Source organism: Lolium perenne, chromosome 4, assembly GCF_019359855.2.
Source record: "Lolium perenne isolate Kyuss_39 chromosome 4, Kyuss_2.0, whole genome shotgun sequence".
NCBI lineage: Eukaryota > Viridiplantae > Streptophyta > Magnoliopsida > Poales > Poaceae > Lolium > Lolium perenne.
Genome location: NC_067247.2, coordinates 14,039,988 through 14,112,076, shown reverse-complemented (window position 1 = coordinate 14,112,076; position 72,089 = coordinate 14,039,988). Strand labels below are relative to the sequence as shown.

Genomic DNA, 72,089 nt, shown 5'->3' with positions numbered 1-72,089 from the left:
CATAAGGGCACTCATTTGCAAAGTGGCTATCTTCATCACAATTGTAGCAAGTTCTCTTCTTCTTCTTGTCATTGAGGAGCATAGGGAACTTTGCCTTGTACTTCTTGGCAAATTAAGAAAGCAAAGTCGGTAGCCATGTCACTAGTTGAAGTCATCTCTTCATCTTCTTCAATTTCATAGTCTTCTTTGCTTCCATGATCGGCGCTAGCTTTGAGAGCAAGGTTGTGTGGCGCTTCATGGTTGTGTGAGGCTTCATCAACACGGTTCATTGCCATGAGCCTCTTTCCCGCTTTGGCCATGTTTTCATTGGCGGCCACATAGGAGACTAGATCATCGAAGTTGAGGTCGGCACTCTTGGTCAAGATTTGCAAGTTGAGTGCGAGATTGGTGTCTTCTTGTTTGACGGCAATCATAGCAATGACCTTGGACTTTATGAATGCTTCATTCATCTCGAAGCCGTCATTGTACTTCTCAACACCAAGTCCCTTGACCCTTACTCTAAGAGCACCAAGTTGTAGGATAACGTTGCATAGAAAACAAAAAATTTCCTACCGCGAACACGCAATCCAAGCCAAGATGCAATCTAGAAGATGGTAGCAACGAGGGGATTATCGAGTCTCACCCTTGAAGAGATTCCAAAGCCTACAAGATGAGGCTCTTGTTGCTGCGGTAGACGTTCACTTGCCGCTTGCAAAAGCGCGTAGAAGATCTTGATCACCGGCGCCACGAACGGGCAGCACCTCCGTACTCGGTCACACGTTCGGTTGTTGATGAAGACGACGTCCACCTCCCGTTCCAGCGGGCAGCGGAAGTAGTTGCTCCTCTTGAATCCGACAGCACGATGGCGTGGTGTCGGTGGCGGTGGAGAACTCCGGCGGAGCTTCGCTAAAGCACGCGGGAGCTATGGAGGAGAGGGGGGCGGCTAGGGTTTGGGAGGGGGTGGCCGGCCACTCAAGGGGGGCGGCCAGGTTGTGGTCTTGGGGGTGGCCGGCCCCCTCCCCTTGGCCCCTCATTATATAGGTGGAAGCCCCAAGTGTTGGACTACAAGTCTCCGAATAAGACCCGAACCCAAAACCTTCCATATGATAGGGAAACCTACCCAAGCTAGGACTCCCACTAGAGGTGGGAGTTCCACCTTCCATGGAGGGGGTGGCCGGCCCCCCTTGGGGGAGTCCACTTGGGACTCCTCCCCCTCTAGGGTTGGCCGGCCATGGAGGTGGAGTCCCTCCGGGACTCCACCTTCCTTGGTGGTTTCTTCCGGACTTTTCTAGAACCTTCTAGAACCTTCCATAGAACCTTCCGCATCATTTTAAATCACATAAAATGACATCCTATATATGAATCTTATTCTCCGGACCATTCCGGAACTCCTCGTGATGTCCGGGATCTCATCCGGGACTCCGAACAAATATTCGAACTCCATTCCATATTCAAGTTCTACCATTTCAACATCCAACTTTAAGTGTGTCACCCTACGGTTCGTGAACTATGCGGACATGGTTGAGTACTCACTCCGACCAATAACCAATAGCGGGATCTGGAGATCCATAATGGCTCCCACATATTCAACGATGACTTTAGTGATCGAATGAACCATTCACATACGATACCAATTCCCTTTGTCACGCGATATTTTACTTGTCCGAGGTTTGATCTTCGGTATCACTCTATACCTTGTTCAACCTCGTCTCCTGACAAGTACTCTTTACTCGTACTGTGGTATGTGGTCTCTTATGAACTTATTCATATGCTTGCAAGACATTAGACGACATTCCACCAAGAGGGCCCAGAGTATATCTATCCGTCATCGGGATGGACAAATCCCACTGTTGATCCATATGCCTCAACTCATACTTTCCGGATACTTAATCCCACCTTTATAACCACCCATTTACGCAGTGGCGTTTGGTGTAATCAAAGTACCTTTCCGGTATAAGTGATTTATATGATCTCATGGTCATAAGGACTAGGTAACTATGTATCGAAAGCTTATAGCAAATAACTTAATGACGAGATCTTATGCTACGCTTAATTGGGTGTGTCCATTACATCATTCATATAATGATATAACCTTGTTATTAATAACATCCAATGTTCATGATTATGAAACTAATCATCCATTAATCAACAAGCTAGTTAAGAGGCATACTAGGGACTCTTTGTTTGTCTACATATCACACATGTACTAATGTTTTGGTTAATACAATTATAGCATGATATATAAACATTTATCATAAACATAGAGATATAAATAATAACCACTTTATTATTGCCTCTAGGGCATATCTCCTTCAGTCTCCCACTTGCAGTAGAGTCAATAATCTAGATTACATTGTAATATACCTAACACCCATGGCATTCTGGTGTTGGTCATGCTTTGCCCTAGGGAGCGCTTTAGTCAACGGATCTGCTACATTCAGATCAGTGTGTACTTTGCAAATCTTTACTTCTCCATCTTTGATATACTCACGAATCGAGTGGTAACGCAGCTTGATATGCTTCAGCCTCTTGTGTGACCTTGGCTCTTGTGCATTGGCGATGGCACCCATGTTATCACAGTAAATGATTAATGGGTCCAATGCACTAGGAACCACACCGTGCTCTACAATGAACCTCTTCATCCATACCGCTTCTGATGAAGCCTCTGAAGCCGCTATGTACTCTGATTCTGTTGAAGACTTCGCCACCGTGCACTGCTTCGAGCTTGCCCAGCTTACTGCAGCACCATTCAATATAAACACGTACCCAGACTGTGACTTAGAGTCATCAGGATCAGTGTTCCAACTTGCATCGGTGTAACCGTTTACAACGAGCTCTTGGTCACCTCCATAACAAAGAAACATATCCTTAGTTCTTTTCAAGTACTTCAGGATATTCTTGACCGCTGTCCAGTGTTCCATTCCTGGATCACTTTGATATCTGCTAGTCAAACTAACAGCATGTGCTATATCCGGTCTAGTACATAGCATGGCATACATGATAGATCCTACTGCCGAGGCATAGGGGATATTACTCATCCTTTCTCTTTCTTCTACCGTAGCCGGTCCTTGAGTCTTACTCAAGACCTTGCCTGGTAACATAGGTAAGAACCCTTTCTTACTTTCGTCCATTCTAAACTTCTTTAGAATCTTGTCCAGATATGTACTCTGTGATAGCCCTATTAGGCGTCTTGATCTATCTCTATAAATCTTGATGCCTAATATATACGATGCTTCACCAAGGTCTTTCATTGAAAAACTATTATTCAAATAACCTTTTACACTGCTTAATAGTTCTATATCATTCCCGATCAATAATATGTCATCTACATATAATATCAGGAATGCTACAGAGCTCCCACTCACTTTCTTGTAAATACAGGCCTCTCCATGACACTGTATAAACCCGAAGTCTTTGATCACCTTATCAAATCGTCTGTTCCAACTTCTTGATGCTTGCTTCAGTCCATAGATTGAACGCTGAAGTTTGCATACTTTGTCAGCATTTTTAGGATCGACAAAACCTTTGGGTTGTACCATATACAACTCTTCCTCAATGTCTCCATTAAGGAACACCGTTTTGACATCCATCTGCCAAATCTCATAATCGAAAAATGCAGCTATTGCTAACAAAATCCTCACAGATTTTAGCTTCGCTACAGGTGAGAAAGTCTCATCGTAGTCAACTCCTTGAATTTGTCGGAAACCCTTTGTGACAAGTCGAGCTTTATAGACAGTAATATTACCATCAGCATCTGTTTTTCTCTTGAAGATCCATTTATTCTCGACAGCCTTTCGGCTATCAGGTAAGTCTACCAAAGTCCATACTTTGTTATCATACATGGATCCCATTTCGGATTTCATGGCTTCTTGCCATTTGTTGGAATCTGGGCTCATCATCGCTTCTTCATACGTCGCAGGGTCCTCATCATTGTTATCCACAATCATGACATTTAGACAAGGATCATACCAATCAGGAGTGGCACGTTCCCTTGTCGATCTGCGAGGTTCAGTAGTTTCCTCGTTCGAAGTTTCATGATCATTATCATTAGCTTCCTCTGTTGCCGGTGTAGGCGATGCAGTACAACTTCCTAAGATCGCGCTACTCTGATCAACGAGTATAGATTCATCAATCTCATCGAGTTCTTACTTTTCTTCCAGTCACTTCTTTAGTGAGAAATTCTTTCTCAAGAAAGGTTCCGTTCTTAGCAACAAAGATTTTGCCTTCGGATGTGTGATAGAAAGTATACCCTATAGTTTCCTTAGGGTATCCTATGAAGACGCATTTCTCCGCTTTGGGTTCTAGCTTGTCCGGTTGTAACTTCTTTACATAGGCTTCGCAACCCCAAACTTTAAGGAACGACAGCTTAGGTTTCTTATTAAACCATAATTCATACGGTGTCATTTCTACGGATTTTGATGGTGCTCTATTTAAAGTGAATGCGGCTGTCTCTAATGCATAACTCCAAAAAGATAACGGCAAATCAGTAAGAGACATCATAGAACGAACCATATCTAAGAGAGTTCGATTCAGACGTTCGGACACACCGCTTCGTTGTGGTGTTCCCGGCGGTGTCAATTGTGAAAGTATTCCGCATTTCTTTAAATGCATGCCAAACTCATAACTCCGATATTCACCTCCACGATCAGATCGTAGAAATTTGATCTTCTTGTTACGTTGATTTTCTACTTCACTTTGGAATTCCTTAAACTTCTCGAAAGTTTCAGATTTATGTTTCATGAAATAGATATACCCATATCTACTCAGATCATCTGTGAAGGTTAGAACATAACGATAACCACCGCGCGATGCTACGCTCATTGGTCTGCACACATCGGTATGTATGATTTCCAATAAGTCAGTAGCTCGCTCCATCATACCAGAAAATGGAGTCTTAGCCATTTTTCCCATTAGACATGCTTCGCATCTATCAAGTGACTCAAAGTCAAGTGATTCAAGTAATCCATCAGTATGGAGCTTCTTCATGCGTTTCACTCCAATATGACCAAGACGACAGTGCCACATATAAGTAGAATTATCATTCAATTTAATTCGCTTAACATCTACGTTATGTATATGCGTATCACTACTATCGAGATCTAACAGAAATAAGCCATTCTTTTGTGGTGCTCGACCATAAAAGATATTATTCATAAAAATAGAACAACCATTATTCTCAGACTTGAATGAATAACCGTCTTGCATTAAACAAGATCCAGATATAATGTTCATGCTCAACGCGGGTACAAAATAACAATTATTTAGGCTTAAAACTAATCCCGAAGGTAGATGTAGAGGAAGTGTGCCGACTGCGATCACATTGACCTTGGATCCGTTTCCAACGCGCATCGTCACTTCATCTTTCAGTAGTCTTCGTTTATTCTTTAGTTCCTGTTTCGAGTTACAGATATGAGCAACCGAACCGGTATCAAATACCTGTGTACTAGAACGAGAACCAGTGAGATAAACATCTATAACATGTATATCAGATATACCTTCTTTCTTTTTCTTGACAAGGCCACTCTTCAGATCAGCCAGATACTTGGAGCAATTACGCTTCCAGTGTCTCTTCTCCTTGCAGTAATAGCACTCAGCATCAGGCTTAGGGCCGTTCTTAGGTTTCATAGGAGGCGTGGCAGCTTTCTTGCCACCCTTCTTGAATTTTCCCTTAGACTTGCCCTGTTTCTTGAAACTGGTGGTCTTGTTGACCATCAACACTTGGTGCTCTTTCTTGATCTCAATCTCAACAGCTTTTAGCATGCCAAAGAGTTCAGGTAACTCCTTGTTCATGTTCTGCATATTGTAGTTCATCACAAAGTTCTTGTAACTTGGTGGCAGTGATTGAAGGACACGATTAATCCCCGATCTGTTAGGAATCACTATTCCCAAGTCACTGAGTTTCTTCGCATGCCCGGTCATGGCGAGCATGTGCTCACTAACGGAGCTGCCTTCTTCCATCATACAGCTGAAGAAATGTTTCGATGCTTCATAGCATTCCACGGCCGCATGAGTCTCAAAAATAGCTTTCAGCTCATTCATCAACTCATGAGGATCGTGGTGCTCAAAACGTTTTTGAAGATCGGATTCCAGACTGCACGTGATGGCACACTGAACTTGAGAGTACTGAGTTTTCCGATTCTCGTAAACAGCTTTTACTTCATCGGTTTCAGTTTCTGCAGGAGGGTCACCTAGCGGTGCATCAAGCACATATTGCAGATTTCTGCCAGAGAGGAAGATCCTCACATGACGGAACCAGTCGGTGAAGTTACTACCGTTGCTCTTAAGTTTTTCTTTCTCTAGGAACTGGTTAAAATTGATTGGGGACGCCATCTCTACAACATATATTTGCAAAAGTTTAGACTAAGTTTATGACAAATTGAGTTCAAATTTTAATTCAACATAATTAAAAATCTAGGTGAACTCCCACTCAAAACAATATCCCTCGCATTGTCTTAGTGATCACACGAACCAAATCCACCGCACCTAAGTCCGATCATCACGAGACAAGGTGTGATTTCAATGGCGAACACTCAAAGTGCTCATCATATCAACCATATGATTCATGCTCTACCTTTCGGTATCACGTGTTCCGAGACCATGTCTGTACATGCTAGGCTCGTCAAGGCCACCTTAGTATCCGCATGTGCAAAACTGTCTTGCACCCGTTGTATGTACTTGTTGATTCTATCACACCCGATCATCACGAGATGCTTCGAACCGACAAGACTTGGTAACGGTGCTACTAAGGATGAACACTTTATTATCTTGAGATTTTAGTGAGGGATCATCTTATAATGCTACCGTCGGGATCTAAGCAAAATAAGATGCATAAAAGGATTAACATCACATGCAGTTCATATGTGATATGATATGGCCCTTTTGTCTTTGCGCCTTTGATCTTCATCTCCAAAGCACGGACATGATCTCCATCATCTTCGGGCATGATCTCCATCATCGTCGGCGTAGCATCAAGGTCAATGGCGCCGTCTTCATGATTGTCCTCCATGTAGCAACTATTACAACTACTTTGAAATACTACTCAACATGAAATTTAAAGACAACCATAAGGCTCCTGCCGGTTGCCACAATACAATAATGATCATCTCATACATATTCATCATCACATTATGTCCATATCACATCACCAAACCCTGCAAAAACAAGTTAGACGTCTCTAAATTGGTTTGCATATTTTACGTGGTTTAGGGTTTTCGAGAGAGATCTAATCTACCTACGAACATGAACCACAACGTTGATACTAATGTTTTCAATAGAAGAGTAAATTGAATCTTCACTATAGTAGGAGAGACAGACACCCGCAAAGCCTCTTATGCAATACAAGTTGCATGTCGAACGAGGAACAAGTCTCATGAAAGCGGTCATGTAAAGTTAGTCCGAGCCGCTTCATCTCACTATGCCACAAAGATGCAAAGTACTCAAACTAAAGATAACAAGAGCATCAACGCCCACAAAACCATTGTGTTCTACTCGTGCAACCATCTATGCATAGACACGGCTCTGATACCACTGTAGGATAACGTTGCATAGAAAACAAAAAATTTCCTACCGCGAACACGCAATCCAAGCCAGGATGCAATCTAGAAGACGGTAGCAACGAGGGGATTATCGAGTCTCACCCTTGAAGAGATTCCAAAGCCTACAAGATGAGGCTCTTGTTGCTGCGGTAGACGTTCACTTGCCGCTTGCAAAAGCGCGTAGAAGATCTTGATCACCGGCGCCACGAACGGGCAGCACCTCCGTACTCGGTCACACGTTCGGTTGTTGATGAAGACGACGTCCACCTCCCGTTCCAGCGGGCAGCGGAAGTAGTAGCTCCTCTTGAATCCGACAGCACGATGGCGTGGTGTCGGTGGCGGTGGAGAACTCCGGCGGAGCTTCGCTAAAGCACGCGGGAGCTATGGAGGAGAGGGGGCGGCTAGGGTTTGGGAGGGTGTGGCCGGCCACTCAAGGGGGGCGGCCAGGTTGTGGTCTTGGGGGTGGCCGGCCCCCTCCCCTTGGCCCCTCATTATATAGGTGGAAGCCCCAAGTGTTGGACTACAAGTCTCCGAATAAGACCCAAACCCAAAACCTTCCATATGATAGGGAAACCTACCCAAGCTAGGACTCCCACTAGAGGTGGGAGTTCCACCTTCCATGGAGGTGGTGGCCGGCCCCCCTTGGGGGAGTCCACTTGGGACTCCTCCCCCTCTAGGGTTGGCCGGCCATGGAGGTGGAGTCTCCACCTTCCTTGGTGGTTTCTTCCGGACTTTTCTAGAACCTTCTAGAACCTTCCGCATCATTTTAAATCACATAAAATGACATCCTATATATGAATCTTATTCTCCGGACCATTCCAGAACTCCTCGTGATGTTCGGGATCTCATCCGGGACTCCGAACAAATATTCGAACTCCATTCCATATTCAAGTTCTACCATTTCAACATCCAACTTTAAGTGTGTCACCCTACGGTTCGTGAACTATGCGGACATGGTTGAGTACTCACTCCGACCAATAACCAATAGCGGGATCTGGAGATCCATAATGGCTCCCACATATTCAACGATGACTTTAGTGATCGAATGAACCATTCACATATGATACCAATTCCCTTTGTCACGCGATATTTTACTTGTCCAAGGTTTGATCTTCGGTATCACTCTATACCTTGTTCAACCTCGTCTCCTGACAAGTACTCTTTACTCGTACCGTGGTATGTGGTCTCTTATGAACTTATTCATATGCTTGCAAGACATTAGACGACATTCCACCGAGAGGGCCCAGAGTATATCTATCCGTCATCGGGATGGACAAATCCCACTGTTGATCCATATGCCTCAACTCATACTTTCCGGATACTTAATCCCACCTTTATAACCACCCATTTACGCAGTGGCGTTTGGTGTAATCAAAGTACCTTTCCGGTATAAGTGATTTATATGATCTCATGGTCATAAGGACTAGGTAACTATGTATCGAAAGCTTATAGCAAATAACTTAATGACGAGATCTTATGCTACGCTTAATTGGGTGTGTCCATTACATCATTCATATAATGATATAACCTTGTTATTAATAACATCCAATGTTCATGATTATGAAACTAATCATCCATTAATCAACAAGCTAGTTAAGAGGCATACTAGGGACTCTTTGTTTGTCTACATATCACACATGTACTAATGTTTCGGTTAATACAATTATAGCATGATATATAAACATTTATCATAAACATAAAGATATAAATAATAACTGAAGGATAACGTTGCATAGAAAACAAAAAATTTCCTACCGCGAACACGCAATCCAAGCCAAGATGCAATCTAGAAGACGGTAGCAACGAGGGGATATCGAGTCTCACCCTTGAAGAGATTCCAAAGCCTACAAGATGAGGCTCTTGTTGCTGCGGTAGACGTTCACTTGCCGCTTGCAAAAGCGCGTAGAAGATCTTGATCACGATCGCTTCCGGCGCCACGAACGGGCAGCACCTCCGTACTCGGTCACACGTTCGGTTGTTGATGAAGACGACATCCACCTCCCCGTTCCAGCGGGCAGCGGAAGTAGTAGCTCCTCTTGAATCCGACAGCACGACGGCGTGGTGTCGGTGGCAATGGAGAACTCCGGCGGAGCTTCGCTAAAGCTACGCGGGAGATATGGAGGAGAGGGGGGCGGCTAGGGTTTGGGAGGGGGTGGCCGGCCTCAAGGGGGTGCGGCCAACTTGTGGCTTTGTGTTGTTCGGCCCCCTCCCCTATGCCCCTCATTATATAGGTGGAACCCCAAGAGTTAGTCTCCAAGTCTTCGAATAAGACCCGAACCAAAAACCTTCCATATGGAGGGGAAACCTAGCCAAGCTAGGACTCCCACTAGAGGTGGGAGTTCCACCTCCCATATGGGGGGGTGGCCGGCCCCCTAAGGGGGAGTCCACTTGGGACTCCTCCCCACCTAGGGTTGGCCGGCCATGGAGGTGGAGTCCCATGTGGACTCCACCTTCCTTGGTGGTTTCTTCCGGACTTTTCTAGAACCTTCTAGAACCTTCCGCATCATTTTAAATCACATAAAATGACATCCTATATATGAATCTTATTCTCCGGACCATTCCGGAACTCCTCGTGATGTCCGGGATCTCATCCGGGACTCCGAACAAATATTCGAACTCCATTCCATATTCAAGTACTACCATTTCAACATCCAACTTTAAGTGTGTCACCCTACGGTTCGTGAACTATGTGGACATGGTTGAGTACTCACTCCGACCAATAACCAATAGCGGGATCTGGAGATCCATAATGGCTCCCACATATTCAACGATGACTTTAGTGATCGAATGAACCATTCACATACGATACCAATTCCCTTTGTCACGCGATATTTTACTTGTCCGAGGTTTGATCTTCGGTATCACTCTATACTTTGTTCAACCTCGTCTCCTGACAAGTACTCTTTACTCGTACCGTGGTATGTGGTCTCTTATGAACTCATTCATATGCTTGCAAGACATTAGACGACATTCCACCGAGAGGGCCCAGAGTATATCTATCCGTCATCGGGATGGACAAATCCCACTGTTGATCCATATGCCTCAACTCATACTTTCCGGATACTTAATCCCACCTTTATAACCACCCATTTACGCAGTGACGTTTGATGTAATCAAAGTACCTTTCCGGTATAAGTGATTTACATGATCTCATGGTCATAAGGACTAGGTAACTATGTATCGAAAGCTTTATAGCAAATAACTTAATGACGAGATCTTATGCTACGCTTAATTGGGTGTGTCCATTACATCATTCATACAATGATATAACCTTGTTATTAATAACATCCAATGTTCATGATTATGAAACTAATCATCCATTAATCAACAAGCTAGTTTAAGAGGCATACTAGGGACTTCTTTGTTGTCTACATATCACACATGTACTAATGTTTCGGTTAATACAATTATAGCATGATATATAAACATTTATCATAAACATAAAGATATAAATAATAACCACTTTATTATTGCCTCTAGGGCATATGTCCTTCAGTCTCCCACTTGCAGTAGAGTCAATAATCTAGTTTACATTTGTAAAGATATAACACCTTGGCCTTCTGGTGCTTTATCATGTATTGCTCACGGGAGAGGATTTAGTCAACGGATCTGACACGCTCAGAAACGTATGTATTTTGTAATTCATTTGCGTCTCAACGCATCACTCATTTCCAAATGAGTCGGCATTAAATATGTTTGGTCTTCTGGTGGAACCTTAATTCCGCGGTCTGAAATATGTCACTAATATTGTCACACACAATATAGCTTCAAAGTTACGACTCACTGTCGAACTACACCAAGTTCTCAAAGAACCTCTTGACTTAACATCCTTTGTCATTGTCAAAACAATGACATACTCTGCCTTCTTTTGTAGAATCCGTCACAATATTTAGAACTCTTCTAAATCTAGCATAGACAACTTCTAGCTCATTGTGCTACTTTTTAAACAACATTTAGTCTAATTTGAGATTGAAATTTTTATATGTGACAAAACAAATATCGGTGTAATCACCTTACAGCGATTTGTTTGTCATTTCTCCATACAAAACTATATATATATCCTTGGTTTCTTCTAAAGTACTCAAGGATACTCTTACTGTCGTCCAATGATCATCATATGAATCATTCTGGTATATGCTCATAATACTTTATAGAACATGACATCTGATTGTGTACATATTATTCGTGATCTATAATCACTCATGTGTTTTTACTCATTGAGTGTCAGATACACTCAAGTCTTGTTAAAACTTAACATGACAAGAATATTTTCTATATTGAACTATTTCAATATCTATTCTATGTACTTTGACTTAAACATATTATGTGTTTTAATCTATCTTTATAGATCTTAACACAAAATTTGTTTCTGTCTATATCCTTTCATTGAAGTTAATTTCTCAATGAAACCTTTTAATCAAGTATATAATTACATCATTTATAACCAACTATATGTGATCTACATAAGTATTATAAATATGTCTCAGCGCTCCCACTTGATTTCTTGCAAATGCAAGTCTCTTCATCGTCTCTGATGAAATCAAAAACTCTTTGACTATTTCATCTGGTGAAGATTCCAACTCCGTGATACTCACTTCATCCAATTGAAGTTCGTATACCTATCTAGTATTCTACGGACTAGCAAATCAATTTGTTGTATCTTGTATACACCTTTAATACATACTTCTGATAAGTAATGTATTTTGCCATCCTACTAGCATATTTCATAAAAGAAATATGTAGTGATTACTAGAATAATCCATATAGACTATAAGCATTGCTACGGAAAATATAATCTTATCGTAGTCAACTCTTTGAACTTTGTCGTAAACAATTTTTCGACAAGTCAAGCTTCTTCGAGGATATTTCATCCAAGTCCATCAATTTTATAGATCCATTTACTTTCAAAAAGTATTCATCTATCTTGGATTTTATGGCGTATAGCCATTTTAACGGAGTCAGGGCCCATCATAACTTCTTTGTTTGTAGTTAGTTTATCATTGTTCAAAATCAATCCTTTGTCCACAAATCATTTATTTGATCACAAAGTAAACCATACCTACAAGGTTCAATATGTACTTCGATCTCCATGGCTAAAACACTTTGTAGTCATGGGAGTCATGATCGTTGTGGCCGCTTCCGGAACCAATTCCAATGCTGCGCTACTCTGATCATTATACTCAAGTTCATAAACCTTATCAAGTTCTATTGTCCTCCCACTCAAATACTTCGCTAGAAAACAATTTCTTGGAAATAAGAAACATTGACAAACACTTTTGTCTTTTATTTCATAGTGGAAAGAATTCCCAATCAATTCTTTGGGATAACCAACAAAGACATTTATCCGTTTTTGGTTGTAAACTCTTAGACCAAAATTTAAAGAAAGGACTATTAGGGTTTATACCCATGCCATAACTTGTATGGTGTCATTTCAACGGATCATGATGATGCTCTATTTAGTGTAAAAGCGGTAGTCTCTAAAGCATAATCCACAAAAATTATAATGGCATTAATATTTTATTTCATCATTGACCCACCAAGGTTTGGATACATCTCTTGAATACTTCATCATCACTATGATACTTCAAGAAATGTGAGTTGTAGAACAATTTCATAACTCTCTTAGATGTTCGCTAAAACTCGTAATTCAAATATTTCCACTATGATCCAATCATAGATATTTGATTTTTCTATTACGATGATTTCCACTTCATGCTGAAATTTATTTGAATCCATTCAAATGTTTCAAACTTCTTTCTTATCGAATATATCCACATATATATACTCAATTATTTGTTTGAAGTTTTCATGAAGTAGAAGAATCTCCCGCACACAACTATGCCCAGTGAACCATACACATCATTATGTATGTTTCCACTAAGTTAGTTGCCCGTTCAAATCTTGGCCTATGAACGGTATTTCAGTCATTCCTTTTAGAAGAGATTTGCAAGCGCCAAATGATTCATAAATCAAATGACTCCAATAATCCATTTGCATGGAGTTTCTTCATGCGTTCCTTTCCAACATGACCTAAATGGCGGTTCCACAAATAAGTGGAATTCAAATCATTTGCCTTATGGCATTTTAGCGTCAGTGTTATGTATGTGTGTTTTCACCATTAAGATTTATAATAACTTATCCATCATACATGGAGTAATGTCATAATTTGAACAACTCATTGTTTTCATTTGACCAGAGCAAAATAACAATTATTAAGTTCTTTATTATAAATTCTAAAGGCTAGATAGAATGCCAATGACGAACATAATAACACTTTATTTTGTTCTAGACGTGCATTCCTATCATATTCCTTGTCAGTCACTTAGGCCATTGTATTCTTGTATTGCGTTGTTTTGTATGACACTTCATACCAACCAATATAGTACTAATACCCAAGAATTTCATAGTGTGACTTAACTAGGAATACAACCATAACATGTATATCATTTATATACACCTGAGCTAGACTTTCTAGTCTTTTCTTTTCTTTTTGCCAAAATATCTTTTGCAGTTTCTCTTTTAGCTTTCCTCATTATTCAGAAAAACACTTCAACATCATTAACTTCTAGGTTTGTTGGTCAAATACCAATAACCTTGAGGTTCTTACTTTGAAGTTGATCATCATATGACAAGTGTTCCATATTTCACTATTAGTAACTTTGTAATATGATGAACAATTTCACTCATAGTTTTATCCATCATATCATGACGACTTTCCGAGGCCATGTCTGTACATGCTAGGCTCGTAAAGTTTTAACCTTGGTATTTGCATGTGCAAATCTAGCTTGCACCCGTTGTATGCACACGTAGAATCTATCACACCCGATCATCACGTGATGCTTCGAAACGATGAGTCTTAGCAACGGTGCATATTAAGGATGGTCACTTCATGGATATGCGAATATCGTTAGTGCCCCAATAGTTGGAGGATTGTGACGCCTTGCGTCTTCAATCTTCGTACATTCCCATAAAACTTATGAGTTTATGTAGTCTCACCAAATTATATTCTATCATCTTGCAATAAGATCTTAGATATCACATATATCTCATACCTTGATTATTTCTGAAAACTAAATTTTCAGCTCCTTACTTTTCAAACAGATTTGAACTTCGAGTTTCACGGAGACAAGATAACTTTATGTACTAATTGAAACCATAGCTCTTTGAATCAACAATATGAGGTTTACCTAAAAGTTTGCAATAGGACTTAATAAATTCTTGATTCTTTAACAATACGGTACCAAACCGTAAAGTTTCTTCTCAGATTTTAACAGTATTTCTATCTCAATTACAAGACTAGCGCATAGTAGTAAACGGATGCCAATACTACAAAATTAATTCAAAATACTACTCAGACTATGTTCATGATAATTAGTTCATGTTTTAATCTAATTACTAATGAACTCCCACTTAATACAACATCCCTCATAGTTGTTAAGTGGTACACGATCCAAATCCACTACACCAAAACCGATCATCACGTGAGATGATGTAGCTTCAATGGTGAACATCAACATGTTGATCATATCATCCATATGACTCGTGTTCAACCTTTCGGTTTCCGTTGTCCCGAGGCCATGTCTGTACATGCTAGGCTCGTCAAGCAAACCCAAGTATTCCGCGTGTGCAACATTGCTTACACCCGTTGTATGTGAACGTTGAGTCTATCACATCCGATCATCACGAGATGCTTCGAAACGACGAACTGTACAACGGTGCATACGAGGGGAGAACACTTTATTATCTTGATATTAATGTGAGGGATCATCTTATAATGCTACCGTCGCGATCTAAGCAAAATAAGATGCATAAAGGATTAACATCACATGCAATTCATATGTGATATGATATGGCCCTTTAGTCTTTGTGCCTTCGATCTTCATCTTCAAAGCACGGACATGATCTCCATCATCAACGGGCATGATCTCCATCATCGTCGGCGTAGCGTCAAGGTTCATGGCGCCGTCTTCATGGTTGTTCACCTCATGTAGCAACTATTACAACTACTTTGAAATACTACTCAACATGAAATTTAAAGACAACCATAAGGCTCCTGCCGGTTGCCACAATACAACAATGATCATCTCATACATATTCATCATCACATTGTGGCCATATCACATCACCAAACCCTGCAAAAACAAGTTAGACGTCTCTAATTTGGTTTGCATATTTTACGTGGTTTAGGGTTTTCGAGTAAGATCTAATCTACCTACGAACATGAACCACAACGGTGATACTAGTGTTGTCAATAGAAGAGTAAGTTGAATCTTCACTATAGTAGGAGAGACAGACACCCGCAAAGCCTCTTATGCAATACAAGTTGCATGTCGAACGAGGAACAAGTCTCATGAACGCGGTCATGTAAAGTTAGTCCGGGCCGCTTCATCCCACTATGCCACAAAGATGCAAAGTACTCAAACTAAAGATAACATAAGCATCAACGCCCACAAACCATTGTGTTCTACTCGTGCAACCATCTATGCATAGACACGGCTCTGATACCACTGAAGGATAACGTTGCATAGAAAACAAAAATTTTCCTACCGCGAACACGCAATCCAAGCCAAGATGCAATCTAGAAGACGGTAGCAACGAGGGGATATCGAGTCTCACCCTTGAAGAGATTCCAAAGCCTACAAGATGAGGCTCTTGTTGCTGCGGTAGACGTTCACTTGCCGCTTGCAAAAGTGCGTAGAAGATCTTGATCACGATCGCTTCCGGCGCCACGAACGGGCAGCACCTCCGTACTCGGTCACACGTTCGGTTGTTGATGAAGACGACGTCCACCTCCCCGTTCCAGCGGGCAGCGGAAGTAGTAGCTCCTCTTGAATCCGACAGCACGACGGCGTGGTGTCGGTGGCAATGGAGAACTCCGGCGGAGCTTCGCTAAAGCTACGCGGGAGATATGGAGGAGAGGGGGGCGGCTAGGGTTTGGGAGGGGGTGGCCGGCCTCAAGGGGGTGCGGCCAACTTGTGGCTTTGTGTTGTTCGGCCCCCTCCCCTATGCCCCTCATTATATAGGTGGAACCCCAAGAGTTAGTCTCCAAGTCTTCGAATAAGACCCGAACCAAAAACCTTCCATATGGAGGGGAAACCTAGCCAAGCTAGGACTCCCACTAGAGGTGGGAGTTCCACCTCCCATATGGGGGGGTGGCCGGCCCCCTAAGGGGGAGTCCACTTGGGACTCCTCCCCACCTAGGGTTGGCCGGCCATGGAGGTGGAGTCCCATGTGGACTCCACCTTCCTTGGTGGTTTCTTCTGGACTTTTCTAGAACCTTATAGAACCTTCCATAGAACCTTCCGCGACATTTTAATTCACATAAAATGACATCCTATATATGAATCTTATTCTCCGGACCATTCCGGAACTCCTCATGATGTCCGGGATCTCATCCGGGACTCCGAACAAATATTCGAACTCCATTCCATATTCAAGTACTACCATTTCAACATCCAACTTTAAGTGTGTCACCCTACGGTTCGTGAACTATGTGGACATGGTTGAGTACTCACTCCGACCAATAACCAATAGTGGGATCTGGAGATCCATAATGGCTCCCACATATTCAACGATGACTTTAGTGATCGAATGAACCATTCACATACGATACCAATTCCCTTTGTCACGCGATATTTTACTTGTCCGAGGTTTGATCTTCGGTATCACTCTATACTTTGTTCAACCTCGTCTCCTGACAAGTACTCTTTACTCGTACCGTGGTATGTGGTCTCTTATGAACTCATTCATATGATTGCAAGACATTAGACGACATTCCACCGAGAGGGCCCAGAGTATATCTATCCGTCATCGGGATGGACAAATCCCACTGTTGATCCATATGCCTCAACTCATACTTTCCGGATACTTAATCCCACCTTTATAACCACCCATTTACGCAGTGACGTTTGATGTAATCAAAGTACCTTTCCGGTATAAGTGATTTACATGATCTCATGGTCATAAGGACTAGGTAACTATGTATCGAAAGCTTTATAGCAAATAACTTAATGACGAGATCTTATGCTACGCTTAATTGGGTGTGTCCATTACATCATTCATACAATGATATAACCTTGTTATTAATAACATCCAATGTTCATGATTATGAAACTAATCATCCATTAATCAACAAGCTAGTTTAAGAGGCATACTAGGGACTTCTTTGTTGTCTACATATCACACATGTACTAATGTTTCGGTTAATACAATTATAGCATGATATATAAACATTTATCATAAACATAAAGATATAAATAATAACCACTTTATTATTGCCTCTAGGGCATATCTCCTTCAATAACCACTTTATTATTGCCTCTAGGGCATATCTCCTTCACAAGTCTTGCATAAGCATCGGCCACGGACTCTCCTTCTCGAATCATGAATTGATGGGCCTCTTGATTTGCGGTCTCATAAAGAGCGGATTGGATCAAATCGGTTCCCTCTTGGAGTACTATGATTCGATCCCACAACTCTTTAGCGGAGTCTATGTCATTGACTTGATCAAGGAGCTTGCGGTTGATGCCACTCCTAATCTTGTCACGTGCGGAGGCGTTGAGTTGACGGTTGTAGAATTCGATGGAGGTCAACCGAATGGGATCTTGTGGCTCCCGGTATCCATGAACAATGATCTCCCACAACTCCACGCTGCAGCTGCGAATATGAGATTCCATAGAAGATTTCCAAAAAGGAAAGTGAGTTCCATCAAAATGGGGAACATTCCCACTATGGTTTATATGAGGCATGGGTGAAGTGTTTTTGGGATAGTCATGGTTGACTTCGTGATAGGGCCCTAGGGAGGCCGAAGCCGTACTAGGAGACCCATTAGTCAAGTTCTTAAGCATGATAGACATCTCTGCCATTTGGCTTTGTAGCTCATCCTCCTTTTTCTTCTTCTCGGCATCATATGCCAAGAATCTAGATTTCATCTCTTTAACCGAAAGGTTAGAGCCTTCATCTAGACCCTCGAAGAGTTTATCCATCTCACTCTTAAGGCGGTGAAGCCCTTAATAAGAGTCCAGGCTCTGATACCAATTGAAAGTATAGAGATGGTAAACCTAGAGGGGGGTGAATAGGTTTCTACAGATTTTAATTCTCTCTTTGCAATATTAGGCTTTGCGGAATATAAAGGTGAGCCTAATGCAAACTAGGTGAAGCAACCTATATGAGGATACAACTAACTCGAGCACGAAGGCTCTCTCAGGAAGTTAAATCACAAGTAAGGAGTTCGGTTAGAGATAACCGATAGCACGCGGAGACGAGGATGTATTCCCGTGTTCCCTTCCTTTGCAAGAAGGTACGTCACGTTTGGAGGGGTGGAGGTCCCACGAAGGATTCCCCACGCCACGAAGGCTCGCCCTATTCTCTGGAGCCTATCCCACGAAGGAATAGCTCACTCACTTGTGGTAGACTTTGAGGTAGCCTCCAAACCTTCACAATCTTGCCCGGAGCAAATCCACAGCCCGGATGCTTCCGGACTCCTCTTGCCCACCTAGGGTTTCCAAGGAACCCTAGGAAGCAAGCTTCTCGATGAATACAAGGGGAATGAGATTTGGCTTGGTAGAACAGTAGATCGGGTCCTCCTCTAGTGATTCCCCGGAGGGATTTGAGTTTGGGTGGAGGAGGAGGGAGATCGGAGGCTTTTGGTGTTTCTAGTAATGGTGTAAGAGAGAGAGAGCTCAAGAACAGTTTGTAATGTAGTGCCTAAGTGTTCTGAGGTAGGAGAAGGCCTATTTATAGTGTACTTCGAAATATGGCCGTTGGTCACTTGCCACCTCAGCTTTCTTCTCGTCAAACCCGGTCAGGACCAGTGACCGGACTGTCCGGTCTGGAGTCCGGTCCGACCAGACCAGTGACCGGACCAGCCGGTTGTGACCGAATGCTGGGCCGGATCCTCTTTTTCTTCGTCCAGGAGCTCCTCCGGTTGGCGCCCGGTTGGCGCCCGGTCGACCGGACCGTACGCCGGTCTGGAGGCCGACTGACCGGGCGGCAAACCGGATTCTTCAGCGTTGGTTTGCAGCCCGGTTGGCGCCCGGTCGACCGGACCGTGCGCCGGACCAGCCGGTCTGTGGCTCGGTCCAACCGGGTGACCGACCGGATTTCTTCGGTAGCCCCCTTTTCGATTGTTGTTGAAGTGGGGGTCTCCTTTAGCCTTCTTGTTCCTTTGATACACCATTTATGCATCATTGCCTAATACCTGAGATAATCCTTATAAACGTATTAGGTCAAATACTCTAGCACGGTGTCATTGTTACCAAAATAATGGATAAGGGTAAAATGCCCTTACAGTATTCGGTCCTTTTCTGTCTTTACATCAAGTGATTATGGATCCATGATGAAAGTCGGAAGAAGAGAATATCATGCAGGCCGGATGGGAGGACTGGCTAAGGGAAGTTCAAGTCTCCGCGTTGTTGAGGGACTTGCTTGGTGTTTCGGGCTTCACAACAGCGGTATGAAAGTGGGGCCGACAACACAGGTGAAGTTCAGAGTTCTACCTTTTAGGGTGAAAACCCAAGGTCTGGCCTTAACTGGTTGTGCCTGGCAATGACGTTGTTGGGGGCATTGTTTTGAGAGCGGGGACTATCTTCAGGGTGAAAACCTAAGATCTTTGATCGGGCGACGACGGTGTTAGAGCATTGTTCCCTTCTTGGAGGCGTCGCTTTTGGAGAGACTGTATTTCATGTGTTGTCTGGTGGTGGATGTATTGTTGTTGTTATTAGTTTCATTTACTATTTTTTAACTGTGTGCATCTATAGTGCCATTAGGGTGGTGCGTTGTTGCAGAGGCTGGGTGTAATTGGTATCTTTTGATATTAATATATTCCCTTTATCGAAAAAAAGGCGAGATTTAGGGTACCTCTCGGTCAACGCTTGTGGCAGTTCGATTCTTTTTGGGTAGTGCTCGCAAACCTCATGAGGGTATTTTCCTCCTATCCTCGGATTCTCCTAGTACACAACACAATACTTCAATTTCTGCCAAAATCTTGGATTTGCTTTTTTGCATGAGAAAAAAATCTCCGCTTTTGATTCATTGAAGCAAAAAAAAATGGTTTGCTAGAAGTTAAACAGAAAAAGGACCAGTCGAACACAGACCTCACCGGAGACCTGGTAGGAAACAATTGTGCTACTAAAGCTAAACTGATCTCGCTCGAGACCTTACGGGAAAAGTTTGTAATAAAGAAAATTTTGCTAAATTTCATTATCTATCCAACGGTATATCATTTGCACCATTTGGAGAAGGGGTTCGAAAATCGGAGTAAACATTAATTTTCTGGCCATATAGGAACGTTTCTATGTTAAAACTTAAATTTAAACTGTGCAAAATCTGCGAAAAGTGTAAACATAAAAAAGTTGTGGTCTTTCATTACCTATCCAAAGGTATGTCAATTGCACAATTCCGACAAACGGTTGAATTTTTTTATCGAAATTACCGTTTGCCTGTTTTTTTTAATACGTCCAGATTTCGGTATTTTCAAAATTATTCAAAAACTGTTAAGAATTTGAAAAAACTCAAAAGATGAAAAAGATGCAAATTTCAATATCTAACTAACGGTGTATCATTTCCACCATTTGAATAAGGGGTTCGAAAATCGGACTAAAAGTTTGTTTTGTGGCCACATAGAAACTTTTCGTATTTTCATAATTAAATTTAAAGCGTGAAGAACCTACGAAAAGTGTAAATATGCAAATGTTGATGTTTTTCATTATCTATCCAACGGTAATTTTCACAATTCCGACAAACAGTTGAGAAATTCGATGTAGAATTAGTAGCTGCAACTTCAATGCATGCCGCCCTGCTGCCGCCTCCATCTCGACGGCCACCGAGGCGTTCAGGAGCTCTAGGAGCAGCTCACCATCATCGATCTCCGACACCTCCATGGCGCCGTCACGCTCGTGCTGTAGCTCCGCGATGTCCTCCATGTGTAGGACTAGCTAAGAAATGGAAAATGGAAGACGAGGGAAATGTGAGAAGTTCAGCGTTTGATCATTGTAGAGCGGTGTGAATGTGTGATAAAGTGTGAAGCGTTTTTAACTGTTTACAGCGTGAGGTGGCCATGCCAACTGTGTGTGGGTGCCGAACTCATAGGCAGAGCGACGGGTCCCGGTCAGTCTCGACTCTCCTGGCAAAGCGGCCAGAATGCATGTATGTGGTCCAGACAAAAGGCATTGATGGTGAGTGGTTCTTGGCCTGCTCAATCCTGTGTATAAAGTTTAACTCGGTGCTCAAAATATTATATATATATATATAATTTACACCATAGGGGATTCCCCTATGGTAAAGGTGTCAAAAAAACCCACATTAGGAACCGTCGGATGGAAGTATGCAACGCTTTTGTCCATCGTCTTCCTGAACTGTACGAGTAGAAAGGCTCCACACCTTCTGTAATGGCGATGTCAATACATTCCATACACATATAGCCCTATACCTAGCCGAAACCCCTTGATTTCTAGGGTCCGGGCCTCTCCTGCCCCCTCAGGTTCTGGCCTGACTACCACCATGTGTCGATCCATTATTGCACAACCATCCACACAAGTGGAAACAAATTGTAAAGATTTATTTTCTAGAAGCCTCTAAAGTATGGTACCTAAATATATACTCAAACCTCTATGAAGATATTTATTATATTATATGTTTTTTTATATGTGTACAACAAAGAGTAGACACTATATGGATTATCCAAGCGTAAAAAAGCTAATCCCAAGAACGAAATTGCAAAGCAAAATCCAATTTAAATTTGGCACCACGGTCAGTCTATTTCTAATGACAAGTTAGAACTATATAACAAAGAACAGGAAGTAACATTTAACAATTTCACTATGTTACTAATTAACTATGCTAAATGAGTAATATAAATTGTAATCATTAATAATGTGAACAAAATATATTATCTAAATAAGTATAAAAGTCTAGTATAAATCATATTGATTTCCTACCAAGGACAAAATATGTCTTGGGCCAACTAATAGAGGTAGGGTCGCCCCGTCTTCACGGGTGACCACGTGGACGAAGAATCCTATTGACAAATGCTATTCTATTGAGGAGTTCCAAGAGAAATATTAGAATATTTAACAACCAATTGAAGTGGCATAAAACTGGTGTGTACATCATAATGGCATGACACTAAGGATAGTAGACATATGTGACAAAATGACAGATGTGTAAGAAGGTAAAAAAAACTAAGAAGGAAAATAGACCAAAATTGACACCGGAATTCAGTTTGGACTCTGCACTTTTACTCGGCGGAATAAAACCATATTGTATGTAAGAAGAACTCTGAAAAAGGGAAAAACTACGAATGTTTTTCAATGTACTAGTATTTTTTCAGTAGAGGAAGGATAAAGACTACGAAAGTCCATGAACATGGTGTCAATAAAGAGAAGACAAACAAACTTTTGTTATGTACTAATTTTTATTTTTATTTTTTGTTGTATTTGGGCATGCATGTCGTCCTTTGGTCGGTACTAATGTTTGTTGCAATATAGGGTACTAATAAAGTGAGTTTGTGATATGTTGGCAACATACCAATATGGTTATTTATGGCATAATAATACATTTAGAACCGATGGTATGTTTATTTTTCTCGTATTCATCCAATTACACCAAGGTTGAGCAATCCTTTATCGTATTTTTGTTGTGGAGATGGTATGTTTATTCTTCTGGTATTCATCCAATTAGACCAACAAGGTTGAGAAACTTTTTTGTGTGTTGAATTAGACAATGTCTCAGCAGAAGCTTTGGAACACCAGAGTCGTGGCCGCACACGGTACAGAGTCGTGACCGAGCTTCGTATCACGGTGGGATGACACACTCATAAGGAAAGCAAAGAGAGCCCGTGATGCCTTGCCACAGAAGAAAGAAATCGATCTTAATTCCAAGAATTGTGGTAAGTATCTGCCATGAATCAAATCAATCAGTCCGTGGGTTAAGACTCCTTCCTTTAACCGCGAGTGAATTTACAGTCCCACACGCACGGTAGTTAACGTTTTCTCCCCGCACGGGCCAGGATAGGAAGCTACTAGAGCCTCCTGGACTCTCTGGAGTTGGAGTTTGAGTCAAGGTCGGTCGCGGCCGATCCGGCGCGCGCGGAAACCGATCCCAGCCAGGCCCGGCCCGCCCTCCACCTATATATATACCCACGCCCCACGGCCTCGTCGATCCACCACACAACCCAACCAACCCGCAGCCCCAACCCCCAGAGCAGCCGCCGCCTTCTTTCTCCACACGACCAGGCGGCGCGCAGCAGATTCGAGTTGAGGTTTACGCGGAAACCCTAGCCCGCCCGCCGCCACCCCAGCGCGGCGATGGGGATCTTCGACCTGCTCGAGCACGCCGGCGAGGCCTCGGGCAAGGAGGCCGTCGCCAAGGTCGCCAAGGAGGTCGTGCCGCGATCCCTCTCCAAGGACGAGAAGAAGCAGCTCTACGAGCGCAAGAAGAGGGAGCAGCAGCTCATCAAGGACCACAAGGACGGCAAGCACCCGCAGCAGACCCAGCATGGTACGCGCGCGCCTCGATCTCCCTCCTTCCCTCCCTCCCCGATCGATCTCCCTCTAGATTCTAGATTGGGTTAGATTGCACTTCCTGGTCGCGGTTTCGGGGATGGCAATTTCGGCCTGACCGTTTGGTCCTGTTGGTCGATCGATAGATCGGCTGCCCCGCCGGTGTAGATTCGTTTTAGATTGGCCCTTGTGGCCATCCCTTGTTGCTCTCTACCCGATTTGGTAAAGGTGGCGGATTTTTTTTGTTAATTTTTGTTTACAAGGTAATCTCAATTTCGCCTCTTTAGGAACCGATCTTGTATTCTTTACGGTAGTCAGATCTTGTATTCTAGGTTTTGCATACTGATTCTCCTCCTGTGATTTTACTTCTGCAGCATCTAGCGGACCAATGTTCATCTACTCGTAATAAATTAGTTCGTTTTCTCATGTGCCATCTGATCCTTGTGCTGCAATGAATTGTTTCCAAGTCGATATGTTGGCTTCATAATCAATCTGATGTAGTAGTAATGCTTGCATGCTTCTTAATTGATGTCAGCACGTAATTTATGTTTCCCAGTAAATATTCTCTACAATCTCATCATGGGTTGCAACCAATGTTTCCAATTTTACATGTTGGCTTAATAACTGTCGAGCAGTAATGCTTGCACGTTTCTAAATTGATTTCATCATGCAAGTAGTAAACTCATGCTTTCCATGTGGACTTGTTTTTAAATTGCTGGCACACGGGACTTGTATCTTATCTGACTTTGCCTTGCCCATGTTCTGTTTCAGAGGGCCAGGAGTTTAGCGGGGAGGGAGGAGGACAAGGGCCTACTGGTGGACAGCAGGTTCCTGTCTATGCAGGAGGCATGGGCCGGCCAAACGGTCGCATCCTAGTCGATGCCGATGGCAATGAGTACCGTGACTATAGCCGGGGCGGTGACAATGCCAACGCTGGTTACCGTGGCAACTTCAATGGCAGCGGTGGCCGTGGCCGTGGCCGTGGCAACTTCAATGGCGGCCGTGGCGGCCGTGGCTACGGCAATGGTGGTGTTGGCCGTGGCTACGGCAATGGTGGCTACAATAATGGCAACCGTGGCTATGACAACAATGGCTACAACAACAATGGCTACAGCAATGGCAATGGCGATGACAGCCAAGTTTACCATGAGGGCAATGGCCAGTACCAGCAAGATGGGAACAACTACAGCAATGGTGGGAGGCAAGGGTACAGCAGAGGCGATGGGAAGCCCAGGATGGAGTACAGGCCTAAAAGCAAGCCATCGTCTGTGGCTGCTTCTGATGCTGACCAGAAGTCTGAAGGCAAGGCTGAGCCTGCTGCTGAGGAGGTGCCACAGAAGGATGCCAGTGCTGAAAATGGCGATGCAGTCCCCGCTTCTGAATCTGAAAATTCCGCAGGGTATGTTCTGCCAAGACTTAAAACTTCTGATTGATGTTATAGTTCAGGTTCTTCATTGTTTTGTTGAACTCTGTATCTGTCGAACTTACCAATGTCTTTTCTGATGCAGGGATGCTGCCAAGGATGATTCTAAGAAGGTAGAGGGAGAAGCTGCCCAAAACCCACGGAAGAAGGAGAGGGACCCCAATGTCAAGCTTCTCAGTGGCTCTGCCAAGAGGAAGCTCAAGAAGAAGAACCCCAAGAAGGAAGACTCTAACGATGGGGATGCTTCTAAGAAAGCCGCTGACAATGTGCCAGAGGCCATTGAAGAGGAGAAACAAGTACTTCACTATACTTCTTGCAGTATTCTTACACTCAGACCCTTGTGATTTATGTTTTTGAAGTTCTTTGCTGATTGGCAAATGTGTAAACAGGAGATGACCCTTGAAGAATATGAGAAGATGCTTGGAAAGAAGAAGGCGTTGGTGCCCTCTGAACCTGTGGAGAGGAAGATCGATCCTGCATTTGAGGGTATAAAACCCCTGGAGAAGAAGAAGCTGGAGGATGAAGATGGATTAAAGCTGGAAAATGCTCAGCGCAAGCCAAAGGAGGTTGCTCCCAAGGAAGGCAAGGCTCGCAAGGTAATGGAATCTTCTATTCTCTTTGTTTCAATTTACTCTTAGAAAATATATGCTAGCTGATTCGTGGAAACGTTGCCATCAGTATTGAAAATGATGTATCTCAAGAATAAACCATCCATTGCTTATTCTGTCTGTAATGTGCTTGCAACTTCACTAGGATAAACAGCATCGCCCTCTCAATTGTTGTGTTGCAGTTCCTTGTAATATCTGTAATCTTTATTGCTATTTCTTGCAGATTACCATCCAGCAGTACCTGAAGCCAGCTGATGGTACTGAGTACGTCCCACCCCCACCCCCACCAAGGCGAGATGGCCCTCAAAGCGGCGGCTACAGGGGTGGTCGTGGTGATGGCGCTTACAACGGCCGCAGCCGCGACAGCAGCTCTGAGTCACGGGTCTACAACTCTGGCAATGGCAACCCTCCAATTGTCTTCCGCAATGTGGATGCCACAAATGGCAACGGCGCGCCAAGGAGGGATGGGTACCAGCAGCGGACTGAAGGCGGCTACCAGCAGGGCGGCTACAATGGCTCCAGGGCCAATGGAGCCTACCAGCAAGGCGGTGGCAGGGTCAATGGTGGCTACCAGGAGCGCCAAGATGGCTACAGTGGCGAGCGCCGGCAAGGGGCATACCAGCAAGGCGGGAACCAGGAGCGCCGGCAAGGGGCATACCAGCAAGGCGGGAACCAGGAGCGCCGGCAAGGGGCCTACCAGCAAGGTGGGAACCAGGAGCGCCGGCAAGGGGCCTACAATGGCGGTGGATACCAGCAGGGTGGTGGCCGCAGGTACCAGAGGCCCACTCCTGTTCCCACTCCTGTTCCTGAGGTTAACTCTGCGGTCCAGTTCCCGGCGTTGGGAGCAGCACTGCCAGCGGCTTCCAAGGCAAAGGAGCCGTCGCCTTCTCAGTCCCAGGCCTAGAATTTCTCTTTCCTTTTCCCCTTTTACTACAGTTTTTTGGTGTGAGGATTAGAAAGAGACCAGAGTAGAGGGAAGACTAGAGTTGGTTTTCCTCTGCAGTTTTGTAACGGAGCTACTACGTCATATCTACTCGTATCTGAGTATTATCAGCATGGTATTGAGTTGCTTTGCTATTTTGATTTGCTTGTGATTTGTTGCTTTTTGAGCTGATTGTTTTGCTTTCAGAGCTGTCCGATGTTCCTCGAGAGCTGGTAGGGTCGTTGTGATATTTCAAAGAAATAACAACATATAAGAGCTAGAGATCTTTGGAAATCCCCTACTCCTGAAAAATGTGAAAATGTTCTCAAACATCAGATTTCTATTTGACCAAATTGATCCAGCAATGGTGATTATAGTCATTAACAAAGCTACATTACTCCATCCAACCAAAAGTGTCTCAACTTTATCAAAATTAGTTGTATCTACCTACTAGATATAGATACATCTAAATTTTGAAACACAAAATTGAGACTTTTGGTGAGATGGAGGGAGTATTTATTCTCCAGAAGAAGTTAGGTTACCAAACATCAATATGAACAAGTTCAAATGGTGCAGTGGAAATGCGATAAGAAGATTATAAGGCAATCGAGAATTCTTAACACGTTGACAAGCACACACAGATGAAAATTTAGGGGACATGAAAATGAATTGTTCTTGACAATACTTTGGACTACATTATTTGAAGGATGACCAAGTCGTTGATGCCATTGTCTAGAAGAAAGCTTAACACTAGAAGATGCATGTCGTGTAGAGGATGGTGCCCAATGGAAAGGAACTAGATACCGCTACCTTGAAGAATGCTTTTCTTACTATTCTTGTTCTTAACATAGAAAAAATACCGATAAAATTCAACAAAGAGGTCATTATCACTCCTATGAACTGAGAGCAGGTTGAAGAATATTTATGAGAGCTAGCGAATATATAGGACGAGTTAAAGGAGAGTGAGCAACATGTGAAATAGACAAACATGCACAGTTGGTGATTTGTACTTGGTCCTAGCCGTGCTATTGTTGGTGAACGTTGCGCCGCTCCATGTTGTTGATGAGATGGTCGGTGGCCCCGGTGTCCATGTAGCAATGAGGTTGAGGATGATTGTCGTGGTCGTGCTTGGAGGTGGTGGCGTTGCCGGAACGAGACTTGTCGGCTTGATACACTTGCTTTAAACGGCTGCGACACGTCATAGTCGCGTGTCCCCACATGTCACAAATCTGAAACTTGGTATGGAAACCCTGGCCGTGCCAACACTCCCATTGCCTTCCACAATGTTTTGATGCCACCAATGGCAACTTGGCGCCAAGGAGGGATGGGTACCGCCGTACCAGCAGCGCCCTGAAGGCGGGTACAACCAGGGGCAATGACGGCTACCAGGAGCATCGTGCTGCTGTTTACCAGCAAGGCGGTGGCAGGGCAACGGAAGCAGTGCCGAGACAGCTACAATCTCCTATCTTTTGGTGTGAGGATTAGAGAAGAGATGATGAGACTACATGATTTACCCTCTATTTTAGCATTTCTGACACTAATTACCCTATCGGATGAAAAAATGTGTAGATTACCCTTTTTATAAGTTTTGAACCCTGAATTTTTATACATATTCATTGTGTAAGGTGTCAGGTGATGGCCGGGATTCAAAAATATTAAAATAGTGACGAGGAATGGAACATATGCATAAAAGAAATCTGGGCATAATCCTCAATGGCGCCCTCCGATATTTACATGTTTTGTCCCATCACATCGACGTATCATGCATGTCCTATCTAACAATAACAAGCAAAATACGAAACTGAGGTTAAACTGTGTTCAAGGTCTCCTAAATGTTATACTTTACTAAATGTTCTACTAAATGAGGTAATATGTGTCACAAATGCATAACTAGAGGGTAAAAAGTGAAATTCACTCTTTTTTTTTTGTTTGTTTTGAACGCGGGGGGGGAACACTAGCGTTGGTGTTCCTCTGCAGTTTTGTAACAATGCTACTGCGTCATATCGTATCGTATTTGAGTATTATAAGCATACTACGTTTTAGCATTGCAGCCTTGATGCTTATTGTGTCGCTTTCAGAGCTGATCTCCATTGAGAACCAGTAGCGGGTTTTAACTGATTGTCGAACAACTGTATAATCTGATATTCTGTTCTCTTCGATGGCAACAACTAATTAAGCCTGGAAAATATCCAAACAGACTGTGCGGGTTTTAGACAAACTCGAGTTGATTAATTTGGAACTATCTATTTTTTTTTTTGCTTCGAGTTCACATGTTGTGATGTCTCGGGTCTCACATGAGGAATCCCTCTTTCTTAGCTGATCAAATATAAACAAAAAAAAATACTTCAGCTGATTCAAATTATTGACTCAACTTTGGATGTATCTAGACGTGTTTATTGACTAGATACATTTATGTCTAGATAAAATTAAGTAAATTAATATGAATCAAAGGAAGTATAAGAAGAACCAAAATTTGCCACCGGTGACACCGAAGCGAACCCGCAAGGAATAGAGCTCAATGATGATGCCCCAGAGAGTGTAACGACGCACCAAGTTGTCATCGAAGAGACTAGCGGAAAAGGGTTTTCACCAAAAGAGGGTAATGGCACTCACAGGCATCGCCGCTGTTGGAGTCGAAACGTGGAGCTTTCGTTGGGAATAACCTTCACACACAGACTAGCATGGCCTTCAAAGCGCGATCTGGGAGATCTAAATATAGTGACGCACCTGCACCGCCAGACTCCCCCGCCACCTACTCCTTGCCACCCAAATGACCCAAGAACATGTCCATTACCACCGCCACGATGCCCGACGAATAGACGCCCACGAGGTACACCTTACGAGAGGCTGCCACCTTGGCATCCACAAACTCGAACCCATCACGCGACCAACATCACACCACAAGGCCGATGGATCGGGTGATGTTAGATACCACTAGAACTTCCAACCATCGGGCCACGCAACAACCAAAGGTAGGGGAACCACCCTCAGCAGAGGTGGTCGTTGTCCGGACGCAGCAATAGAGCCTATCAGGCCCAAATGAGGCCCAATTAGACCCACAATCACGCTGCGTCCTTGGGGCCGAGCTTCGTCTTTGGAGTTGCACCTTGACCGTGACAACCGAAAGTTGGTGATGATGGTGGATGGTCGCGAGGAGCTCTTCGCTCGTGGAGCCCAACATGAGAGCGAGGCGATATGCGGGAGCTCTCGCGATGGCGTAAGGAGGCAACAGTGCAGGGTGCACGCACGACGGCTCCCTAGGCGTCGCAATACCGGAGCAGGTCCAAGAGGGCGTGGTGGATGTTGCAGCGACATAGCCCTTTGTTGGGCCTAGCTTGTCCCGAGCGGACGGCGGCCTTTGCGGGCGTTGGGCGGCATCTCCACATGACGCATGAGCAGCATGGTGTTGACCGTGGCAGTGGGCTCCATTGGTGTGAGGTGTTCGACTTGGGCAGTTGGGCCTTGTCATCGAGCATCAGTAGTCGACAAGGCATGATTGCAATGTTGGGGTTGGCGTGGAAGTTGGAGCGGCGACTCCTTCGTCGGTTGGATGTCATGATTGGTCGATTGGGCGGCAAACACTTGGGTGGGGCGGAGCCGTTTACCACTTTGGGGCGAAACCTTAGGGTCGACGTGTTAGCATGTGAAGCCAATGATGTTGACACCCTTATGCGTCATTCCCTTCCTGGAGGTGTCGTTGAGGTGAAGCTCTCGTTCCTCCCTTGGTCAACTTCAGGGGAAACCCTAGATCCTTGTGATCGGACGATAGCAACAATTTAGTGTCGTTTTTTCCTCTTGGTGACTTCGCCTTTGGAGTTGCACCTTTATCAAAGTGACAAGCGAAAGTTGGTGTTGATGGTGGATGGCGGCGAGGGCTCTTCGTCGGCTATGCAGGGGCGAGGCCTCAGGGTCGGCGTGGTTTCTGGAGCAGCGGCTCTTTTCCTGGGTGTCAGGTTTGGTCTCTTGGGCGAGAAACCCGTCAACTTGTTCGGTTCGTAACCTCGGGGTCGGCGTGTGCACGTTGTTCAGGTTGTAGCCGGAGCAGCGGCTCCGGAGTCCTTTGCTTGAGGGTGGCTATTGTGGTTGCTTTGGCGGTAGAGTAGTTGGCTTAACAGGTGCGTGGCCTTGGGGGTGGTGTGGGTGCCGGTGTCGTCTCTGGCCACTTGGATGGTGGAGTTGGCGGCTTGGCGGGTGCGTGGTCTCGGGTCCTGCATGTGTGTCTCCGATGTACTTCCTCCATCCTCAAATAAGTGGACATCTAGCTCTCTAAACTTTATCCACAAAAGATTGTACTTCTATCTTCCTAATACACTTTAATTGCTTCTCTCTCATCGCACGTAAATCAAACCCAATAATATTAAGCACATATTATTCTTGTTTTCTACATGCACTTAGCTTATTGGAGGCGAAAGAATTAAAGAGGAGAGGTGCATGTTTTCAATGTATTTTTTACTCTACTTTATAATTTGTCTTGAAAACCCGCATGTACATGTACGATGGAGGGAGTATTGCTTTTCGCCCAACTGTTCGTTATTAAGTGGGCAATTATCTTCTTAATATTAATGAAGTGGATAAAGCTTCGGCTTTTGCATAGTGTTTTGTTTGAAAAACAAAAAAAGCCAATAGCACGCGAAATAGACCGAGTGGAGCAATGACGAGGTGCGTGACGCGACGCCGACGTAGGCTGCCGGGTGACGAGCGCCGCACGCGAGCACGTCGTCGGCTGTCGGCTGGTGGACGTTCCTCCTCCGTCCACCACCCACCAAGCAGCCGCAAACGAAAAAGCCGCTCATGGTCAACGCATCCCCAAATGGATCGATCCAGCGCCACCAAGACGCATCTCGCCACCATTTATTTACCCCTCCAATGTCCTCCGAGCACCTCACGCCCCATCGACGACGACCACCAAGATGCTGAGGCACTCAGCTTCCTCTTCTTCTTCCCCTATTTATACGGCACTCGCGCGCCTCACCAAGCTCAACAGCAAACGCAGCAATCGCGTTCTTCTCGCGTCAAGAAAGACAAGTAGAGCCAAGACCACCGCACCGCTCCTAATCCTCCTGATTCTTGTTCTTGCTGTTGTGACGGTCGTCTTCTTGTTCCCAGCGATCATGTCTTCCTCCACCTCGGCCACTTCGTCGTCGGCCGCAGCGCCGTTCGAGAACCCCAGGGCGGTGGTGAAGAAGCTGCTCTCCGAGGCCCAGTCCGAGGGGCAGGGCGCCACTGTCAGGCGCAGCATCGGCAGGTACCCATCCACCATTCATTCCTTCCCCTCTCTTGTGAATGAATTCTGAATTTCTGACGGCGTGCGTTGACCCTGTGTTTCTGAATCGCAGGCACGAGCTGCGGAACCTGGATCCCTTCCTCATGCTCGACGAGTTCTCAGGTAATTCTCCTCCTCCACTCGACTTAGATCGAGATCTCTCCATCGAAATGGAATCATCACCACCCACTGACCCACCCACCAAGGCACCAAGCCAACTTGTTTTCTGACTGACAGATTGATTCTTTGACTCGTTGCTTCAGTGTCCAAGCCCGCCGGGTTCCCCGACCATCCACACAGAGGATTCGAGACCGTCACCTACATGCTCGACGTACGCACCCAAACACCCACCCATCCTCTGCTTTCTCCCCATCTCTTCTCTGCTCTGCATTGTGTTCATCCCGCATGCAATCTGTTTGCTGAAATGCCTGCTGGTGTTATCTGACGCAGGGGGCCTTCACCCACCAGGACTTCTCCGGACACAAGGGCACCATCAGGACCGGGGACGTGCAGTGGATGACGGCGGGCCGCGGCATCGTGCACTCGGAGATGCCCGCGTCCGACGGCGTGCAGAAAGGCCTGCAGCTCTGGATCAACCTCGCCGCCAAGGACAAGATGTACGCAACCACAACCAACCCTCCTGAACAACCCTCGCTGCATTGCATATGCATGTACTGTATGACAATCGCCGGTCACTCAACGTTTTCTGCTTCTGCAAATGGATGCTAGGATCGAGCCGCGGTACCAGGAGCTGCAGAGCAAGGACATAAGCTGTGCGTCGCAGGACGGCGTCGACGTCCGCATCATCGCGGGGGAGGCATTCGGGGTGCGGTCGCCAGTGTACACGCGGACGCCCACCATGTACATGGACTTCACCATGCAGCCGGGCTCGCAGCTCCACCAGCCCATCCCGGCCGGGTGGAACGCCTTCGTCTACATCATCGAGGGGGAGGGCGTCTTCGGCCGGGAGAAGGCCGCGCCCACGGCCGCGCACCACTGCCTCGTGCTCGGCGCCGACGGGGACGGCCTCAGCGTGTGGAACCGATCCGGCGCGCCGCTACGGTTCGCACTGGCGGCCGGGCAGCCGCTCAAGGAGCCCGTGGTGCAGCATGGCCCGTTCGTCATGAACACGCGCGCCGAGATCCAGCAGGCCATGGAGGACTACTACCACGGCCGCAACGGCTTCGAGAAGGCCACACAGTGGAGCTCCGCTTGATACCCTTCTTTTCTTTGCTTGTTCATTCATGGGGATGTGAGATACAAAAAAAATATTGTGTAATAAACAGGAGTTCATAGTAGTAATTCGTTTATTCGTTCTGTTTCATATAAATGAATTTACTAAGGAGGAATTCAGTGATGATTGTTTCATATAAAAAAATCCTCCCCGGTTTTCAGTTTCATTGTTCATTGATTTGGGAACACGGCGGAACGTTGAAAAACAATGCATGGATTTCAACCGGTTTAATTGACGTGGACATTGATTTCTTTAACAATCCGGTTTAATCATCTCGTGCACTTACTTACGAATCAAGCGTTTCGATCTGCATTCAACATTTGATCATTTCTGTAATATCTCAGGATTTGGGGTTACAAAAAGAGATGAAAAAGATGTGTGCATTAATCATGCATAGAAAATCCGGAAAATTTTCGCGCTTTCAAATAAAACATGTCACAGTAACTGAAGTTTCACTTGACCTGATGGGATTGAAGTAGCTCATCAAGTCAAGTGCTATAAACATCAATGTGACCTTTGCAAAAATGTTGTTTTGGGTAGAGATGAATTAATCTATGGGTTAGATCAAATGGAACTAAAATCAACACAACAATACTTTAAGCAACGATCAATTGCTTGATCTTTTTAAAGATCATAATAGGGTATTCCTTGCATCAACACCTTGATTCATATGCAACTACAAATCAAAGAACAAGAAACAAATGAGAAACTATTCTTCATTTATCTTTTTCATGTCTTTAACAAATAAATATTCCTATCATGAACCTCATGGTATTTCTCGAACTGAACTTTTGAATTTAACACCAACACAAGCTTATCATTAAACCCTAGAGATGGGAGAGGTCTATACACATCAAAGAGATAAGAAACAAACTCTAAATTATTAACACTTAAAAGTTGAGCAACTACCTTGAGGTATAATTGAATTCACTTTAAAACTTATTACCAAATATGGTAAAACATAAGGACCTAAGTGCATAAAAGCCACATATTATGATTTTAATCATAACTTATTAAATATGTGGAATCACAAAACTAAATTCGTTTACATTACGAACTATAGTTCAAACTATTTGAATAAAATAAACTATGAGTATTTTGAAACTCATATGATTATGCCTTGGTGAAATCAAACATCACCATTCAAAATTGGGGTATAATCCTTATCTTTGACATTTTGCTCCCAATTATAATATAAATACAATCACATATGATATAATGACTCACCCACAAGCATAAAATCATGCACAAGATATTTAGTAACAAAAGTCATTTGGCTATCCAAAAAAAAATCACATGAGAGGATAATGCACATGCCACATAGGATGAAAATATCTAGATAGCTTGAATCCTAAGCTATGCCGATAAGAGCATGACAACCAAGCACCTTACTCATCAAATCAGAACAAGATTCACCCACCTATGTGTCATGATACTAGAGCATGCCAAGCCTATAAAAGGAACCCTCTACCTCATCCATTTCATCATCTTGGTCCACTCTATGATTTAGATAGGACCTAGATGAAGAAGCTAGGAGGTGGAGGCATACCACAAGTGCATGTTTATCAGAATTCCTGAAGAACAAGCTACAGAAGATAGCAAGGTAGAATTCTTAGGAAGACCACATATTTAGATAATCACATCATCATTCCTTGAGTAGAAGCCTAGATTATAATCCAAGTCCTTGAGGAGTGAGAGGGGTAATTGATATAACCATATCTTCTAGTGATATTATAGGAAGCCCATACCATGATCATCACCATTGGTTAATGATCATAAACCCTAATAACTTGAGGTAGAAGACATTAAGAATAAGCTGATCATGATAATGCCATGATCATGCTTTGGAGAAATAGGAGAATAAGCCATAAGTTAAACCTAGTATGATAAACAAATATCATCATTGACATAAAATCATAGGGAGACTGCTAAGTGAGCAACCCTAGATTATTCTCCACATCTTAAGTAGTAAAACACATGAAGGATATCAAGACCTTGCCTAGCCAAGCTTTGTGTGAACCTTAATAACATTTTGAGATATATATGTAACAACCCAAAAATTTCAAAACAAACAAATTGAATTTTCCCTAGTTCCAAATTTTGGAACCAACAAAAACTTTTATTAAAATAAGATTGATACATATAGACCTTGTTTAAATCTTGTGTTTTGCCATGATGAGTGTTATTATGCTTATGTGCTAAACCCTAAAACCCCAAAGTGATCAAGTGAAGATCACCAATCAAATAAAATACAAGAAAAATAATTCAAATAAGAAAAACCTTAAACCCTAATCTTCTCCAAAATTCATTTTGGATATATTTTGAGAAACACAAAATAAAATAAAAGACCTATGGGAACATATAACCCCCAATAGGAAATTCTTGAACCCTACCTTTATTAATTATGCTAAATGGTGGTGAACCTTTGTGAACCCCACTAAAACCCTAAACCTCACCCCTCTTTTCACCACCCTAGCTAAAATGAAATAAAAAGAAATTAAATAAGAAGAGGCATATGTGCCTATGGCTATTTTTATAAAACTTTACCCTAAGCTTTGCTACTTTGCTTAGAGGTTTGGAAAACCTTCATACACCTTACCTAGTACTTATCAAACCAAATCCAAGTGATTTCCAAAAGAAATAAAAAGAAACTAAAAATGCCATAGAGGCATATGTGAGAAAAATGCAAATTTGTGAATTTGAGAAGTTTGACCCTAGGACTTGTTGTGAATGGTTGGATCACTTCCAAATACCATTTCAATACTCAACAACATCAATTGGGCCAAGAACACTCAAATCAAAAATCAATACAACATATGCATAGAGGCATATGAGAACCATAGCCCTTTTCACCAAATCTTGACCTATGCTTTTCTACCTTGACCAAATGGTGTGAAACCTTCTCCAAACATAATATAACCCTAAATTGACCCTAACCCATGTCCAAGTAAAGCAAGGTGAACCCTTTCCAAAAATAATAAAACTTAACACATCACCTCTTATGTGTTATGGCCATTTTTGCAAATCTTTGACCAAGACCCTTTTAATTAGTTTCAATGGTTTGAATATGTTTCTAAACTAATAAGAATCACTTTAGAGTCAACAAAAGTCAAAACAAATGGAGAGAAATCAATTGGTGAGAAAATCCCATTTTCACTCAATTACACATAGAGCCAAATTTGCAAATCTTCAACCAAGGCCCCCATTGCTTGATCTCTTGCTTATAGAATACTTATATATGATAAACAAACACATTTGCATCAAAGAAACAAGAATCAAATCAAAGGAAAATTTAAAACTCACATACATGTGATAATGGTCATATGTCACTTTTATATTTTCTTCCCCACTTTACACCCCTGCATTTGACTTTTCTTCAACCAAACTTGGTCAACTATGACCATGTCATCCAAGACCATGTCAAGGTCAACAACTTCCATGTTGACCATCCCTGCTGAAGTTGACCAGGTTGACCAGTAGAGAATTGCCAAGTGGAGACTTTGAATTAAAGAGAAGATGAGCCACTTTTTGAATTCTTGCAAACCTTCACCAAAATGAACCCCACCACCACCTTTCCATCTCTATGAATATATGTTTGAGATCCACCAAAGGATTTTCCAAAATTTGAAAACTTTTCTCTTTCGGCCATATCAACAAACACCTTGTGGGCAGCACCTCTAATTGTGCCCATCTTTGCAATTTTGGTTGGACTTGGTCCAACTCACGGCCATCCCTGCACTACGGAGACCCTCCCTACCTGCAGCACCAGAGCCACCACTTGCCAGCCCTTGCTTTGGACCAACATGACCAATGCCAAGCCATGCCGGCCCTCTTGTCACCTCACCATGCCATCCCCTCTCCTCTCCCATCCAGGCCACTCCACCATGTCATCTGCCCTCCCCTGACCCTCCTGAAGCTGACCATGCTTGCCCCTGACCAAGTCGACGTCGGCATTGACCGGCCCGAGCCGTGCCCAGACGCGCCCAGCAACGTCCATGCGCGCCAGGACACGCACGATGACGTCCCGGAGCGCGACAGGACGCCGCCGTGCCCCGTCGACTCAGTGCTCCCCTCGACCTCTCCTTTCACCTGCAGCCTCACCTCGACGTCAGCTACCTCACGGACAACGCCGCTTGGACGCGCACGCCCTGTAGCCATCGTCATGGACGACGACCATCCGCCGCAGTACCCTGGCGTCCGATGACGATAACGACGCGACCATTCCTTCCCCTGCCGCGCCACGACGCTCGTCAGCTCTGCCATGACGTCGCCCACACTCCGAGCCCACTCCTTGCCCCTTCGTCGCCCTGGAACGACGACGTCGTCGACGACCTTGCCCGCACCCTCGCAGCACCCCTGGCCTCTATAAAAGCCGGCTCCCCCTGGACGATTTCACCACACCCTCGCGTTCCTCTCTCACCACTGAGCCTCCTCGTCCCCTCCTCTCGCTCAATTACTCACCGGAGCCCTCCAATTCATCGCCGGAGCCCGCGGCGGAGCTGAGATCACCGCCGTCGATTGCGGCCACCATTGGAGACGCCGCCGGTGCCATCTGCTCCCCCTTCGTCGACAACCTCGCCGTAGCTCAACTCCGACCGTCGCCGCGCCGCCGGTGAGCCTCCCACCCCCACCGTCGCCGCCGGTGGCCGCACCTCTCGTCGCCATCGACGAAGGCCGTGGACCGTCCGATCTGTTTCTAATCGGGCGGGCCAGGTTGATCGGTACCGTTTCGGCGGTTAAGTGGCGCTGACAGTGGACCCCACTGTCAGGCGGCCCGCCCGCATCGCCAGCGAAGCTGGGCCAGCCCAATTAAGTTCCCGCCCCCGTTTAAATTCAAAAGGGTTTAAATCTTTTTCATTTATTTTACAATCTGATGCTAGATTCAAAATTTAATAGATCCAAATCTACTGAGCCAATTTCAACAAATTTTATATATTTGGAAAGCTCATCAAAAACTCTATCCAACCCCACTGGATTCAAACCAATATCTGTTATAGAATTTGAATAGTAAAAATAACAAATGAGTAACTTTTCAAACTTCATTTAAATCTTAAAAATCAACCATAAACTATTTTGAGGTGGTTCCACCTCTCAAAAATCACATTTGATGTTGTCTAATTTATTATGTAATAAAATACTATAGTTGTTTCATATGATCATGGGCTAGATTCAAATAATGGCTATCTGGCCATTACTAGCCCATTTAAATTATTGTCCAAATTTAAGATTTCAAATCTATGAGGTATAGCACCTCATTTAAATCATCTTCTCAAGTTGTATGAAGTAGTGTGATAACCCTGGTTGCTTGGTCTCATATTTGTTCCCTTATACTAAATGTTTGCCATAGTAGCATGATAAATTGTTCCAACAAATTATTAAATCCTATGGGAGTGTTTCTCTCATTTAAATCTTGTCATGAACAATTCAAAATGAGGTAGAGACTCTGGTCATTTAGGTCTCATATGAATTGTTGATGATATTAAATCTTTACCTTGTTAGGATTAAAAGGTATGAGGTGTTCACCTCATTTAAATCACTTTCTCAAGTGATAAGTGTGAAGAGGTTGACTTTGGTCAACCTAGGTCACATATTATGCATAAGAAAAATTAAATCTTAATAAGGCAATGAGAAGAAGTTATTTCTCTAAGTAACTAAAAGTAACACCTTAATTTGTATGAAAGGAAATTATTTTCCTAAATAAGAAAACAACACATTTACCCACTTAATAGTAATGAGTGATACTAGTTTACTTGTGTAAATTATATGAGGTGTTTCACTTCATTTAAATCTTATCCCAAGTACTTTCATATGAAGTTTGAACCCCTGGTCAAATACTCTCACATGAAATACTTGGAGATTTTAAATCATAATAGGCCTTATTAAATGGTATGAGGTATCTCTACCTCATTTAAATCATTTTCTCAAATGATGATGATGAATGGTTGACTTAGGTCAACATAAATTCATGTGTGATGGTTTGAGAAATTAAATCTTAAAGAAGATTCAATGAGAGGAAATTATTCCTCAAGAACTATAGGGAAACTATCTTGACATATAAAATAAGAGGAAATTATTTTTCCTCAAAGCAATACCACCAAGGGCACCCAATTGTATTAATAGTGTGAATAGAATAGTTTGTGTGAATATATGTGATGTTTGGAATAGCCAATGAATTGTTTGGTGATTGTATCCTCGTATTCGTATTTTAGACGCTAGTACCGGGGACTATCAAGAGGAGGAGGTTGTCTACCAAGAAGAAGGAGAAGAAGACCAATTTGATCAGTACACCACTCAAGGCAAGCTAGTATTCTTGCATGCTATTACCAATGCAAGCTATGTTATTTGAAAGCTATTACCAATGCAAGCTAACACCCTTGCAAGCTAATAGTCTTGCAAAGTGCAAAGCTCTACTAGAGCAAGGCACACCCACCACTACTTTTTACTTTATGCTTATGATCCTATTTCCCAGTTTTATTCTTACAAGCTTTGGTTTTTGATTATTTATAACTTGCTTTTATAGTTAACTTTGGTCTAGAAATAGAGTACTACAAGAGTATCAAAATTAGCCTAGCAAGCTCCAAGATATTTAGCATCCCTCAGGACTAGTTGCTAGTGCTCAATATCAGAATTGACTACTCTAGATGGGAACTTGTGAAATGAAAAGACTTTGAAAACCTTGGAATGATGAGTCATTCTATTGAAAGATTTTGAAGGTGAATATGACTGGTGAATGACTTGGTGAATTTTACAAAAACTGATGGTTGGGTTTGGATGCGATACCATTCCAATTTTGCAAGTACCCCCACAATACCTGATATGGGTAGGGCTTAACTAGAAGTTTATGTATCTTAGTATGGGTTCCCTCTAAACAAGCGTCATCGGGGTTATGCTGGAGGCTGCCTCTACAAAAGTGAAGTGATGTGATATGACGTGAAATGAGGTGAATGTCCGGCCCAAGCCCTGTGCAGTTCCCAGGCTGACAGTTTGTCTTCACTGGGAGGCCAAGCTCATGGGGAGAGATGCCTATACTAAGATATGTAAGTGAAAGGTTATGGTTGGTAGTCCGCACACGGAGTGTGGTAAATCAGGGCCAGTTAACCCTGACGGATTATTGCAAATGTTGTGGCACAAGTGTACGACCTCTGCAGTGTAGATCTATTCGAATAGCCGCGTCCACGGTTATGGACGGTTGGAAAGGCCATACTGTTCCGTCATCAGACCATTTTTCTTTCAAAATGTGACATGTGAAGGGTGATTTTGAACTTGAAAAGTTGAATGGTGCCTTGTGATTTGAATTGAAAGGTGACTTTGACTTTGAATCACAACTGAGTTGTGGGAATGACACTAATGTTCCCACTTGAGTTAGTTGAGCAAATGAAGGTTTTTGATTACGAAAGTGTTTATGAAATAAAACTGGCTTTATGCAAATGAAACTAGAGCTTAGCATCCCCTTCTATAGTTGATAGTGTTTACCTTAGTATTAGTTTGCGAGTACTTTAAAGTACTCATGGCTTTGTCCCTGGCTATTCAAATGGCCAGACTATGAAGAGGAGTACGAGAACCCGGAAGAAGGACAGCGGGACATCTACGACAACTAGGATCACTCTGACGTCAACGGTTACTGTGGAATAGATGGACTACTACTACGCTACTTCGCTTCCGCTATGTGTTTTGTAATTGATCAATGGATCATCTAGTATTGTAATGAGACTGGATCATGTGATCCTTTGTTGTAAGACAATTATGCGTTGTAATAAATGATGTGTTGTGATATTAATCTATTATGTCTCGCAAAAACAATATTCCTGGGATTGCGATGAATGACATAATAGGCATCTGGACTTAAAAATCCGGGTGTTGACAAGTTGGTATCAGAGCCATTGTTTGACCTTAGGAGACCCTAGTTAGAATGGACGTCTGCAAAACTTAGCTTCAAAAACCAAAGAAGTGAATAATTGTGAAAAACTTATTCTCACTCTTATCCTTGAAATCTTTTTCAAAATGAGAAATTCATACTCTACTTTCTTTGTAGCACTATCTAAAATTTTGCACACTTGAATACTTCTCTAAATTTACTCCTCCTCTTTGCTCACAGATGAAGTACCAATGGGAGTCCTATAAGCTTGGATCCGGAGACGACAAAAGTTTCGAAAAGGAATTGAAGCAACTGGTGGACTATCTGGGACATCCGTATCCCGAGTTCTTCGGAATACCCCTCAAGGCTCAGTCAGGAGAACCACCTCAGTGGGACGTCTCTACTGATCTACGAAGGAAGCTTGATGCCCCAGTATGGGAAACCATATGGTTTTCTCAGAACGGGAAACACTTGGAAGGAAGGACTAGACAAAGCTATGCAAGAAGCAATTTCCCGTCTGTGTGGACAAAATGAGGACAAGATCAAGAACACTCGCTTCATTTACTACCCAAGACATGACTCCATGGGAAGATCAATGACCATGCCCCCACCACAACCAAAGATGAACCCCTATGAAGCACCTCAGGACTTCAGGCAGTACAAAACCCGCAGGGATTTGGACAACGCCCTCGCCTCTCGCCAAGCACCTCACCCGTGAAGACGAAGAAACCCCCCCTGAAGAGTAGTATCACCCAAGCACTTAAGTAGGTGTGAGTTGTATCAGGACCCCCCTTGTATCGTAGAGCGATGAATGGTTCTTCAAACCAACGGTGTGTTAGATTTGTAATATGTGATGCTTGGTATGAATGAAAAAGTGTTGTTGGTTTTTACCCCCGCAACACTACTCAAATTTTAATTTGTGAACTTTTAAAAATTTAACAAAACAAACCATAGAAATTTCCCTCTTATCTTATCATCTACCTCAATGTTCAGATGGCCCCACCAACCCGCAACACCACCCAGGATGCCATGATGCAACTGCTGCAGACAATGATGGCAGACCGAGAAGTCGAAAGAGCTGAACGCCAAGCCAACCTTGCGGCACTGCAACAGATAGCTCAGAACAATCAAGGCCATCATGATCACCCAGGATCAAAGCTAAAGAACTTCCAGAACACCAACCCTCCGGTATTCAACAAGACTGAAGAGCCCCTCGATGCTGATGACTGGCTCCAGACCATGGAGAACAACCTCGAAGTTGCGCAAGTTGAAGCCGCAGAGAAAGTGCTGTTTGCCACCCATTATCTGGCAGGACCAGCCAGAGCTTGGTGGACCAGCACCCGAACCATGAATGCAGGACGGATGATGACCTGGGAAGACTTCAAGATTAAGTTTAGCAAATACCATGTGCCCCAAGGACTGATCAAAAAGATGAGAGACGAGTTCCGTGAACTCAAGCAAGGAAGAATGTCCGTGGTGGAATACCGCGACAGGTTTCTTGCTCTGTCAAGGTACGCCCCGGATGAGACCGACACCAATGAGAAGAGGAAGGAAAGATTTCTGAACGGATTGCACGACGAGATGCAAACTGTGTTGGTGAACATTCCGTTCGCTGACTTAGAAGCCCTGGTAGACTCAGCCATTCAGATGGAAGGAAAGCTGCATCAGGCCAACGAGAACCGCAAGCGCAGAATGATGAACCAGAGTGGACCCCACCATAACCAGAAGTATCGCAACAACTCCTCTGGAGGATTCACCCCAAGATACAACAAGCCCCCTGCCCAGAATTATCGCCCCAACTACACCAACAACAACGGAGGACCCCCGAAGCACGGAGGGAACAACAACAACAACAACAACCGCCCCAATAACAGCAACAACAATGGAAACAACAACAACCCCAATACCGCCCCGAGGACTGTAAGCAATGCTACCCCCGTCAACCCCAAAGACAAGTCCACCGTCAACTGCTATGAATGTGGAGTTGTGGGTCACTACTCCAATGAGTGCCCCAAGAAGCTTGCCAGGATTGCCGCCAATACCGCAGCACCTGTTCAACAACAGCGCCGCTTTGCTGGAAGAAGGAACCAGAACAACAACAACGGACGTTTCTACCACATGACTGCCACTGAAGCTCAGGAAGCACCCCAGACAATGCCAAGTATGTCCTCCTGTGTTTAAAATGCTCAATCTCTCTTAGGAACCTAACTTTTCTTAAAATCTCGGGACGAGATTTGTTTAAGGGGGAAGGGTTTGTAACAACCCAAAAATTTCAAAACAAACAAATTGAATTTTCCCTAGTTCCAAATTTTGGAACCAACAAAAACTTTTATTAAAATAAGATTGATACATATAGACCTTGTTTAAATCTTGTGTTTTGCCATGATGAGTGTTATTATGCTTATGTGCTAAACCCTAAAACCCCAAAGTGATCAAGTGAAGATCACCAATCAAATAAAATACAAGAAAAATAATTCAAATAAGAAAAACCTTAAACCCTAATCTTCTCCAAAATTCATTTTGGATATATTTTGAGAAACACAAAATAAAATAAAAGACCTATGGGAACATATAACCCCCAATAGGAAATTCTTGAACCCTACCTTTATTAATTATGCTAAATGGTGGTGAACCTTTGTGAACCCCACTAAAACCCTAAACCTCACCCCTCTTTTCACCACCCTAGCTAAAATGAAATAAAAAGAAATTAAATAAGAAGAGGCATATGTGCCTATGGCTATTTTTATAAAACTTTACCCTAAGCTTTGCTACTTTGCTTAGAGGTTTGGAAAACCTTCATACACCTTACCTAGTACTTATCAAACCAAATCCAAGTGATTTCCAAAAGAAATAAAAAGAAACTAAAAATGCCATAGAGGCATATGTGAGAAAAATGCAAATTTGTGAATTTGAGAAGTTTGACCCTAGGACTTGTTGTGAATGGTTGGATCACTTCCAAATACCATTTCAATACTCAACAACATCAATTGGGCCAAGAACACTCAAATCAAAAATCAATACAACATATGCATAGAGGCATATGAGAACCATAGCCCTTTTCACCAAATCTTGACCTATGCTTTTCTACCTTGACCAAATGGTGTGAAACCTTCTCCAAACATAATATAACCCTAAATTGACCCTAACCCATGTCCAAGTAAAGCAAGGTGAACCCTTTCCAAAAATAATAAAACTTAACACATCACCTCTTATGTGTTATGGCCATTTTTGCAAATCTTTGACCAAGACCCTTTTAATTAGTTTCAATGGTTTGAATATGTTTCTAAACTAATAAGAATCACTTTAGAGTCAACAAAAGTCAAAACAAATGGAGAGAAATCAATTGGTGAGAAAATCCCATTTTCACTCAATTACACATAGAGCCAAATTTGCAAATCTTCAACCAAGGCCCCCATTGCTTGATCTCTTGCTTATAGAATACTTATATATGATAAACAAACACATTTGCATCAAAGAAACAAGAATCAAATCAAAGGAAAATTTAAAACTCACATACATGTGATAATGGTCATATGTCACTTTTATATTTTCTTCCCCACTTTACACCCCTGCATTTGACTTTTCTTCAACCAAACTTGGTCAACTATGACCATGTCATCCAAGACCATGTCAAGGTCAACAACTTCCATGTTGACCATCCCTGCTGAAGTTGACCAGGTTGACCAGTAGAGAATTGCCAAGTGGAGACTTTGAATTAAAGAGAAGATGAGCCACTTTTTGAATTCTTGCAAACCTTCACCAAAATGAACCCCACCACCACCTTTCCATCTCTATGAATATATGTTTGAGATCCACCAAAGGATTTTCCAAAATTTGAAAACTTTTCTCTTTCGGCCATATCAACAAACACCTTGTGGGCAGCACCTCTAATTGTGCCCATGCTGCAATTTTGGTTGGACTTGGTCCAACTCTGGCCATCCCTGCACTTCTGGAGACCCTCCCTACCCTGCAGCACCAGAGCCACCACTTGCCAGCCCTTGCTTTGGACCAACATGACCAATGCCAAGCCATGCCGGCCCTCTTGTCACCTCACCATGCCATCCCCTCTCCTCTCCCATCCAGGCCACTCCACCATGTCATCTGCCCTCCCCTGACCCTCCTGAAGCTGACCATGCTTGCCCCTGACCAAGTCGACGTCGGCATTGACCGGCCCGAGCCGTGCCCAGACGCGCCCAGCAACGTCCATGCGCGCCAGGACACGCACGATGACGTCCCGGAGCGCGACAGGACGCCGCCGTGCCCCGTCGACTCAGTGCTCCCCTCGACCTCTCCTTTCACCTGCAGCCTCACCTCGACGTCAGCTACCTCACGGACAACGCCGCTTGGACGCGCACGCCCTGTAGCCGTCGTCATGGACGACGACCATCCGCCGCAGTACCCTGGCGTCCGATGACGATAACGACGCGACCATTCCTTCCCCTGCCGCGCCACGACGCTCGTCAGCTCTGCCATGACGTCGCCCACACTCCGAGCCCACTCCTTGCCCCTTCGTCGCCCTGGAACGACGACGTCGTCGACGACCTTGCCCGCACCCTCGCAGCACCCCTGGCCTCTATAAAAGCCGGCTCCCCCTGGACGATTTCACCACACCCTCGCGTTCCTCTCTCACCACTGAGCCTCCTCGTCCCCTCCTCTCGCTCAATTACTCACCGGAGCCCTCCAATTCATCGCCGGAGCCCGCGGCGGAGCTGAGATCACCGCCGTCGATTGCGGCCACCATTGGAGACGCCGCCGGTGCCATCTGCTCCCCCTTCGTCGACAACCTCGCCGTAGCTCAACTCCGACCGTCGCCGCGCCGCCGGTGAGCCTCCCACCCCCCACCGTCGCCGCCAGTGGCCGCACCTCTCGTCGCCATCGACGAAGGCCGTGGACCGTCCGATCTGTTTCTAATCGGGCGGGCCAGGTTGATCGGTACCGTTTCGGCGGTTAAGTGGCGCTGACAGTGGACCCCACTGTCAGGCGGCCCGCCCGCATCGCCAGCGAAGCTGGGCCAGCCCAATTAAGTTCCCGCCCCCGTTTAAATTCAAAAGGGTTTAAATCTTTTTCATTTATTTTACAATCTGATGCTAGATTCAAAATTTAATAGATCCAAATCTACTGAGCCAATTTCAACAAATTTTATATATTTGGAAAGCTCATCAAAAACTCTATCCAACCCCACTGGATTCAAACCAATATCTGTTATAGAATTTGAATAGTAAAAATAACAAATGAGTAACTTTTCAAACTTCATTTAAATCTTAAAAATCAACCATAAACTATTTTGAGGTGGTTCCACCTCTCAAAAATCACATTTGATGTTGTCTAATTTATTATGTAATAAAATACTATAGTTGTTTCATATGATCATGGGCTAGATTCAAATAATGGCTATCTGGCCATTACTAGCCCATTTAAATTATTGTCCAAATTTAAGATTTCAAATCTATGAGGTATAGCACCTCATTTAAATCATCTTCTCAAGTTGTATGAAGTAGTGTGATAACCCTGGTTGCTTGGTCTCATATTTGTTCCCTTATACTAAATGTTTGCCATAGTAGCATGATAAATTGTTCCAACAAATTATTAAATCCTATGGGAGTGTTTCTCTCATTTAAATCTTGTCATGAACAATTCAAAATGAGGTAGAGACTCTGGTCATTTAGGTCTCATATGAATTGTTGATGATATTAAATCTTTACCTTGTTAGGATTAAAAGGTATGAGGTGTTCACCTCATTTAAATCACTTTCTCAAGTGATAAGTGTGAAGAGGTTGACTTTGGTCAACCTAGGTCTATATTATGCATAAGAAAAATTAAATCTTAATAAGGCAATGAGAAGAAGTTATTTCTCTAAGTAACTAAAAGTAACACCTTAATTTGTATGAAAGGAAATTATTTTCCTAAATAAGAAAACAACACATTTACCCACTTAATAGTAATGAGTGATACTAGTTTACTTGTGTAAATTATATGAGGTGTTTCACTTCATTTAAATCTTATCCCAAGTACTTTCATATGAAGTTTGAACCCCTGGTCAAATACTCTCACATGAAATACTTGGAGATTTTAAATCATAATAGGCCTTATTAAATGGTATGAGGTATCTCTACCTCATTTAAATCATTTTCTCAAATGATGATGATGAATGGTTGACTTAGGTCAACATAAATTCATGTGTGATGGTTTGAGAAATTAAATCTTAAAGAAGATTCAATGAGAGGAAATTATTCCTCAAGAACTATAGGGAAACTATCTTGACATATAAAATAAGAGGAAATTATTTTTCCTCAAAGCAATACCACCAAGGGCACCCAATTGTATTAATAGTGTGAATAGAATAGTTTGTGTGAATATATGTGATGTTTGGAATAGCCAATGAATTGTTTGGTGATTGTATCCTCGTATTCGTATTTTAGACGCTAGTACCGGGGACTATCAAGAGGAGGAGGTTGTCTACCAAGAAGAAGGAGAAGAAGACCAATTTGATCAGTACACCACTCAAGGCAAGCTAGTATTCTTGCATGCTATTACCAATGCAAGCTATGTTATTTGAAAGCTATTACCAATGCAAGCTAACACCCTTGCAAGCTAATAGTCTTGCAAAGTGCAAAGCTCTACTAGAGCAAGGCACACCCACCACTACTTTTTACTTTATGCTTATGATCCTATTTCCCAGTTTTATTCTTACAAGCTTTGGTTTTTGATTATTTATAACTTGCTTTTATAGTTAACTTTGGTCTAGAAATAGAGTACTACAAGAGTATCAAAATTAGCCTAGCAAGCTCCAAGATATTTAGCATCCCTCAGGACTAGTTGCTAGTGCTCAATATCAGAATTGACTACTCTAGATGGGAACTTGTGAAATGAAAAGACTTTGAAAACCTTGGAATGATGAGTCATTCTATTGAAAGATTTTGAAGGTGAATATGACTGGTGAATGACTTGGTGAATTTTACAAAAACTGATGGTTGGGTTTGGATGCGATACCATTCCAATTTTGCAAGTACCCCCACAATACCTGATATGGGTAGGGCTTAACTAGAAGTTTATGTATCTTAGTATGGGTTCCCTCTAAACAAGCGTCATCGGGGTTATCTTTGAGGCTGCCTCTACAAAAGTGAAGTGATGTGATATGACGTGAAATGAGGTGAATGTCCGGCCCAAGCCACTGTGCAGTTCAGTGACAGTTTGTCTTCACTGGGAGGCCAAGCTCATGGGGAGAGATGCCTATACTAAGATATGTAAGTGAAAGGTTATGGTTGGTAGTCCGCACACGGAGTGTGGTAAATCAGGGCCAGTTAACCCTGACGGATTATTGCAAATGTTGTGGCACAAGTGTACGACCTCTGCAGAGTGTAGATCTATTCGAATAGCCGCGTCCACGGTTATGGACGGTTGGAAAGGCCATACTGTTCCGTCATCAGACCATTTTTCTTTCAAAATGTGACATGTGAAGGGTGATTTTGAACTTGAAAAGTTGAATGGTGCCTTGTGATTTGAATTGAAAGGTGACTTTGACTTTGAATCACAACTGAGTTGTGGGAATGACACTAATGTTCCCACTTGAGTTAGTTGAGCAAATGAAGGTTTTTGATTACGAAAGTGTTTATGAAATAAAACTGGCTTTATGCAAATGAAACTAGAGCTTAGCATCCCCTTCTATAGTTGATAGTGTTTACCTTAGTATTAGTTTGCGAGTACTTTAAAGTACTCATGGCTTTGTCCCTGGCTATTCAAATGGCCAGACTATGAAGAGGAGTACCAGAACCCGGAAGAAGGACAGCAGGACATCTACGACAACTAGGATCACTCCTGACGTCAACAGTTGCCTGTGGAATAGATGGACTACTACTACGCTACTTCGCTTCCGCTATGTGTTTTGTAATTGATCAATGGATCATCTAGTATTGTAATGAGACTGGATCATGTGATCCTTTGTTGTAAGACAATTATGCGTTGTAATAAATGATGTGTTGTGATATTAATCTATTATGTCTCGCAAAAACAATATTCCTGGGATTGCGATGAATGACATAATAGGCATCTGGACTTAAAAATCCGGGTGTTGACAATATATCCTCTCAATAGTGGGGGAGACTAAACCTAGCAAATTCATTATGGTGTCAATTCATATCTATAACCTAGGCCTATACCTCAACCCTAGTTTGTGCATCACTTAGGTGATCACAATTAAAACCTAGGCCACATTTGAGCTTCAACTCATGTGTCAATAGGTAAATATGAATGGAACCCTAGAATTAAACTCTAATTAAATCTTATGTTTAATTATGGAACATAAGATGAACCTAGTGCTAAATACTATAATTAAAACCATGTGTGGTGATCAACCACTTATCCTCATAACCAAGACCAAACCATGAGGAGAGTAATATCTACTCTAGGTATTTTAAGGTGTTAGTAAAATATAATACTAGTGATAACCTTGAAATAGGATCGTAATAAACCTTACAAGACCTTAATAAATAAGTATTCACATAAAATCATATGCAAGTGACCAAATTCTCAAATAAGAGATCAAGTCCTTAGAAATATTTAGGTGCATAAAATCATGCCACTGGACCACCTCCTTGAATTAGAAAGTTTAGGACACATGAAATAACACCCTTGAAATCATATTCTAAAATAGGAAACTAAGTACTAAGATCACAATTTATTAATCAATTCATGCTAAATAAAGCAAAGTAAACATACCACCTATTATTAAAAAGTATTATAAGTATTATGAATACTTGGAATTCCAAAAGAAAGAGAATGGAAATTATAATTGTTAACATATCTATTTAAAATATTGTGTACATTGAAACTAACATTATATTAAAAATCAAAATAGTATGTCTCAAATTGTAATTATTATTTAGGAGATATTTTCCAAGTTAAAATAATTACAAACATCTGCAAAATAGAAAATAATTTAAATCTGAATTCAAAATAGAATTATAAAACAGAAAATAAAAAAAGATAAAGAAAAGAGAGGAGAGAGGCCTACCTAGACCTCACCTGGCCGCAGCAGCCCAGAAGCATGCCCAAACCGCAGCCCAAGGTCCAGCCCAACCCAACCAGAACTAGGCCAACATACCGATTCGGAGGGGGCGTCGTCTTCTTCCTCCCTCTCCGCATGGACGACACGAGACGCCGTGACCGACTTCGCCGGCCACGTCCTCGTCGCCGATAAGGACGAGCCACGGACACCAACCACCACTCCAGAGCCGCGGAGAACTCCATTGGCATCCACTGCTAGTCGGTGCGCCAAGATTTGTGCCCAAAACCCTAACCACCGTGTCCACTTTATCCTGGCCGTCTCCGGCGAGTTGCCGCCGTCCCCAAGCTCTTCCTCGCTCTATAAAACCACCGGGAGAAGTGATACGTCTCCGACGTATCGATAATTTCTTATGTTCCATGCCACATTATTGATGATATCTACATGTTTTATGCACACTTTATGTCATATTTATGTGTTTTCCGGAACTAACCTATTGACGAGATGCCGAAGGGCCAGTTGCTGTTTTTGGTTTCAGAAATCCTAGTAAGGAAATATTCTCGGAATCGGACGAAATCAACGCCGAAGATCTTAGAATCCCCGGAAGCATCCAGAACACACGAGAGAGGCCAGAGGGGGGCCACAGGCCCACCAGACCATAGGCCGGCGCGGCCTAGGGGTGGCCCGCGCCCCCCTATGGTGTCGTCGCCTCGTTGACCTTCTGACGCCGCCTCTTCGCCTATTTAAGGGCCCTCGACCTAAAACCTCGACACGGAAAAGCCACGGTACGAGAAACCATCCAGAGCCGCCGCCATCGCGAAGCCAAGATGCGGGGACAGAGTCTCTGTTCCGGCACGCCGCCGGGACGGGGAAGTGCCCCCGGAAGGCTTCTCCATCGACACCACCGCCATCTTCATCAACGCTGCTGTCTCCCATGAGGAGGGAGTAGTTCTCCATCGAGGCTCGGGGCTGTACCGGTAGCTATGTGGTTCATCTCTCTCCTATGTACTTCAATACAATAATCTCATGAGCTGCCTTACATGATTGAGATTCATATGATGATGCTTGTAATCTAGATGTCATTATGCCAGTCAAGTAAATTTTACTTATGTGATCTTCGGAGACTCCTTGTCCCACGTGTGTAAAGGTGACAGTGTGTGCACCGTGTGGGTCTCTTAGGCTATATTTCACAGAATACTTATTCACTGTTATGAATGGCATAGTGAAGTGCTTATTTATATCTCTTTATGATTGCAATGTGTTTTGTATCACAATTTATATGTGTGCTACTCTAGTAATGTTATTAAAGTAGTTTATTCCTCCTGCACGGTGTAATGGTGACAGTGTGTGCATCCGTGTTAGTACTTGGTGTAGGTTATGATTGTGATCTCTTGTAGATTATGAAGTTAACTATTACTATGATGGTATTGATGTGATCTATGCCTCCTTTCGTAGCGTGAAGGTGACAGTGTGCATGCTACGTTAGTACTTGGTTTAGTTGTGTTGATCTGTCGTGCACTCTAAGGTTATTTAAATACGAACATCGAATATTGTGGAGCTTGTTAACTCCGGCATTGAGGATTCGTGTAATCCTACACAGTTAGTGGTGTTCATCATCCAACAAGAGGGTGTAGAGTATGCATTTATCTATTCTGTTATGTGATCAAAGTTGAGAGTGTCCACTAGTGAAAGTCTAATCCCTAGGCCTTGTTCCTAAATACTGCTATCGCTGCTTGTTTACTATTTTACTGCGTTACTACTGCTGCGTTACTACTGCTTGTTTACTGTCCTGGGCAAATCACTTTTCTGGTGCCGTTGCTACTACTTATTTATACCACCTGTATTTCAATATCTCTTCGCCGAACTAGTGCACCTATTAGGTGTGTTGGGGACACAAGAGACTTCTTGCTTTGTGGTTGCAGGGTTGCATGAGAGGGATATCTTTGACCTCTTCCTCCCTGAGATCGATAAACCTTGGGTGATCCACTTAAGGGAAACTTGCTGCTGTTCTACAAACCTCTGCTCTTGGAGGCCCAACACTGTCTACAAGAATAGAAGCTCCCGTAGACATCAAGCTATTTTCTGGCGCCGTTGCCGGGGAGGAAAGGTAAAAGGCACTCATACTCCGGTTCCAGGTTAAGTACTCTCGAAGCTATTTCCTTTAGATCCTGCAATTGCAACTTTTCGTTTCTTGTTTACACTAGTTAGGCATAATGGAAAACAACAAAAATATGAGAGATCTTTATGAACTTTATCTTGAAATAGGACATGATGTGTTTGAAGAGAGAATTAAAAAACCCATGGTACTTTATATGCATGCTAATGGGAATGTTATTAATATGAATGCTTTGAACACTATTGTTGCTAATGCTATGGAAAATTCTAAGCTTGGGGAAGCTGGCTTTGATGAGCATGATCTTTTTAGTCCCCCAAGCATTGAGGAGAAAATTTACTTTGATGATACTTTACCTCCTATTTATGATGATTATAATGATAGTAATCTTTTGGTACCGCCTGTTATGGAGGATAAATTTGATCATGATTACAATATGCCTCCTATATTTGAAGATGAGAATAAAAATGATAGCTACTTTAATGAATTTGCTCCCACTACAACTAATAAAATTGATTATGCTTATGTTGGGAGTAGTAATAATTTTATGCATGAGACTCATGATAAGAATGCTTTATGTGATAGTTATATTGTTGAGTTTTCTCATGATGTTACTGGATATTATTATGAGAGAGGAAAATATGGGTGTAGAAATTTTCATGTTACTAAAACACCTCTCTATGTGCTGAAATTTTTGAAGCTACACTTGTTTTTATCTTCCTATGCTTGTTACTTTGCTCTTCATGAACTTGTTTGTGTACAAGATTCCTTTTCATAGGAAGCATGTTAGGCTTAAATTTGTTTTGAATTTGCCTCTTGATGCTCTCTTTTTCTTCAAATACTATTTCTTGCGAGTGCATCATTAAAACTGCTGAGCCCATCTTAATGGCCATAAAGAAAAGAACTTCTTGGGAGATAACCCATGTGTTTATTTTGCTACAGTACTTTGTTTTATATTTGTGTCTTGGAAGTTGTTTACTACTGTAGCAACCTTTCCTTATCTTAGTTTTGTGTTTTGTTGTGTCAAGTAAAGTCTTTGATAGTAAGGTTCATACTAGATTTGGATTACTGCGCAGAAACAGATTTCTTTGCTGTCACGAATCTGGGCAAAATTATTTGTAGGTAACTCAGAAAATTATGCCGATTTACGTGAGTGATCCTCAGATATGTACGCAACTTTCATTCAATTTGAGCATTTTCATTTGAGCAAGTCTGGTGCCTCAATAAAATTCGTCAATACGAACTGTTCTGTTTTGACAGATTCTGCCTTTTATTTCGCATTGCCTGTTTTGTTATGTTCGATAGATATTTTGATTCCATTGACTTTCAGTAGCTTTGTGCAATGTCTAGAAGTGTTAAGAATGATTATGTCACCTCTGAACATGTACATTTTGATTGTGCACTAACCCTCTAATGAGTTGTTCTAAGTTTGGTGTGGAGGAAGTTTTCAAGGATCAAGAGAGGGAGATGATACAACATGATCAAGGAGAGTGAAAGCTCTAAGCTTGGGGATGCCCCGGTGGTTCACCCCTGCATATTTCAAGAAGACTCAAGCGTCTAAGCTTGGGGATGCCCAAGGCATCCCCTTCTTCATCGACAAATTATCAGGTTCCTTCTCTTGAAACTATATTTTTATTCGGTCACATCTTATGTACTTTACTTGGAGTGTCTGTGTGTTTTTGTTTGAATAAATGCTTGTGTGGGAGAGAGCTACGCTCCGCTGATTCATATGAACACATGTGTTCTTAGCCTTTAATTTTCATGGCGAAGGTTGAAACTGCTTCGTTAATTGTTATATGGTTGGAATTGGAAAATGATACATGTAGTAATTGCTACAATGTCTTGGATAATTTGATACTTGGCAATTGTTGTGCTCATGTTTAAGCTCTTGCATCATATACTTTGCACCTATTAATGAAGAAATACATAGAGCTTGCTAAAATTTGGTTTGCATAATTGGTCTCTCTAAGGTCTAGATAATTTCTAGTATTGAGTTTGAACAACAAGGAAGACGGTGTAGAGTCTTATAATGTTTACAATATGTCTTTTATGTGAGTTTTGCTGCACCGCTTCATCCTTGTGTTTGTTTCAAATAGCCTTGCTAGCCTAAACCTTGTATCGAGAGGGAATACTTCTCATGCATCCAAAATACTTGAGCCAACCACTATGCCATTTGTGTCCACCATACCTACCTACTACATGGTATTTCTCCGCCATTCCAAAGTAAATTGCTTGAGTGCTACCTTTAAATTTCCATTCTTCACCTTTACAATATATAGCTCATGGGACAAATAGCTTAAAAACTATTGTGGTATTGAATATGTACTTATGCACTTTATCTCTTATTAAGTTGCTCGTTGAGCGATAACCATGTTCCTGGGGACGCCATCAACTACTCTTTGTTGAATATCATGTGAGTTGCTATGCATGTTCGTCTTGTCTGAAGTAAGGGCGATCTACCACCTTATGGTTAGAGCGTGCATATTGTTAGAGAAGAACATTGGGCCGCTAACTAAAGCCATGATCCATGGTGGAAGTTTCAGTTTTGGACATATATCCTCAATCTCATATGAGAAAATTAATTGTTGCTACATTCTTATGCATAAAAGAGGAGTCCATTATCTGTTGTCTATGTTGTCCCGGTATGGATGTCTAAGTTGAGAATAATCAACAGCGAGAAATCCAATGCAAGCTTTCTCCTTAGACCTTTGTACAGGCGGCATAGAGGTACCCCTTTGTGATACTTGGTTAAAACATGTGCATTGCGATAATCCCGGTAGTCCAAGTTAATTAGGACAAGGTGCGGGCACTATTAGTATACTATGCATGAGGCTTGCAACTTGTAAGATATAATTTACATGATACATATGCTTTATTACTACCGTTGACAAAATTGTTTCTTCTTTTCAAAATCAAAGCTCTAGCACAAATATAGCAATCGATGCTTTCCTCTTTGAAGGACCATTCTTTTTACTTTTATTGTTGAGTCAGTTCACCTATTTATCTCCACCTCAAGAAGCAAACACTTGTGTGAACTGTGCATTGATTCCTACATACTTGCATATTGCACTTATTATATTACTTTGCATTGACAACTATCCATGAGATATACATGTTACAAGTTGAAAGCAACCGCTGAAACTTAATCTTCCTTTGTGTTGCTTCGATACCTATACTATGAAATTATTGCTTTATGAGTTAACTCTTATGCAGGACTTATTGATGCTTGTCTTGAAAGTACTATTCATGAAAAGTCTTTGCTTTATGATTCATTTGTTTACTCATTGCATTACCATTGTTTTGATCGCTGCATTCATTACATATGCTTACAATAGTATGATCAAGGTTATGATGGCATGTCACTTCAGAAATTATCTTTGTTATCGTTTACCTGCTCGGGACGAGCAGAAACTAAGCTTGGGGATGCTGATACGTCTCCGACGTATCGATAATTTCTTATGTTCCATGCCACATTATTGATGATATCTACATGTTTTATGCACACTTTATGTCATATTTATGCGTTTTCCGGAACTAACCTATTGACGAGATGCCGAAGGGCCAGTTGCTGTTTTCTGCTGTTTTTGGTTTCAGAAATCCTAGTAAGGAAATATTCTCGGAATCGGACGAAATTAACGCCGAAGATCTTAGAATCCCCGGAAGCATCCAGAACACACGAGAGAAGCCAGAGGGGGGCCACAGGCCCACCAGACCATAGGCCGGCGCGGCCTAGGGGTGGCCCGCGCCCCCCTATGGTGTCGTCGCCTCGTTGACCTTCTGACGCCGCCTCTTCGCCTATTTAAGGGCCCTCGACCTAAAACCTCGACACGGAAAAGCCACGGTACGAGAAACCATCCAGAGCCGCCGCCATCGTGAAGCCAAGATCTGGGGGACAGGAGTCTCTGTTCCGGCACGCCGCCGGGACGGGGAAGTGCCCCCGGAAGGCTTCTCCATCGACACCACCGCCATCTTCATCAACGCTGCTGTCTCCCATGAGGAGGGAGTAGTTCTCCATCGAGGCTCGGGGCTGTACCGGTAGCTATGTGGTTCATCTCTCTCCTATGTACTTCAATACAATAATCTCATGAGCTGCCTTACATGATTGAGATTCATATGATGATGCTTGTAATCTAGATGTCATTATGCTAGTCAAGTGAATTTTACTTATGTGATCTCCGGAGACTCCTTGTCCCACGTGTGTAAAGGTGAAAGTGTGTGCACCGTGTGGGTCTCTTAGGCTATATTTCACAGAATACTTATTCACTGTTATGAATGGCATAGTGAAGTGCTTATTTATATCTCTTTATGATTGCAATGTGTTTTGTATCACAATTTATATGTGTGCTACTCTAGTAATGTTATTAAAGTAGTTTATTCCTCCTGCACGGTGTAATGGTGACAGTGTGTGCATCCGTGTTAGTACTTGGCATAGGTTATGATTGTGATCTCTTGTAGATTATGAAGTTAACTATTGCTATGATGGTATTGATGTGATCTATGCCTCCTTTCGTAGCGTGAAGGTGACAGTGTGCATGCTACGTTAGTACTTGGTTTAGTTGTGTTGATTTGTCATGCACTCTAAGGTTATTTAAATATGAACATCGAATATTGTGGAGCTTGTTAACTCCGGCATTGAGGGTTCGTGTAATCCTACACAGTTAGTGGTGTTCATCATCCAACAAGATGGTGTAGAGTATGCATTTATCTATTCTGTTATGTGATCAAAGTTGAGAGTGTCCACTAGTGAAAGTCTAATCCCTAGGCCTTGTTCCTAAATACTGCTATCGCTGCTTGTTTCTTTGTTTCTTTGCGTTACTACTGTTGCGTTACTACTGCTTGTTTACTGTCCTGGGCAAAGCACTTTTCTGGTGCCGTTGCTACTACTTATTTATACCACCTGTATTTCACTATCTCTTCGTCGAACTAGTGCACCTATTAGGTGTGTTGGGGACACAAGAGACTTCTTGCTTTGTGGTTGCAGGGTTGCATGAGAGGGATATCTTTGACCTCTTCCTCCCTGAGATCGATAAACCTTGGGTGATCCACTTAAGGGAAACTTGCTGCTGTTCTACAAACCTCTGCTCTTGGAGGCCCAACACTGTCTACAAGAATAGAAGCTCCCGTAGACATCAAGAAGCGTCGTGGAGTGCTTGATCTTCGCCACCTCTCCACAATCTCTCTCAGACCCTCCATCTCTCTCTCTCTATCATCTCCACACACCGGAGGTTGCTATCGGAGAGTTCTCCGGTTAGCCATCGATAGAGTCCACCCCAGCACCCGTGTAGTGGACGAGGAGAACGCCATGCCATGGTGAGCATCCTGGTTGCAGGAATCGAGAAGAGGAGATTGTCAACACCCGGATTTTTAAAGTCCGGATGCCTATTATGTCATACATCGCAATCCCAGGAAATTGTTGTTGCGAGGCATAATAGTTAAGTATCACAGTCATCATTCATTACAAACCATAATGTCTTACAATTTGGACTCACATGATCCATATTACACAAATAGTTGATCTAATGATCAACGAACAAACACAAGTTCATAGCGGAAGCGTAAGATACAAGGACTCTCTAGTCCACAGGCCAACGCTTGACGTTAGAAGCTCCTAGTTGTGGTAGACGTCCTGCTGATCGTCATCCTCGTACTGCTGCTCGGCTTCATATTCTGGCCATTTGAATAGCCAGGGACAAAGCCGTGAGTACGTTATGTACTCGCAATCTAATACTAATGTAGGTACTAACATTGCTATTAATGGTGTTCTAAGCTCTAAGTTTATTTGCATAAAGCCAATTTTATTTGATAAACATTTTAGTAAGCAACTCCTCATGTGCTAACTAACTCAAGTGGGAACATTAGTGTCATTCCCACAACTCGGTTGTGATTCAAATTCAAAGTCACCATTCAAGTTCCAGTCAAAAACACCAGTCACATAGATATAAATTCTGATGACGGAAACAGAATGGCCTTTCCAATTGTCCATATCCGCGGACGCGGCTATTCGAATAGTTCTACACTCTGCAGAGGTTGCACACTTGTGCCACAACATTTGATTACATCCGTCAGGGATAAAACCCCGAATAATCGTAACTCAGTACGCGGATCATCAACCGTTAACCTTTCACTTACACACCCTAGTATAGGCACCTCTCCCCATGAGCTTGGCCTCCCGGTGAAAACCAACTGTTAACCCGGGAGCGCACGAGGCTTGGCCGTACAATTCACCTCAATTCACATCATTTCTCAACAACGGAGGCAGCCTCAAGCATAACCCCTATGATGTGTGTTCAGAGGGAACCCATACTAAGACACATAAATTTCCAGCTAAGCCTTACCCATAATCAGGTATTGTGGGGGTACTTAATATTGGTAAGGTATCGCATCCAACCCAATCATCAGTTTTTAGCCAAAATCACCAAGTCCATTTCAGGGTCATATTCACCTTCAAAATCTTTCAATGGAAATGACTCATCATTCCATGGTTTTCACCATCATCATTTCATAAACACTTGTTCCCACCTAGAGTAGTCATTTTTAAATTTAGCACTAGCAACTAGGTATGAGGGGTGCTAAGTATTTGCTTTGCTTCTAGGCTAAATTTGATACTCTTGTACTAACTCCATACTAACCAGGTAAAACATAATTTAAAAGTACTTTGATAAAACAAAGGTAAATAAAGCTTGTAAGGTAAAAACTGGGAAATAGTATCATAAGCATAAAGTAAATGGGGTAATGCCTTGCTCATGGTGAGCTTTGCACTTTGCAAGAGTATTATCTTGCCTTGGTTGGGAAACTGGTCAAAGTGGTCTTCTTCTCCTTGGAAGTAGACCTCCTCCTCCTCCTGGTACTCCTCGGTACTAGCGTCGAAAATACGAATACGGAGTACACAATCATCACACCAAACTAATTTACTAAACTAGGCACAAACATGGTTCACACACTTAAACTAGCATCACATATTACTATTAAGTTGGTGGATGTGTTTTTCTTATTATTTAAGAAAAATAATTTCCTCTCATACTAGTCTTAAATGTTACTTTGAATTATTCAGAGAAATAATTTCCTCTCATTATCTTATTAAGATTTAATTTCTCTTATGCATAATATATGACCTAGGTTGACCCAAGTCAACCTCTTCACACTTATCATTTGGAGAAAATGATTTAAATGAGGTGAGCACCTCATACAATTTAATTCTAGCATATCAAAGATTTAATATCACCAACAATTCCTATGAGACCTAAATGACCAGAGTCTCTACTTCATTTGGAATTGGTGGTGACAAGATTTAAATGAGAGAAACTCTCTCATAAGATTTCTTAATAGTTTTGGACAATATCTTTGACTAGAAATAGCCATAAAGTCATTTAAATCAACTAAGCCATGATCATTCAAAGTAGGCATGGAATATTTTTGTAGAAACAATTAGTATAAGTGAAATGTGAATTATTGGAAGTGGAATTAACTGAAAAGCATTTATGGTTGATTTTTAAGAATTATTATAAGGCAGAAAAGTCCCTGCCTTGTTTATTTTGTCATTTTAATTCTACAATAGATCTAGGGTTCTATCCAGTGTCATTGTGTAGATAAAATCCTAAGCTTTCCTACAATATCAAGTTTGTAAAATTTGGCCGAGTAGATTTGTCCCTATTGAAATTCAAAGTTTGCATCAGATTAGGGTATTTTTCTATTTTCCAAATTTGAATTCAAACCGTGGGCTCGAGCGGGAAATAGCTGGGCTGCAGAGAGAAAGAGAGTTGGGCCGGCCCAGTACTGCGTCCAGCGCAGCGGGCCAGCTGACAATGTGGGGGCCACCTGTCGGTGGGCTGTCACGCCCGAAGCGGTACGGGGAGAGGAGAGCCGTGCGATTAGAACGCGATCGCACGGTCGAGAAGCGTCGTCGTCGACGACGAGCGAGGGACTCACGGGCGGCGGCGGTAGGGGGTCGGCGAGCTCGTCGGAGCTCCGGCGGTCGTCGGCGATGTGCGCAGCAACGTTGGAGTGGATGAGGAAGCGCCTGGAAGCAGTTGCGTCTCCAATGGCGGCCTCCTGCTCCGGCGGACTCCGTGTACTGGCGGCGGCGGCGATCTTGCGATTAGAGCAGTGGGGTGGCTACTTGGTGAAATTGAGAGGTCGAGGAGAGCTGTGAGGATGAGTGGAAGCGAGTGGTGTGCTCGGATTGAGAGGAGGAGTCCTCCTTTTATAGCGGCGAGAGGTGGCAGGGTGGCGGAGCTAGGGTCGCCGTTGTCGTCGTCGGTCCAGGGCTGCGAAGGGCCAAGGCATGGGCGCGTACGGTAGCTGGCGTCCTGGCGAAGCTGACGCGCGTGATCGTGGCGCATCCGAGGCTCTGCAGCGATGGTGCGCTTGACGGGAGGGCTCGGGCCATGGCGGACAGGCGTCGTCGTGGTCGTCATGGCTGACGTTCCCGCGGGCTAGTGGACGTGTCCAGGTGCTTCAGTGAGTCGTCGTGCGTCGACTGGCGCTGAGAGGAAGGGTCGAGGTGATGCGAGGCAGTGGGCATCGTCATGCTCTGGCGTGTCCAGGGTTGGCGCCATGCGCGCTCTGGCGCGGCATGGACGCGTTCTGGGCGCCACTGGGCGCGCGTGTTCTGGCATCTCCGAGGCATGGCTTCGTCGAGTCAAGGGCTGGGCAGTGTCAGGTGAGTGAGAGGAAGAGAATTGACAAGGTGAGGCAGTCCTGTGGTGACCAGAGAGGAGAGGGGCATGGTGATGGCATGCCATGCCACGGCATGGCATGGTCTGGTCAAATGGAGCTTCTCCAGGGCTTGGCAAGTGGGAGAGTGGTGGCAGGGAGGTGAAGGGAAGCTCCAGGGGTGCAGTGGAGGCTCAGGCTTGGACTAAGTCTCCACAATTTTCAGTATGGGCACAATTTGATTCCCTGCCTACAAGGTGTTTGATAGAATGCCCGCAAGAAATTAATTTTTGAATTTTGAAATTCTTTTTGGTGGGTTGTAATCATATATTAAATGGAGCATTTTGGTGGTGGTGGTGATCAAAATGGAATTGAGATGCAAAATCACATTTTGCATATGATCTTGCATATGTGAGTTTGTTCCAACTTTGCTTGCTTCCCATTTGAATTTGGTAAGGAATTTGAGGTGGTGGTTTTGGGCAAAGTTGAAGTGCTTGATGTTGTCTTGGATGAGGTGCAGAGAGTTGACAAAGTGTAGAAGTGAAAAGTAAAAATCCAGGGGCTCAAAGTGGGCATCAGGGTAAAAATGGCACATATGACCATAATCACATGTGAGCTCCAATTTGATTCAAATTTGTTTTGAATTGAGTTTGATTGATTTCAAAAGTGTTAATAAGTGTTTAGTATTCATTTACAACTAATGGTGCAAACCAAAATGGCCTAGATCAAAGATTTGTAAAAATGGCATAGGCCTTATGTGAGGGTGAAGTTGATTTTTGGAATTTCTTTTCTATTTCATTTTTATTTGACTTTGGATGATCAAGGGATCATTGCTAGGGTTTTAGAATGAGAGTAACACACAAACAAGCATCAGGGCAAAAGCACACTCAAATAAATTAATTAGGTGAGCTAATATGCATAGTCCTATATGATGAGAAAAAGTTTTTGTTGGCTCTGAATTTTGGATTCTTGAATTCCCTCTCTTGTTTCTTTTATTGAAACTTGGGATGTTACAAACCCTTCCCCCTTACAAAAGATCTCGTCCCGAGATCTAGAGAAAACTAGGTACTAAAGAGATCTGGGTATTCCTTCTTCATATCTTCCTCACGTTCCCAAGTGGCTTCTTCTTCGGTGTGATTACTCCATTGTATCTTCAGGAACTTGATACTTCTGGTGCGGGTGGTCCTGAATGCTTCTTCAAGGATGCGAATCGGCACTTCGCGGTAGGTTAGATCCTTGTTGATATCAATGGCTCAGTGGTTGATGTTCTTGAATACTTCGGTCTTTTCTGGCACTTCTAGGCACTTCCGAAGCAGTGAGATGTGGAACACATTGTGTACGGCGGACATCTCTTCCGGCAGTTCCAGCTGGTATGAGACTTCTCCTCGGCGACTCGGAATTTTGAATGGTCCGACATATCTGGGGGCGAGCTTTCCTTTGAGTTGGAATCTCTGCATTCCTTTGAGGGGTGAGACTTTGAGATACACAAAATCTCCGATCTCGAATGTCATCTCTCGGCGTCTCTTGTCGGCGTAGCTCTTCTGTCTTGACTGGGCGGTCTTGAGGTACTCGTGGATCTTGTGCACCTTCTCTGCGGCTTCGCGGAGAACATCGGGGCCGAAGACTTGACTATCTCCGACTTCCGACCAGTTCAGAGGGGTACGGCATTTCCTTCCGTACAGGGCTTCAAAGGGGGCCATACGCCAGGCTGGCTTGATAGCTATTGTTGTAGGAGAATTCTGCATATGGTAGGCAGTCTTCCCATTTGGATCCGTACTCTAGCACACAGGCTCTCAACATATCTTCCAGTATCTGGTTGACTCTCTCGGTCTGTCCGTCAGTCTGCGGGTGATAGGCGGTGCTGAAATTCACACGGGTTCCTAGTCCTTCATGCACTTTCTGCCAGAATCTTGAGGTGAATTGTGATCCTCTATCTGACACAATTGACTTCGGTGTTCCATGCAGGCTGACTATTCTGGAGATGTATAACTCAGCTAGCTTTGGGCCTTGGTATGTGGTCTTGACGGGGATGAAATGTGCAACCTTGGTCAACCTATCGATGACTACCCAAATGGAGTCATTTCCTCTGCTAGATTTGGGCAATCCTGTGATAAAGTCCATACCGACAGAATCCCATTTCCACTCCGGAATCTGTAAGGGTTGCAACAGTCCTGCGGGTCGTTGATGTTCTGCCTTGACTCGTTGACAGATATCACACTTGGCGATGTAGCTTCCTATCTCTCGCTTCATTCCGTGCCACCAGAATTGTTCCTTCAGGTCTTGGTACATCTTGGTTCCTCCGGGGTGAATGGAATACAGTGTATCATGAGCTTCCTTCAGAATGACTTGTTTCAACTCTGAATCTGATGGTACACACAGGCGTTTGTTGTACCAAAGAACTCCTTCTTCATCTACGGTGAATCCTGGTGCCTTTCCTGCAGCTATCTGGTTCTTGATTCCGTCAATGCTGGCATTTCCCTTCTGGGCTTCCTTTATCTGGCTCATCAAAGTGGGTTGGAGCTCAATGCTGGCGAGGAATCCTTCGCTCACTAGCTCTAGTCTGAATTGTTCAAACTCTTGGTACAGGCTTGGTTGCTCTATTGCGATCATGGAGTTCAACTGACACGGCAGTCTGCTCAAGGCATCCGCTACCACATTGGCCTTGCCGGGGTGGTAGTGAATTTCCATGTCGTAATCCTTGATTAATTCAATCCATCTGCGCTGTCTCATGTTCAGCTCCTTCTGGGTGAAAATGTACTTCAGGCTCTTGTGATCTGAGTATATCTCGCATCGATTACCCATGAGGTAATGACGCCAAACCTTCAGGGCTAACACTACGGCTGCTAACTCCAAGTCATGAGTTGGATAGTTCTGTTCATGTTGCTTTAGTTGCCTGGATAGGTAAGATATCACCTTGCCTTCTTGCATCAACACACATCCAAGACCAGTCTTGGATGCATCACAATAGACATCAAATGGTTTGGTGACATCGGGCATGATCAATATTGGGGCTGTGGTTAATCTGAGCTTGAGTAGCTGAAAGCTTTCTTCACATTTGTCATTCCAGTCAAATTTCCGGTCCTTCTTCAGCAGTTGAGTCATTGGTCTTGCGATGCTTGAAAATCCTTCAACGAATCGGCGGTAATATCCCGCTAATCCCAGAAATGCTCGGACTTCAGTTTGGGTGGTTGGGGCTTTCCATTCCTCAACGGTTTTGATTTTTGCGGGGTCTACCGCAATTCCTCCTGCAGACAAGATGTGTCCCAGGAATCCTACTTCTTTCAACCAAAACTCACATTTGCTAAACTTGGCGTACAACTGATGCTGCCTAAGGGTTTCTAGAACCACTTCCAAATGTTGCTCATGTTCTTCTTCGGATTTGGAGTAGATAAGGATGTCGTCGATGAAGACAACGACAAACTTATCCAGGAATTCCATAAAGATCTTATTCATGAGATTCATGAAGTAAGCGGGGGCATTGGTCAGTCCAAAGGACATGACATTGTACTCATACAGTCCATATTTGGTGGTGAAGGCAGTCTTTGGAATATCTGTTGCTCGGATTTTCAGTTGATGGTAACCTGTCCTCAGATCAATCTTTGAGAATACTTGGGCACCGGTTAGCTGGTCAAACAGGTCTTCTATCTTTGGCAAGGGATATTTGTTCTTGATGGTGACATCGTTAAGCTTACGATAATCCGTAACCAAACGAGTGGCACCGTCCTTTTTATCCACAAACAAAACTGGTGATCTCCAAGGCGACGCACTTGGTCGAATCAGACCTTTGTACAGCATATCATCCAGTTGCTTCTTCAGTTCCATTAACTCTGCGGGGTTCATGCTATAGGCTCTCTGGGCTATAGGTCCTGTTCCCGGGATTAACTCGATGATAAACTCGATATCCCGGTCCGGGGGCATACCGGGTAGATCATCCGGAAATACATCAGGGTATCGACAGACGACCCTGATTTGTTCCAGAGTTGGTTTAGCTACACTTTGGTTGCAGGTGAAAGTTCTGGGTAGTTTTTCAGACAAGTGTTCTATTATTATTCCGGTGCTACTAGTCATGGTGATGGCCTTCTTGGCGCAGTCTATCAATCCATGATGTTTCGCCATCCAATCCATACCCAGGACTACTTCCAATCCTTTTGTTCCCAGAACAATCAAGTTTGCATAAAAGTCTATTTCATGGATTCTGATGGGTACATCTTTGCAAAATTTTCTAGCTTTAGTTGTTGATCCAGGTATTTGAACTACCATGACATGTTTCAAGCTGATTGGTTGAATCTTACTAGTGCACACAAAATCTTCTGTAACGAACGAATGCGATGCTCCAGAATCAAACAACACTCTTGCTGGTATTGAGTTAACAGAAAACATACCCAGCACCACGTCAGGTGCTTCTTGGGCTTCCTCAGCATTCATGTGGTAGAGGCGACCTCCGCGGTTGTTCGGGTTGTTGGGGGCGAACTTCTTGCCGGTGGAGACACGGCGTTGCTGCTGAGCTGGTGGTGCGGGGTTGCCTGCAAGCTTGGCGAGCCTCTTGGGACACTCATTGGAGTAATGCCCCACTACACCACACTCATAGCAAGTGATGGTGGTCTTGTCTTGCTTGTTCGCGACGGGGATCGCATTGCTCCCGGTCCTTGGTGCGGTGTTGTTGTTGTTGTTGTTGTTGTTGCTGTTGTTGTGGTTGGGGGCTCTTGGCGGAGCGCGGTTGAAGTTGTTGTTGGTGTTGTAGTTGCTGTTGTTGTGGTGGCCTCCTGGCCTGGGGTTTCCTCCACTCCGGTTCTGATAAACTGGACGTGACATCTGTGCATTGGGCTTGTTGGTCCTGAAGCCTCCGCCTGAGTTGGGGCGATACCTTGGGGCATTGCTAGGCCCACTCTGGTTCATCATGCGGCGCTTGCGGTTCTCGCTGGCTTGGTGCAATTTGCCTTCCATTTGGATGGCGGAGTCAACAAGGGCTTCGAGGTCGGCAAAGGGGATGTTGATCAACACAGTCTGCATCTCATCATGCAGTCCGTTCAGGAACCTTTCCTTCCTCTTCTCGGTAGTGTCGGTCTCATCCGGGGCGTACCTTGACAGTGTGAGAAACTTGTCGCGGTATTCTACCACGGACATCCGGCCTTGCTTCAGTTCACGGAACTCATCTCTCATCTTCTTTATCAGACCCGGGGGCACATGGTACTTGCTGAATTTGAGCTTGAAATCAGTCCAAGTGATAAACTGTCCCGCGTTCATGGCACGGGTGCTTGTCCACCAAGCTCTTGCTGGTCCTGCTAAGTAGTGCGTGGCAAACAGCACTTTCTCATTCTCTTCAACTCCAGCTACTTCTAGATTGTTCTCCATAGTTTGGAGCCAATCATCTGCATCAAGTGGTTCCTCAGTCTTGCTGAAAACTGGCGGGTTGGTATTCTGGAAGTTCTTGAGCTTGGATCCTGGATGATCATGGTGGCCTTGATTGTTGTTGGCAAGCTGTTGAAGTGCTGCAATGTTGGCTTGCCTTTCAGCTCTTTCTGCTTCTCTATCTTCCAGCATAACTTGCAACATCTGCATCATAGCGTCTTGATTCGCGTTGCGAGTTGGAGGGGCCATCTGAGCATTGAGATTGATCATGAGATAAGAGGGAAACGGTCTATGGCTGGTTTTGTGTTTAAGTTCAAAAGCTTAAAACTTGAAGTCTTTTCATGATGACACAACATACATTCATTCATAGCAAACAACACACATTACAAGCTAACACACTAAGGGTTTTAAGAACCCTTCTTCTCCAAGCTACGATACATGGGGCGGGATACAACTCACACCTACGATAGTGCATAAGTGAACTACTCCTCATCCTCATCAACATCGATGGGGGTGTGGTCATCATCTTCGTCGTCCAGGAAGTCGTAGTCTTCCCCCTCGGTGTTCTCATCCTCCTCGAAGTCATTGTCGTCACTCAGGTAGTTGCTTCCTCCCTGAATGTCTTCTCCATCTTCCTCCATCTTCTTCATCTGCTCCTCCTGGGCCTTGACAGTGGCCTCGAGTGCTGCTATCTTTGCGCGGAGGCGAGTGATGGTGGCATCCCTCTTCGCCCGCTGCTGGCGGAGGGTCCTGCGGTCATTGGCGAGCATCTTGATGGCGTCGCCTTGCTCGATGATGCGGGCGTGAGTCTGGTTGGCGTACTCACGGGAGTGGTCGAGATCCTGCTGCGTGTGGTACAGCATGAAGTCGAGATGCTCCACATGGTGCTTCAGCTCCGGGTGGGATGACATGTCCATGGGCTCTCCAGCAGAGTTACGCCTCGCGAGGTGAGAAAAGCGAGGGTGCTTGAGTGCCTCCCCGCTCATCCCGCACAAGCGTGCGAGTCCCTCCTGAAGGGCGCGGGCAAGTCCGTCCAGCCAGTTGCTCTCCATGAAGGAGAAGAGGATCCTCTCAGAAGTGGGAGGCTCCATCTTGCCCCTCAAATCCGCAGTGATGATCCACTGCAGTTCGCCTCCTGGCTGGTTCGCGATCTGGGCTCCGTGGAACTCCGGGTGCGGGCGACCAAGGTGGTCGGACAGGGCGTTGAGGTCGTGCTCGAAGATCAAGCTTCCCCCATTCCCAAGCTGGTAAAACTTCGTGTTCACGGGCTCCATCTGAAAGTGAAGTAAAGGATTAAGTTAGAGAAGTGAGCAAGTGTGGCAAACTTTTAGTTATATTTCTAAGGAAGAGCATGACTTCTTGTTTTTCCAAGGAACTCAAGGAGATGACAAGGACTTAAATTTTCAGAAATACTTCATTCCTTTTTGAAACTAAATTTTCAGAACGTCCATTTCTAACTAGGGTCTCCTAAGGTCAAACAATGGCTCTGATACCAACTTGTCAACACCCAGATTTTTAAAGTCCGGATGCCTATTATGTCATACATCGCAATCCCAGGAAATTGTTGTTGCGAGGCATAATAGTTAAGTATCACAGTCATCATTCATTACAAACCATAATGTCTTACAATTTGGACTCACATGATCCATATTACACAAATAGTTGATCTAATGATCAACGAACAAACACAAGTTCATAGCGGAAGCGTAAGATACAAGGACTCTCTAGTCCACAGGCCAACGCTTGACGTTAGAAGCTCCTAGTTGTGGTAGACGTCCTGCTGATCGTCATCCTCGTACTGCTGCTCGGCTTCATATTCTGGCCATTTGAATAGCCAGGGACAAAGCCGTGAGTACGTTATGTACTCGCAATCTAATACTAATGTAGGTACTAACATTGCTATTAATGGTGTTCTAAGCTCTAAGTTTATTTGCATAAAGCCAATTTTATTTGATAAACATTTTAGTAAGCAACTCCTCATGTGCTAACTAACTCAAGTGGGAACATTAGTGTCATTCCCACAACTCGGTTGTGATTCAAATTCAAAGTCACCATTCAAGTTCCAGTCAAAAACACCAGTCACATAGATATAAATTCTGATGACGGAAACAGAATGGCCTTTCCAATTGTCCATATCCGCGGACGCGGCTATTCGAATAGTTCTACACTCTGCAGAGGTTGCACACTTGTGCCACAACATTTGATTACATCCGTCAGGGATAAAACCCCGAATAATCGTAACTCAGTACGCGGATCATCAACCGTTAACCTTTCACTTACACACCCTAGTATAGGCACCTCTCCCCATGAGCTTGGCCTCCCGGTGAAAACCAACTGTTAACCCGGGAACTGCACAGGGCTTGGCCGTACAATTCACCTCAATTCACATCATTTCTCAACAACGGAGGCAGCCTCAAGCATAACCCCTATGATGTGTGTTCAGAGGGAACCCATACTAAGACACATAAATTTCCAGCTAAGCCTTACCCATAATCAGGTATTGTGGGGGTACTTAATATTGGTAAGGTATCGCATCCAACCCAATCATCAGTTTTTAGCCAAAATCACCAAGTCCATTTCAGGGTCATATTCACCTTCAAAATCTTTCAATGGAAATGACTCATCATTCCATGGTTTTCACCATCATCATTTCATAAACACTTGTTCCCACCTAGAGTAGTCATTTTTAAATTTAGCACTAGCAACTAGGTATGAGGGGTGCTAAGTATTTGCTTTGCTTCTAGGCTAAATTTGATACTCTTGTACTAACTCCATACTAACCAGGTAAAACATAATTTAAAAGTACTTTGATAAAACAAAGGTAAATAAAGCTTGTAAGGTAAAAACTGGGAAATAGTATCATAAGCATAAAGTAAATGGGGTAATGCCTTGCTCATGGTGAGCTTTGCACTTTGCAAGAGTATTATCTTGCCTTGGTTGGGAAACTGGTCAAAGTGGTCTTCTTCTCCTTGGAAGTAGACCTCCTCCTCCTCCTGGTACTCCTCGGTACTAGCGTCTAAAATACGAATACGGAGTACACAATCATCACACCAAACTAATTTACTAAACTAGGCACAAACATGGTTCACACACTTAAACTAGCATCACATATTACTATTAAGTTGGTGGATGTGTTTTTCTTATTATTTAAGAAAAATAATTTCCTCTCATACTAGTCTTAAATGTTACTTTGAATTATTCAGAGAAATAATTTCCTCTCATTATCTTATTAAGATTTAATTTCTCTTATGCATAATATGTGACCTAGGTTGACCCAAGTCAACCTCTTCACACTTATCATTTGGAGAAAATGATTTAAATGAGGTGAGCACCTCATACAATTTAATTCTAGCATATCAAAGATTTAATATCACCAACAATTCCTATGAGACCTAAATGACCAGAGTCTCTACTTCATTTGGAATTAGTGTTGACAAGATTTAAATGAGAGAAACTCTCTCATAAGATTTCTTAATAGTTTTGGACAATATCTTTGACTAGAAATAGCCATAAAGTCATTTAAATCAACTAAGCCATGATCATTCAAAGTAGGCATGGCATATTTTTGTAGAAACAATTAGTATAAGTGAAATGTGAATTATTGGAGGTGGAATTATCTGAAAAGCATTTATGGTTGATTTTTAAGAATTATTATAAGGCAGAAAAGTCCCTGCTTTGTTTATTTTGTCATTTTAATTCTACAATAGATCTAGGGTTCTATCCAGTGGCATTGTGTAGATAAAATCCAAAGCTTTCCAACAATATCAAGTTTGTAAAATTTGGCCGAGTAGATTTGTCCCTATTGAAATTCAAAGTTTGCATCAGATTAGGGTATTTTTCTATTTTCCAAATTTGAATTCAAACCGTGGGCTCGCGCGGGAAATAGCTGGGCTGCAGAGAGAAAGAGAGTTGGGCCGGCCCAGTACTGCGTCCAGCGCAGTGGGCCAGCTGACAAGGTGGGGGCCACCTGTCGGTGGGCTGTCACGCCCGAAGCGGTACGGGGAGAGGAGAGCCGTGCGATTAGAACGCGATCGCACGGTCGAGAAGCGTCGTCGTCGACGACGAGCGAGGGACTCACGGGCGGCGGCGGTAGGGGGTCGGCGAGCTCGTCGGAGCTCCGGCGGTCGTCGGCGATGTGCGCAGCAACGTTGGAGTGGATGAGGAAGCGCCTGGAAGCAGTTGCGTCTCCAATGGCGGCCTCCTGCTCCGGCGGACTCCGTGTACTGGCGGCGGCGGCGATCTTGCGATTAGAGCAGTGGGGTGGCTACTTGGTGAAATTGAGAGGTCGAGGAGAGCTGTGAGGATGAGTGGAAGCGAGTGGTGTGCTCGGATTGAGAGGAGGAGTCCTCCTTTTATAGCGGCGAGAGGTGGCAGGGTGGCGGAGCTAGGGTCGCCGTTGTCGTCGTCGGTCCAGGGCTGCGAAGGGCCAAGGTGTGGGCACGTACGGTAGCTGGCGTCCTGGCGAAGCTGACGCGCGTGATCGTGGCGCATCCGAGGCTCTGCAGCGATGGCGCGCTTGACGGGAGGGCTCGGGCCATGGCGGACAGGCGTCGTCGTGGTCGTCATGGCTGACGTTCCCGCGGGCTAGTGGACGTGTCCAGGTGCTTCAGTGAGTCGTCGTGCGTCGACTGGCGCTGAGAGGAAGGGTCGAGGTGATGCGAGGCAGTGGGCGTCGTCATGCTCTGGCGTGTCCAGGGTTGGCGCCATGCGCGCTCTGGCGCGGCATGGACGCGTTCTGGGCGCCACTGGGCGCGCGTGTTCTGGCGTCTCCGAGGCATGGCTTCGTCGAGTCAAGGGCTGGGCAGTGTCAGGTGAGTGAGAGGAAGAGAATTGACAAGGTGAGGCAGTCCTGTGGTGACCAGAGAGGAGAGGGGCATGGTGATGGCATGCCATGCCACGGCATGGCATGGTCTGGTCAAATGGAGCTTCTCCAGGGCTTGGCAAGTGGGAGAGTGGTGGCAGGGAGGTGAAGGGAAGCTCCAGGGGTGCAGTGGAGGCTCAGGCTTGGACTAAGTCTCCACAATTTTCAGTATGGGCACAATTTGATTCCCTGCCTACAAGGTGTTTGATAGAATGCCCACAAGAAATTAATTTTTGAATTTTGAAATTCTTTTTGGTGGGTTGTAATCATATATGAAATGGAGCATTTTGGTGGTGGTGGTGATCAAAATGGAATTGAGATGCAAAATCACATTTTGCATATGATCTTGCATATGTGAGTTTGTTCCAACTTTGCTTGCTTCCCATTTGAATTTGGTAAAGAATTTGAGGTGGTGGTTTTGGGCAAAGTTGAAGTGCTTGATGTTGTCTTGGATGAGGTGCAGAGAGTTGACAAAGTGTAGAAGTGAAAAGTAAAAATCCAGGGGCTCAAAGTGGGCATCAGGGTAAAAATGGCACATATGACCATAATCACATGTGAGCTCCAATTTGATTCAAATTTGTTTTGAATTGAGTTTGATTGATTTCAAAAGTGTTAATAAGTGTTTAGTATTCATTTACAACTAATGGTGCAAACCAAAATGGCCTAGATCAAAGATTTGTAAAAATGGCATAGGCCTTATGTGAGGGTGAAGTTGATTTTTGGAATTTCTTTTCTATTTCATTTTTATTTGACTTTGGATGATCAAGGGATCATTGCTAGGGTTTTAGAATGAGA

General features: G+C 43.6%; 2 protein-coding genes across 2 annotated transcripts; both read left to right on the top strand.

Annotated features, from left to right (window-relative positions):
- Positions 1–23,718: 23,718 nt before the first annotated feature.
- LOC127291820 (uncharacterized) lies at positions 23,719–27,121 on the top strand. Its single transcript, XM_051321146.2, has 5 exons — positions 23,719–24,011; positions 24,785–25,412; positions 25,522–25,732; positions 25,826–26,032; positions 26,268–27,121. The coding sequence occupies exons 1-5, from the start codon at positions 23,819–23,821 to the stop codon at positions 26,946–26,948; spliced, it is 1,920 nt and encodes a 639-aa protein (XP_051177106.1). The 5' UTR covers positions 23,719–23,818; the 3' UTR covers positions 26,949–27,121.
- Positions 27,122–31,718: 4,597 nt separating this feature from the next.
- LOC127291817 (pirin-like protein) lies at positions 31,719–33,539 on the top strand. The gene is made up of 5 exons (XM_051321145.2): positions 31,719–32,211; positions 32,303–32,352; positions 32,493–32,560; positions 32,680–32,846; positions 32,959–33,539. The coding sequence occupies exons 1-5, from the start codon at positions 31,877–31,879 to the stop codon at positions 33,443–33,445; spliced, it is 1,107 nt and encodes a 368-aa protein (XP_051177105.1). The 5' UTR covers positions 31,719–31,876; the 3' UTR covers positions 33,446–33,539.
- Positions 33,540–72,089: the final 38,550 nt, after the last annotated feature.

What these genes read in the sequence shown, in the direction of transcription:
- LOC127291820 (XM_051321146.2), top strand. Translation starts at nt 23,819, where the DNA reads ATGGGGATCTTCGACCTGCTCGAGCACGCCGGCGAGGCCTCGGGCAAG. An exon ending in CCCGCAGCAGACCCAGCATG is followed by an intron (nt 24,012 to 24,784) that starts GTACGCGCGCGC and finishes GTTCTGTTTCAG; the next exon opens with AGGGCCAGGAGTTTAGCGGG. An exon ending in AGGAAGGCAAGGCTCGCAAG is followed by an intron (nt 26,033 to 26,267) that starts GTAATGGAATCT and finishes TATTTCTTGCAG; the next exon opens with ATTACCATCCAGCAGTACCT.
- LOC127291817 (XM_051321145.2), top strand. Translation starts at nt 31,877, where the DNA reads ATGCTGAGGCACTCAGCTTCCTCTTCTTCTTCCCCTATTTATACGGCA. An exon ending in GTCAGGCGCAGCATCGGCAG is followed by an intron (nt 32,212 to 32,302) that starts GTACCCATCCAC and finishes TCTGAATCGCAG; the next exon opens with GCACGAGCTGCGGAACCTGG. An exon ending in CATGCTCGACGAGTTCTCAG is followed by an intron (nt 32,353 to 32,492) that starts GTAATTCTCCTC and finishes TCGTTGCTTCAG; the next exon opens with TGTCCAAGCCCGCCGGGTTC.